The sequence below is a fragment of the Macaca mulatta genome, chromosome 17 (assembly GCF_049350105.2).
Source record: "Macaca mulatta isolate MMU2019108-1 chromosome 17, T2T-MMU8v2.0, whole genome shotgun sequence".
Taxonomy (NCBI): domain Eukaryota; kingdom Metazoa; phylum Chordata; class Mammalia; order Primates; family Cercopithecidae; genus Macaca; species Macaca mulatta.
Window position 1 is genome coordinate 101,319,474 of NC_133422.1, and position 72,089 is coordinate 101,391,562.

The 72,089-nt window shown below is 40.3% G+C and overlaps 1 long non-coding RNA gene across 1 annotated transcript; it reads left to right on the forward strand.

The window, feature by feature from the left end:
- The first annotated feature begins 42,056 nt into the window (after positions 1–42,056).
- Positions 42,057–58,174, forward strand: LOC106994373 (uncharacterized). Its single transcript, XR_013407978.1, has 2 exons — positions 42,057–42,229; positions 55,367–58,174. It is a non-coding gene; the product is annotated as an uncharacterized LOC106994373 (long non-coding RNA).
- The last annotated feature ends 13,915 nt before the right edge of the window (positions 58,175–72,089 follow it).

The window sequence follows — 72,089 nt, forward strand, 5'->3', positions numbered from 1 at the left end:
GGCTGCGTTGCTCAGCCTGAGCTGTGTGATATCGATGTTTTGGACCAACTGGGAAAGGTCCTATTTGGGAGGAAATTACACATCTGGAAAACTCAACTTGCTGCAAAAGCTATGGGCCTTTCCTAATCGAGCCCTGAGGAGCATGAACAATCACTGCCACCAATCAATTGCACTTCATCACAAAGGGAAATTATCATGCAACCGTGGAGCATTTTTGTCAAAACAATAGATAACAAGCTTTGAGAGCAAAGCACAGCGGGGAGAAGAGATGGGTGGCATGAGACCACCATTCAGACACGGGTGTGGGTTACAGTAGGAGAAACAGTCATGAGTTATAAATGACCCACAGGAAGAGTGGATTACAGCACAGGCAGATAACTGGGGACACCGCACATAAGATAAATTACAGTTAGTATTGTCCAAATTGACTTTGTCAACTTCATAGCCCCTCTTCCACTCCCATGATAAAACGAAGCCCCATAAAAAAGGCCTGGTTCTGGGGATCAGGGCCTTTGGGATTTTTGATATGCCTCTTGTTCACACCACACCCCAACATTGGCTGGTTTCTCTGGTCCCAGACCCCCTTCCTCAGCATCTGTGAGTGTCTCGCGTTTCTGCCCAGCCCACTGTGCACTGAGTCTTTGTCTGAACTGTTTTGGGTTTCCTAATTCTTTCCTCTGCCTGTGTTCTCCAGTTCTGCCTTTGTCCTAAGCCCCATCCCCACAGGACAGCCCTGAGGTAGCACCTCGGAGCTTCTGCTTGCCAGAAAGTTTTGCCTTTGTCAGAAGGACAAGCAGACTCTACAACAGGCGGTAAAATGTGGAAAGACTTATATTAATGGCACTGCTTTGCACAAATGTTGTGAACTCCAGGCTTCAAGGAATCATATGGAACCAAGGCCGACTTCATTCACCCTCCTCCCGCCACGATTGCATGTGGCCTCTGCTTGTTTATCAGAGGAAGTTTCACAGCAGGGAATAAATTCAGGGTCACATGGACCCAGGACTGAATCCTTACTAGCTGTCTCTTCTGGCAAATCCTTCACCATCCCTGCACCCAGCTTTCTTATGGGTTCGTGGTAAGGGAGGAGTGTAGGTGCTAATAGTCACACCACCTGGGGAGTATGTGATGATGAATGTTGTCAGCTCTCAAAAAAAAAAAAAGTCATTTTTTATTATTCAGCCAGAAAATATTCCAGTCACTGAGGATATAAGAAGGAGTGATATGATTCCTTTCCAGACAGCTTCCTGTTTTCTCAGGCACCTGCCCTTTGTACTTGGCTCACATGGAAGCAGTCATTGCCTATCTGTGAAAATCCCTGTTGCCCTTCAACTGTGACCGAACCTGTTGTAGTAAGCCTGTGCTGAAGGATGACCTCTTCGACACACTCCAACAGCTCCTACTCAAATATTGCAGAGCACCGTCAGAGAAGCTCTGTCTCTGTCTTTCTCTCTCTCTGTAACACACACACACGTGCTCACACCGCTTCCCCCAGTCTGCTCACAGCCTTCGTCGCCCCCAGTTAAATTCCTGTGTGCCTCCCCCACAGCTGTTACACATATTTTCCACAGCCAGTTCCTCAGCCTCACCCTGACTTTCTCCCACCAGCAGATGACCCTACTCTTCGGGTTTCTGATAAAATTTCTCACTAAATCCTCTAGGGTCTCAGTTTTCTCAGGACCATTTATAGACCCCATGTTTCTAACATCTGTGAATTAGACACATTCCATTTGTTGTAGCTTCAGAACCCCTTTCTGTTCTCCCCTGCACACCAGTGTTTCCTGGTGCCTCCATGCATTTCCTCCTCCCCGGCCCCTGGAGAGAAATAGGCTTCCTCTTTCCTATCGGGTGAATCTTCCTACCTGGAGCTCCGTGAGCCTTCCACTCCCACCCTCTGCATTCTCATTGAGATGGCATCTCACTCACGGCCTGCTTCCGTGCCTTGTTCCTTCAGCCCCTCTCCCTCCACACCTTGTCTACAGACATGCCCAAGCCTTGCCAGACAGAATTGAGCCACATCACACACACACACACACACACACACACACACACACACACACACACACACACACACACACAAAGCAATTGCATCTCTTTACTGGCCCAGAAACCAAAAGTGCACATATGTTAGACATAGTTTGTATTGATTATTCTGGAATGAGCTATGCATTCATAGAACATTGATTTTCTCAATAGAAATCATAAAGCACTAATAGTATTATTTTCCCTCACCTTTGGCTTTATTTTTACCCTGTGATGCTGTTATACTTCCATTCTAGCTTTTCCTTCAACTCCGTACACAAACTTATTGAAAAATATTTCCAAGCATATGCATTTTATCAACTCATATGTAGTTGGTAAATACATATTTGTGTATATATAAAAGGTATAATAAAACTAAAAATCTTAAGCAAATTGCAAAATATTTTGCTAATATCCATTTCCTTAGAATTTTCTTCTTAATATCTATTTTCTACTTTCACCATTTCAATAAAATATGTCTACCCAAAACTACCAAAGTCTAACTGTAAAACCTAATGGTATTTTGTGGGTTTCTCATTCACTGAAGTTCTCACCCTCACCTGTCTGCTGCTCAACTTTAAATTAAAACTTTATAATCTGTCTAGTACAATTTGCCACATTCTTGATCTAACCCAGGGATGGCCAAACTTTTTCTGCAAAGGGCCAGATAGTAAACATTTTCAGCTTTGAGGACCATATGGTTACTGTTACAACCACTCAACTCTTCCAGGTGGCAGGAAAGCAGCCATAAACAATATGCAAAAAAAAAAAAAAAAAAAAAAAAAAAAAAAGGCTTGCTCCAATACAACTTTATTTACAAAAACAGACAGTGACTTGCAGGCTACAGATTGCAGACCCCTGGTCTGATTGAATTTTAGCTCCTCTTCTTCCACATCTACCATTTCCAACGGGCTGAAAAAATGGTGCCCTAGAGATATCCATGTTCTCATCTCTGAAATGTGTACATGTTAACTCATATGATTAAAGAAAACAGAAGTTCTTTGCAGGTGTGATTATGTTAAGGGTCTTGAGATGGGGAGATTATTCTGAATTATCCAGGTAGGTCCTAAATGCAGTCACTTTCATATCCTTTTAAGACAGAGGGAAAGGGGGTTGGGCGCGGTGGCTCAAGCCTGTAATCCCAGCACTTTGGGAGGCTGAGGCAGGCGGATCACAAGGTCAGGAGATCGAGACCATCCTGGCTAACACGGTGAAACCCCGTCTCTACTAAAAATACAAAAAATTAGCCGGGCCTGGTGGCGGGCGCCTGTAGTTCCAGCTACTTGGGAGGCTGAGGCAGGAGAATGGCGTGAACCCGGGAGGCGGAGCTTGCAGTGAGCCGAGATCGCACCACTGCTCTCCAGCCTGGGTGGCAGAGCGGGATCTGTCTCAAAAAAAAAAAAAAAAAAAAAAAAAAGAGAGGGAAAGGGAGAGTTGTTGATGCCCACACAGGAGAGGAGAAGGCAATGGGGCCAAGGAGGAAGACGTTGGGATGACAAGTCTACAATGCAAGAAACGCCAGCATCACCAGGAATTGGAAGAGGTGAGCAAAGGAGTCTTTCGTAGGGCATCCAGATGAAGCCCAGCTCTGGTGTGGGCTTGATTTCAACTCCATAAGACTCATTTCAAATTTCTGGATTCCAGAACTGTAAGAGAGTAAATTGACATTGTTTTAAGTCATGAAATTTGTGGCTCTGGGAAACTTACCCCTTTGCTACTTATGACTATTGTCTCACTTTTTAAAAATTTTTTATAAAATTTATTTATTTCCTAGATGGACTTTATCTCTTATTGAAAAATGAACAAAATACATATAATCATGCATTTAAGACATGGAAAGACAAATCAACATCTTAAAGTATACCAAGACAAACTTCAGGAGACAAACATTAAATATATCCAAAAAGTAATCGGACCCGGACTTTGCTTACAAATTGTTTAAATGGCAATGGAATTCGTGTTTAAGAAATGTTTTCACTGATGGAAGAATAAATCTAACAAAACCATTATGTAAAAACATAGATTTACAAAGCCATTGTGTCTCTTAGTTTTAATTTTTATGTATATCCTACATGACGTTCATATTAAATGAAAATAAAGTTTTAAAAGTCTATCAGTGTATAAAAAAGAAATTCAGTTGCTCAAGTACTAGTTAGAACTTCATATTCATCTTTCTCCTTTGAGGTGCTGCTCGCAGGTTACACCCTTATGTACTTTTTCTTTGCATTGTCAACGACCAAACTCTTGGACATGCCCTCAAGTCACTGTGGACTTCAGCTTCTGAGTCATGTTTTTCCATCCTAAATCCAGTCATTGTCTTGTGATTTTAACACCAAAGAGGAAGTTCACCCAGTTAAGACCTTCTATCCAAGTTCCTTGATTAGAATCCAACAAACTTGGTCTTCGCTTGACTGTGTTTCAGAAATCCACTTCCGTGACTGCATTCTTGGCCTTGGTGCCACTCTTAAAATTATTACACATTTGGAATATTCAGCTGAAACACAAAAATCTCTGGTTTGCCCTGCCTGTTCTTCTACCTCCCACTGTCTTCCTCCCAGGACTCCAGAACTGTGGACTTCATTCATCAGTCCCTTGTCTCATTTCCTCCCTGTCCTCCCCTCCTGGCTTCAGTTCCTCCACAGATGAACCCCAGGGAGAAGCACTCCCACCTTTCTTCTGTGGGTCCTTCAATTCTCTTGCCCCCTTGTCCTTCCACAGCACTCGGGGTGAAAATTCCCAACCTTGGATCAGTTGTACCAGATTCTTCCTTCACAGAACCCAAAAGCCGTGGTCTCCAGCCTCAATCGGCTACTCAGCCACCCACCCATCGTTCGCTCTTAGGACTTTGTGTCCAGTCTTTTTGCCATCTTGGCTATTCTTCCCTGAATAGTAAGTTCTGTCTGAATTTTAACTCTTTCCTGGAGATCCTGCCACCACATCTACTGTTTGTGGTGAGCTGAAAAATAAGAGTTCCGTGCTTCCCCCACAGTGTCCTGCATCTAAATATTTTCTTCTTTAACGTAGGCATTGCGGGCTGTTGTTCCTGTTGGCTTGTTTGTTTTTTCCTAGCTACGACATACTGCAACCTTCATACATCCAGTTTACGGTCGCTAAACTTTTCTTCTTCTTTTGTGTGTGTTTCACTGTAAAGCCATATTTCTTTCATTTTCTTGTTTTAACTTTAATTTTGGATCCTAGCACAGGGCTTCACATTGAACCTTACTAACAGAGTAGATGGCGAAGCACAGACAGGCATCTATGGTTTTCAATCTGCCTTTTCACTTGCTCTCCTCCATGCACCTGTCAACCAAGTCCTCCTTTCTTGTGTGTAAACATGCCATGTGGTTTAGTTACGATCTGATTTCTTTCTTACTCTCTTCATTGTTCACTACAAAGATGTTCTCTAGCTCTCAGCCTGGCCAATTGAAATATCCAATGGCTCTGGCCTCCATGATTGTAGGACATGGCCCAAATCAGGTCAATCAACACCTTCCACAGGATTTTTGCTGGGACCATGAAGAGAAACACTCTTCCTTCTCTGGTACCATGGATGGTAAAGTAAATACAAGACTAAGATAGTCAGTGGCAGTCTGTCACTCTAAGCCTGTCAGAGAAAAAGCAAAGCTAAAAGATGGAGAGAAACGTAGAACCCCAATAATATAATTCAAACCCCATGAGCCAACCTTATGTATCTTCCAATTTACATAAGCCAATAAATTTCATTTCTTATTTAAGTTTTTGTATACTGAGTTTCTAAAATGTACAATTGAAAGAAATTTGACTAAACACCTTCTAAATTGCTTCTTTAAAATTCTATCATCCACCCAGTGTGGTGACTCTCGCCTGTAATCCTAGCACTTTGGGAGGCTGAGGAGGGAGAATCACTTGAGGTCAGGAGTTCAAGGCCAGCCTGGCCAACATGGTGAAACCCTGTCTCTGGTAAAGAACAAAAATTAGTTGGGCATGGTGGTATATGCCTGTAATTCCAGCTACTCAGGAGGCTGAGGCAGGAGAATCACTTGAACCTGGGAGGTGGAGGTTGCAGTGAGTGAAGGCTGAAACAAGAGAATCGCTTGAACCAGGGAGGTGGAGGTCGCAGTGAGTGGAGATTGCACCATTACACTCCAGCCTGAGAGACAGAGCGAGACTCTGTCTCAAAAAATAATAATAATACATATATATGTATATATATGAGTTAGAATAGTGTTTAGCACATGTATATACTTAGCACATATATATGTATATATATCTATGAGTTAGAATAGTGATCAGCACATAGTTACTGATCAATTAAAAACTAATTACAGATGTTCCCCGACTTAACAATGGTTTGACTTATGAGTGGGAAAGCAATACACATTCAGTAGAAACCGTGCTTTGAGCTCCCATATGACCATTTCATCTTTCACTTTCAGCACAGTATTTAATAAATTACATGAGATATTCAACACTATCATAACATAGGCTTTGTATTAGAGAACTTTGCTGAACTGTAGGCTAATGTAAGTATTCTGAACACGTGTAAGGTAGGCTAGGCGAAATTGTGATGTTTGGAGCAATACCCTGTCTCAAAAAAAAATTATTTCATCCAATATATTTGTCAAAAGATCTTAACTTCTTTTCATTCGAAAAATAAAAATCAGCAACACACGAATGTGCCCATCAGACAGCGACAAAAAATGGCTTCAGCTTTTCAGTGCAAATATCACTTTAGATTGAGAGCAGTCAATTATTCCACATAGTTTAAGAATCGTCGTTCCATTAGCTGAGAACTTACCCCTCTTCTTTGTTTATAATGATACCATAGTAGATCTTTACAGAATTTTTGCAACAAAGTATTTATGTCATGTTTATCACATTCTGTTGATGGACTTTCCTCTAAGGAACATAAAGAAAATTATCTAACAAATCAACATTTTTTTTCTAACTCCTTATTTACAATTATTTTAATAATCTATTTTGAGATTTGATATATAGCTTACCTGTTTATAGTTTATGGAGTTCACATTCTCCCTCTTCTTCCTCCAGTGGCCATAGTTTCTCAAAGATTACAAAAATAATTCAGAGATTTAATTTTTAACTAATTGATAAAAAATACATATATTCATTTGGAGTATCTGGATACTACATTACAATGCCTTCATCTACTTGAGGTTTCCTCTCACTAACATTTGTTCTACCTTTTACATTGTGAATCTAGTCTCACCCAGAGAGTCAAAACAGAATTTGAGACCCTCATCCTTCACAGTTCATACTACTGATATATACACCAAGTCTAAAATCTATGCATTTCTTATTTCTACTTTTTTCAAACATAATAAATAGAGTTTTAACATATACATAATCTCCAGTTGCCTTTCTAAAACTTTCCTTCATTTATTCGTGTTTCAGTTGGTTAATAATTTAATTTTGTATCTTAGTGTTTCCCAAAGTATGAGACTGTAATTCAGCAATTGACTACTAAAGTATCAGGGGATAAGATGTTTCCTGCATTAGATTTCTTTTTTTCATGCAACCATGTTATATTTTTGACTCAAGTTGAGTTAAAATGAAATGTTTTCAAAAACCTAGCACTGTGTGAATTTAATCTATGTTTCACTTATCACTTTACATTGTATTAGTTATCTCCACATTTTATAAACTATATGAAGTATAATATCTCTCACTATGACATTGAAAATCACCTTTTTATATGCTTAAAACACATGTATAACCCATTCATATTTGAAATATTTTTGTATTGTTATATGTATAATTTTCCAGCAAGTACAATAACTTGAAATAAAGCAGCAAACCGTAAGCACTAGTTACAGGATTAAAATAATGTAATCCTTATTGCAGTTGCACACTTTTAATATCATGTGTGAGCTCAAAGACATTTAGTGATAAATCCCAAATGAAATTGCTGGGCAACTCTGAAGGTTCTGGTGGAAAATGCATTTAGTAAATGTTAAAAGTTAGAAAACCATCAAGAATTGAAATTTACCTTTGGTGCTGCTCCGCAGGGTGCTGGCAGTCAGGTAAAAGGCAAAGCAGAGCATGTGGTCGTCACATTCAGAGGGGTGCGTATCACAGAGCCATTACTGGACACTGACTCTGGTTTTGTTTTGTTTTTTTTTTCTCAATTAGATTTGCTTCAATAGAACAACAAGAAATGTTTCTCAAATAAACTGAACGCTTTTATAAATTAAAACCTCATGTATAAGTAGTTCAAGAAGCTCAACTGTATTTCTTTTATTTTTTTGTATTTTTTTGTTTTTGAGACAGGGTCTTGCTCTGTTGCCCAGGCTGGAGTACAGTAGTGTGATCACAGTTCACTTCAGCCTTGACCTCTTGGACTCAGGTGATCCTCCCACCTCAGCCTCCTGAGTAGTTAGGACTACAGGTAGGTGCAGTACGCCTGGCTAATGTTTCGTATGTTTTGTAGAGATGGGGTTTCACCATGTTGCTCAGGCTGATCTTGAACTCCTGACTTCAAGTGATTCACCTGCCTCGGCCTTCCGAGGTGATTACAGACGTGAGTCTCTGCACTGGTCTCAACTTCCTTTATTTAATTGAATGTTTAGAGGGAGCAACTTAACTCCCAGCAAATTAAGATGTGCCAAATGCGTATGTACACACATACACACATCATTTCACATACAATAGTCTGTTATATATGTTTCTGGTCCAAACTTCTTTGTGGATCCCTTTTGGGTGGTCAAGAAGTATTTTAAACCCTCAATTAAATTAAACAGTGTCTTTGTTTTAAATTAGCTTCTTCTTGGTCAATTCAGTCTCTTTTGTCTGAATGCTCAGGTTTGTCTTTTTAATTGAAAAAAATTATTTTAGTGTATAAACACAATTATTCTTCTCAAGATAGCATTTCAGTACAAAGAAAAACTGTTTGTCCTGTGTTAATGACTGAGTCTCAAGTCTAGGCTTGATTTTGTGCTGTTTCCTGCACCCTTGAGTCATCCATGCCGTGCCGGGACTATCCCTTGCCATGCCTGGTCTCTCATAAGCTGGTATCAGCTGATGGAGTCACTTCTGGTAAACTTGTTTCTCTCAACATTGGCCATGAGCAATGTTTTCAATCTCCACAACCAACGAGTCTCACTTTGCTCTTGCTGGAGTATAACATCTACGGGGCCGGGCGCGGTGGCTCACACCTGTAATCCCAGCACTTTGGGAGGCTGAGGCGAGTGCATCACCTGAGGTCAGGAGTTTGAGACCAGCCTGATTGACACGGTGAAACCCTGTCTCCACTAAACGTACAAAATTAGCTGGGCGTGGTGGTGCATGCCTGTAATCCCAACTACTTGGGAGACTGAGGCAGGAGAATCATTGGAACCAGGGAGGCAGAGTTTGCAGCGAGCCAAGATCGTGCCATTGCACTTCAGCCTGGGCAACAAGAGCGAAACTATGTTTCAAAAACAACAAAACAAAACAACAACAACAACAGCTATGGGCCTCCGTGGAACTCCGTACCTGAACCCCGGCTTGGGTATTCTACCCTTTGGCTTCTAGGGGGCAATGTCACCCCTCATAAAGGAATCTTCTGGGTCACTTGTTACTTTTCACATCCCCCATTAAGAATGCTCAGTAACTTCTAGATGGCAGTAGGTTCCCTCCTCATGTCCCTTGTGCTGGTGCAGGGAAGGGACATTGTGCAAGACACTTCCTTTCAGAGACCAAAACAGGAAGCGGGACAGGAGACCTCTGTGTTCAGCATTAGTCTCAGCATAGCTGGGATGTCTCTATCTTACTCCTTCAAGTTTTAGCTTTGTTTCACGCCCCTACTATTAATCGCCTTGCTTTCTTCTTTGATTTCCCTCACTGTTGCCTAACATGCTCTTTCCCTTTCCTGTCTGGTAGCAACAATCCTACATCATGTCCTCCTTCTCCTTGCCCTATATACTTTCTGGGTTTTAGATAGTAGCTCCTTTTTTCTTTGCAGGAGCACTAAAATTCAAGCTTAGTTTTGTTGTTGTTGTTATTGTTGTTGTTTTTGTTTTTGTTTGGTTTGGTTTGAGATGGAGACTTGCTCTGTCGCCCAGGCTGGAGTGCAGTAGTGCGATCTTGGCTCACTGCAACCTCCATCTCCCCAATTCAAGCATGCTCCTGCCTCAGCCTCCCTAGTAGTTGGGATTACAGGTGCCTGCCGCCACACCCAGCTAATTTTTTGTATTTTTAGTAGAGACGGGATTTCACTATGTTGGCCAAGCTGGTCTCGAACTCCTGACCTCAGACAATCCACGAACCTCAGCCTCCCAAAATGCTGGGATTACAGGCATGAGCCACCATGCCCAGCTAATTTATAAGAATTACAATACGGCCAGGCACGGTGGCTCACACCTGTTAGTTATCCCAGCACTTTGGGAGGCTAAGGCGGGCGGATCACCTGAGGTCTGGAGTTTGAAATCAGCCTGACACTTTCCGAGGCAAGGCCTTTCTGTTTTGGACATACAGCTGCCGTATGAATATGAAAGGTGAAATCACAGGCTGGGCCCTGGAAAAAGATCTCCTGGTGTCAAATTAGGTAAGAATTAGGTGTCAAATTACGTAAACATTATGGGAACTAAGACAAATCATTTAATGTCTCCGTGCTTCAGTTTTCTTAATTTTAGTCACGGATGTAATAACAGTTGTTGTGACAATTAAATGAGATAATGCATGTACAATGCTTAGAACAGGACCTGGCATGGGATTTGTGCCTTGTGCATTTTAGCTGTTGTTATGATAGAATCAAAGCATCTCAGGTGTGGAAAGATGGTAGGTACAACCTTGCAGTGTTTGAAACTGCCTTTAACATTCCTGTTAAATATTTATAAAACTTCTCCTTGAATGCCTCAAGCAAAAGGAGACTCGATATCTTCTAAGGTAATTCGTTTTATCATTGGAGGGCTCTGGATATTGTAATGTTCTCCTTTACCTTAAGTAAATATCTGTCTCCCTGAAATATCCATTCATTATTCCTAGAAAGGTTTCTTGGGGCCATTTAAAATAAATCTAATTTTACTTTTATTTGAGAGTCCTTTTAATATTTGAGGATAGTCAGGTTGCCTGTTTCTTTTTCATATTGCATTTCCTCATGAGCTAAACAGTCAGGTGTCTCTAATTGGTCCTCTTACAATATGGTTTAAGTCCCTTGACCGTCTGGGCATGGGAGGTCACGTAAACTATCATGATTCCAGCAAGATCCTGTTATCCTGACAACAAATGGGTGAGGAACAACTACATTTCTTAAAATCAGACTAGAAACATCCTTTGGCTCTTTGGAAATTACAGTCCACAGGCGAGAATGGTAATTTTCTTTTTATCCAACGTTATGTAGAAATCTGCTGCTCTACAGCTGAGAGAGTTTTCCAAATATTAACCGTTTAAGCACCAAAGGCTTTTTGGGTAGCTTTTCATTCATTTCACAAGTGTGAAACTTCCCCACTTCTACAGTCTTACGGTAGATTCTGTCAGTGCATACAAACTTATAGAATATATAGTAATGCCAAACTTGACAGTTTAAAAATCTGAAATTCAGAGGTAACGCTTGCCTACAAATCACTGCAGAGCTTGACAGTAGTGATCCATGTCAATTAGAATAACTCTGAGAATACACCACAAGTTTAGAGGCGGGGGAAACCACCTCCATCAGGTGCAGTCAGGAGTGGGGATCAGGTGCAGTCAGGAGTGGGGATCAGGTGCGGTCAGGAGTGGGGATCAGGTGTGGTCAGGAGTGGGGGTTGGGTGTGGTCAGGAATGAGGATCAGGTGTGGTCAGGAGTGAGGATCAGGTGTGGTCAGGAGTGAGGATCAGGTGTGGCCAGGAGTGGGGGTTGGGTACGGTCAGCAGTGGGGATCAGGTGTGGTCAGGAGTGAGTGGGAGGGCTTCATGGTCAAGCGGGAAGACAGAATGACCCTTCAGAATGGCTAGAGTTTTAAGAGGTGGAACTGTCACGTACAACATTACAGGAGGAGTTGCACTGAAATGCTGAGGGAGGCATGTACAAGAAGTGAGGGAGCACAAAGTGAAATCAGGAAGCGGTGGAACAGCAGGCTTCCATTCAGCAATAAAAATTAAAGTGCACCTGTGCAGTCCAGGTCTTGCAGTGATGAACCTGGGCAACTCATTTCAGGCCTGGGGGTGTTTATAGACTGTTGGGACAGAGAAATAGAAAGCAAATAACACAAATAAACGAAACAATTATAATTCTGATATTTCAGTAAAGAAAAATGCAAAATGTGGCGAGAAGATATTACAATAAGTCCCTGTGAGTTCAGAGATGGCTTTCTGGGGTTGACATTTAAACTGAGAAGTAGTAGAAGTTCCCTGGGTGATATGGAAGCTGGAAATAAAACTTGACAAACACCAGGAATCGCATGGATAAAGCCCCTGAGGCAGGATGGGGTGTATATCATTGGAGGAACTTGGAGTGGTTAGAGTTCAGAGAGTGCGGAGGAGAAAAGCAAGAGACGTGGGAGGGAGGTCTGACGTTTCATGTTAATCCTGACAGCTATGGAATTGCCAGGCTTTGAGCACACGCTGACAGGGGCAGATTTGCATTTTTAAATGAAAGGCAGTGAATTGAAGGGACATGATGGATTTGCCATCCGCGTCGATGAGCTTGCCTAGAGAATGAGTGTGGCACCAAGGAAAGATCACCTAACACTGAACCATTAAAAATGCCAGCATTCGAACATCAGAGAGTAGGAGAGAAGCTAATTAAGAAGATTCTCAGAGACTGGGGATCGTAAGGACCACACACTTCAATCGACAAGTCAAGAAGTAATTTTGACCTCTTGGTCCAACTCAAAGACAACTTTCCTAACAAAAACTTTCCAAATTTGTGGAGCAAAGAGTCACTTCTTCATCCCCCAAAATGGCCATAATACTTATTTTTCTTTTCCTTCCGGAGGTCCTTGTCACTCTCTACCCTGAAACATAGTTATTTATTTACTTACTTACTTATCTATTTATTTTTGAGACAGAGCCTCACTCTGTTGCCGGGGCTGGAGTGCAGTGGCACAATCTCAGCTCATCGCAACCTCCACCTCCCAAGTTCAAGCAATTCTCCTGCCTCAACCTTCTGAGTAGCTTGGATTACAAGTGCGTACTACCACACCTGGCTAATTTTTGTATTTTTAGTAGAGACAGGGGTTTTGCCTTGTTGGCCAGGCTGGTCTCGAACTCCTGACCTCAGACGATCCACCTGCCTCGGCCTCCCAAAGTGCTGGGATTACAGGCATGAGCCACCGTGCCTGACCAGAAATATAGTTTTTTTTTTTTTACAAACACATCCTTTCTATAGACTAAAAGCTTTCAATGTCAGAATCTAATTTTTGTTCATCTTTGAATCACCCAAAGAACTGAACAGAGAGATTTGTACATGAGTACTCAGTTTTTTATTGAATATAAAAAAAATAGTCTAATTTGTGGAAGAGGAACATGAATGGTAGGTATGGTTATGTACAGGAGGGATTGCTGAGGAGAGATACCGCAGGCCTGGTATAAAAGTACTGCAGTAGATCCTTTAAGAAACAAAGATTAATGGCAGCAGGAATAAGAGGAATAAATAAATTTGAGGGAAAATGGAAGAGAAGTTGACAGAGTTCAGTGATCTCATCCTATTGTATGGTTTAAACACTTTTATACACTGATAACTCCCTTGTGTGTGTGTCTCATCCTTGCCTCTCCTTTGAGATCCAAACTCATATATTCCACTGTTGACTCATTATCTCATGATTCTCTCATCCTCAATTCCACTCTTTCCCTAGTCTTTCCCACGTTCTCCAATGGCATCACCAATCAGGAATTGCTCAGGAATCCTGTTAGATTCATAACTTTCTCTTATCTTCCCTCACCTGGCTTCACACTGAGCCCATAACCAAGCCCAACTCTACATTCCAACCATATTCTAAATGTGTCTCTTCTTCCACCCCAGCCATGCTAGCCTTATCATCTTTCCCCTGCAGTAATACAAACGCCTCCTGACTGACTGGCTGTCTTTCCTTTGTCTTTCTGCAGTCCGTTCTCCAAACGGCAGCCAGTGATCCTTCACAAACCTGTCAGAATGTGCCATTCCACAGTTTGAAACCTTCCGGTGCCTGCCACTGCACATAGAATCAAACCCCAAATCCTTATTGGCCCCTGCCTGCCTCTCTGACTTCATTGGAATCCCTTTCCAACCTGCCTCCCTGCAGTCAGCCCTTCTCAGCTGGGGTTCTTTTAGAGAATGAAACCAGAATGCCATAAAGCATGCGTTGCACATAGTGGCTTCTCTCTTGTTCCTCTAGAATCATAATTTCATTCAATCCCAGACTTGAGAGAATTTGGGAAATAGTCTTGCAGGTCCTTTCCTACAGAGTCTCGTTCTCTTGGGAACCCTGGTGGAGAGATACTGCTGTACACGTGGACACAGATATTCTTTCTTGTCACTTGAACATGAATCCCGGCCCCTAGACCTTTGCACTTGTGCTTTTCTTCATAAGGATTGCAATTTCCCCAGAACCTCACAGACCTGGCTCATTCCATCACTCAGGACTTAGCTCAAAAGTTTCATGAAAGTGTCTGTTCCCACAGAGGCTTTTCAAAACCCCCATTTCTAAGGTAGCTTCACCTCCCAAGCTGCCACTATCCCATAACCCTATTACTTTCTCCTTATCATCTCTTATAATCTATCTATCTATCTATCTATCTATCTATCTATCTATCTATCTATCTAGATCATAAGAGATGATAAGGATATATATATATGTGTGTGTGTGTGTGTGTGTGTATTTGATGCCCTTATCTAGATTTTTAAAATTATAGGCACAAATTGGATGTATACATAGGTAGCTTTCTACATTTATCACTAACATGCTCCTGAGCATTCATTTGGCTTCTGTAGTAGACAACAGCAACAAAAAGTCTGATTGGAGATAATATAGTCAATCATAATTTCATTCCATCCATTGTGTTTTTGAGATGAATGCTCAGTCTTTCCTGCCATCTTCATTCTCTGTCCTGAGATGGCAACCGGGGCTCACCCCTTCATGGCATCAATGGAAAGGCCTCTCATTGATCTTTTGCCAAGCGGTTCTGTGCTACTTGGTTATTGAGCTTCACATGTACAGATTGGCTGCAGTTATCTGTTGTGCCTGCTATAACCTATGGTCATGACACCCACATTTTAAAAATTCTTTGAAAATAGTTTGCCTCTCAGTTTACTTATCTTCCCTGTTCTGCTGCTGCCCCTCCTTTCTTGGGAAGCCCAGCGTCTTAGTTCATTTTGTGTTGCTATAACAGAATACCTGAGATTTGGTAATTTATAAAGAAACGAGGTTTAGTTGGCATGTAATTTTGGTGGCTGAAAAACCCACGGCTGGGTAGCTGCATGTAGTGAGGCCCTCAAGTTGCCTCAATTCACAGTGGAAAACGGAAGGAGAGTGGGTGTGTGCAAAGAGATTGCATGGAGAGAGAGGAAGCCAGAGAGAAATCAAGGAAACCAGGCTCTTTCTAACAAGCCACTCCTGAGGGAACTAATCCATCCAAGAGAGAAGGAACTTACCCTCAGGAAGGTATTAATCTATTCATGAGGGATCCATGCCCATTCCCCAAACATTTCTCACTAGGCCCCACCCCTCAACAACACCACATAGATGAACAAATTTTAATGTAAGTTCTGGTGGGGATAAACCATATCCAAACAATAGCACCCAGGAATGATCTAATGCTACACTGATGATGAAAATTGTGTCTAGGATGTATGTAGCATCATCAACTATATTGGTCGTTATGGTCTGGGGGGCAGTGCACACTCCTCCCTATTGTATTAGTCAGGATGGACTAGGTTACATTATGATAACAAGCAACTCCCAAAAATCAGTGGCTCAAAAAGCAATAGTTTATCTCATGCTTATGTTACGTCCTTCAACTTCATCTGGGGCTTTGCTCTACCTCACTCCAAGGTCCATCGGATGTGGCAGTTGTCATCTTGAACATGAAACATGCCATTTTCACTCACATTTTATTGGTCAAAGTAAATCACACAGCATGCCTAACTTTTAGATTAAGGCAATGTACTTCCACTGCAGGCCCAGCAACTATTTGGTAAAGAGTGCTAATTACTCATGATCCCTGCAGTCATCCTGCTTGACACCTTTTTTGGTCTTAAACTTGAGCGTGTGTGTGTGTATGTGTGTGTCAGAATCTCCAGGAGGGCTTTTCAAAACACAAATTGCTGAGCCTCACCCCGAATAGGTGTGAGGTGGGTCCAGGAATCTGCATCTCACAGGTGAAGGCAATGCTGTTGGTGGAGAGAGCTGCTACTCTACAGCTCAGAAGCTGTGGGTTTGTGAGGCTTCTCTAAGAAGCTTGCTGCCTCTGGAGACTCACTCTGGGAAATAAAGCATGCATCCCTGCACTCCCTTAAAGAAATCTGGCATTTCTCTTGGAGCTTATATTATTTCAGTGCTGTTCCACCACAAGCTCATGCTTGTGGGGAAAGTGCTGGTCACTTTTGAAGCTCAGGCAATAGATATTACCCATGTCCAGTCTTCTTTTTCAATAAGTGTTTATTTAATAAATCAATGTTGACAGTTTCTATCATGCAAAGTACACAAGCAGTGGCTCCAGCCTCTTTGCTGGGAATCGTTGAAGAGGTTTAACTAGCTAGCAACTAACATAACGTTCAAGGCTTTGTATGGTCATCCTATGGGTCTAATGTGAAGGTTCTATGTAAATGAATGACTATGCAAAAAACCACTATATTTGAAAGGAAAAACACAATTGATTACTGCTAAGAACATACAATTAAGTTTAGTCAATAAAGTATTCCATAAGGAACTTGCTTCAATAAATATAAAAATGATGCTGTTTGAAGAGATTTTCATGAATTTTAAACATTAGCCCTGGCATTCATTTGTAATGTAGGGAAAATTTTTGCTAAGGTCAAAATTTGGCTCATTCCTGGTTCAAACTTTAAGAAATCCCATATTATTGGAGTCACATTAGTAAAGTTCAGCTCTATTTACAAATCGCATTGGATACATTTGAGTTTGAATGTATATGGACAATTTTCCTGAAAGCAGAGCTATTTCGTCAGAGTAAGTTCCCACCCAGCTGATTCATCATATCCTGAAATGCCAGGCTATTTCTGAAACATTTGGTTAAGCCAGCTGATATTTTTAAGTAGATGCTATCACCTCTCCTCTAAGGCTAAACAAACATATCTGTCTCCACCTAGGCTAGAAGTTTAGGGGATGATATGTGTGCACATTAGACTCATAGATTTTACCAAATGAAATATTCTACTCTACGATAGCATTTCTTTTTCAAAATATTAATCTAGTCTTCACCATTAAGACACAATGTTCTTTACTTTCATAACAGGTTTTGTTTCTCACTATAAAAAAAAGTACGTATTCATCATAGTAAGTTTAAGTAAGTGAAAGAAAAGTCACCTCTGTTTCCATGGTTCAGAGATATTGCTAATGTATTCGTTTATATTCTTCTAGTCCTTTATTTTTCTTGTGCTTATAAAAACATCTTTTACGAACCATAATGCAGGGCCAGGTGCGGTGGCTCGCGCCTGTAACCCCAGCACTTTGGGAGGCCAAGGCAGGCGGATCACCTGAGGTCAGGAGTTCAAGACCAGCCTGGCCAGTGTGGTGAAACCCTGTCTCTACTAAAAATACAAAAATTAGCTGGTCATGGTGGTGGGCGCCTGTTCTCCCAGCTACTCAGGAGGCTGAGACAGGAGAATTGCTTGAACCTGGGAGGCAGAGGCTGCGGTGGGTCAAAATCGTGTCACTGCACTCCAGCCTGGGCGACAGGTTGAGATTCTGTCTCAAAAGAAAGAAAGAGAGAGAGAGAGAGAGAGAGAGGGAGGGAGGGAGGAAGGAAGGAAGGGAGGAAGGGAGGGAGGGAGGGAGGGAGGGAGGGAGGAAAATGTACTTGCTAGTGGGTAACCTGCTTTTTAAAAACCAATATATCATAAACTTTCCTCCAATCCATTAAATATTTTTCTACATAATATTAATGGCTGCATTAAATTATATTTTAATAAACATTTTACATTAACAAAGGAAAACAAAGTGCACTAGCACTTTCTTGTTTAAATCATTGATTGGGAAAGCACTTTCTAGGTAATTCATGATTTATAGCACAAGGCATGCAATAAATTTAGAGGTCATAATAATTCACCAAGTTATTTTATGATCGTGACTTCCTACAGAGAAAGGAGCTGTAATAATTGAACTTGAAATCAAGTTCCTAAGATTTGCAGAAGTTTAAAATAAGTCCATGTACCATATAACTTTCTTAATATTTGCATCTGTAGAATCAATGTAGTACCGAGAAATAAAAAGAGATCTCAACAGAGGACCTAGTTCACCCATTTCACCATAATCTTTTCACTTTAATTTGCATATCTTAATTTGAAACATCAGTATACAGAAATCTTCACAGATTTTTGTCTCTCATTTTTTTTAACATCTATGAATAAAATTCTATAATTGCCTTTACTAGCACCTGCCTGTGTTTAATAACTTCTACTGTCCATGTGTCAGAGGCGTTTGACCCAGAGCAACTCCATCTTGAGTTGCTGGGTAATAGGGGCTGGGTAAAAGGAGGCTGAGACCTACAGGATTGCATTCCGAGGAGGTCAGGCATTCTAAGTCATAGAATGAGATAGGAGGTTGCTACCAGGTACTGGTGGTAAAGACCTTGCTGTTAAGACAGGTTGCAGTAAAGAAGCCAGCCAAAACCCACCACAACCTAGATGGTGAAGCGAGTGACCTACAGTCGTCCTCACAGCTTATTATATGCTAGTTATAAAGCATTAGCATGCTGAAAGACACTCCCACCTGCACCATGACAGTTTACAAATGCCACACCAATGTCAGGAAGTTATCCTATGTGGTCTAAAAAGAAGAGGAACCCTCAGTTCCTAGAATCGTCCACCCGTTTCCCAGAAAACTCATGAATAATCCACCCCTTGTGTAGTAAATAATCAAGAAGTAACAATAAGTATCATTGGTTGCCTAGCTGAAGCTGCTGCTCTGCCAATAGAGTGGCTGTTCTTTATTCCTTTACTTACCTAATAAACTTGCTTTCACTTTATGGACTCACCCCAAAATCTTTCTTGCAAGAGATTCAAGAACCATCTCTTGGGGTCTGAATCAGGACCCCTTTCTGGTAACACATGAATTCATTGTATCTCCCGTATAACTTAAATCTCTCCCACAGCGTTTTGGCTACCTCCCTGCTGCCTCCTCCTCTGTTCATTTTTCTGTAGAGGAAGAACATCTGGTCGCTAATTCTTTCTTTCAAAGATGCTTTCCAATGTGTTTATGAGTAACTTGCAGAGTAGAATAGACCTGCAGATGGGCTGCCAGGCATTCCAGCTGAGATGACCGTCAACATGTCAGACACATGATACCTTACGGGGTGGTGTCATTTCCATGTAATATTTATTTTCACTCACGGGGTGTATGGCACTCTAAACAAAGTGTTTACCGTGAAAGCCGTCTTGAGGTTCAGTGAAACCAGTGTCACTGAACGTGCTACTTAAGTCTCCATTGTAGAATATTTGACACCATTGAAAGTGATAAAATGGAAAAACATTTAGAAGTAGCTACTTCCCCTCTGTGTTTACTCAGCCAGTGAGAGCTAATGGTTGTGTTGACAACCCAGGGCTTCTACGTGGCTAATTCTGTGATCTTTTGAAATGTTAATTACAGTTTCCGTGATATCATTGTTTCTCCTTCCACAGTTTTAGGTGAAATGGGTTACCTTAACTTTATCTTTTTTTAATGACCTAACCTGACTGAAATGAATTGGTTTTTTACCTCTTAGCGGGGAATCTTCTGTCTGAGACACATGTGTGGGTTTCTCCCAATCCCTCACAATACCATTAGCTACCTTAATGGAGCAGATGCCGCTGAATTAATGGTTCCACTCTCGACGTCTCCCTGCACTTCTTCATTTCTATCATTCTGTTTTTAGATTTACAGTTACTTTTGTAAGTTTCCAAAATAATGATTTGTTACCTTAACTTGAAAATGCAGTGATTTTTTCCCGTCCTGTTGTTTTTTTCTCTCCCTGTCCATTTAAGCTGTTAATAAATAAATTAATAATAACTGTCACTGTCCGGGCGTGATGGCTTACGCCTGTAACCCCAGCACTTTGAGAGGCCAAGGCAGGTGGGTCACCTGAGGTCAGGAGTTCGAGACCAGCCTGGCCAACATGGTGAAATCACATCTCTACTAAAAATACACACACACACACACACACACACACACACACACACAATAGCCAGGTGTGGTGGTGGGTGCCTATAATCCCAGCCACCCAGGAGGCTGAGGCAGGAGAATCTGTTTGAACACAGGAGGCGCAGGTTGCAGTGAGCCGAGCTAGCACCACTGCATTCCAGCCTGGGCAACAGAGCGAGACTCCATCTCAAAATAACAACAATAATAATAATTTCCACTATAGAGACTCTGTATGTGCCAGGCACAGTTCTATGTGTTGATACAGGTCAACTCAGTTAATTTATACCCCCTCTACAGAAAAAAAAAAAAAAAATCCTGTGAGGTGGATACTGTTTTTAATTCTTCCTTACCGAAGAGGATAGTCTTTAATTAGAATAATTAACTTGTCCGAAGTTACTCAACCAGGTGTGTTTATTAGCTTAAAATATGACCTTGTGTTAAAAAACATCTTCAAAGGAACTTAGAAGATCTGAGGCTTAGACAAAACGATTGGGAGAATGATTGAGATAGAGTAAGATAGAGCTGTCCTCCCTCTCTGCTAGAAAAAGATTTCCCTGGGCGGGGCGGACTGCCGGAGAGCAAAGGGCTGGAATAAGAGCAGACGTGTCAAAGAGGCTCAGGCAGGGGACTCCACAGGGTGCCGCCCAGCGAGTTCTGGGCAGGTGGCAAAGCCCAAGAAAGGCTCTTTTGGTGAAAACCCAAGGCAGAGTCAAAAAAGAAATGGCCTCAGTGATTCCAGGACTCTTAATGGCATAGAAGTCACAGGAGGATTCTCGGGGTCTTCAGAAGTAGAGCTACAAGACCTGAGAGGCCGACGGACAGAAACTAGCATCATTTCACGGCACACAGATCTATCGCCAGCCTAAAATCACAGAGGCCCGTAGACATCCCGGCAGACACCTGCAAAGCCAGGTGACCTGAGAGAGCCACAAACCCTCTCTGGGGTCCCCTTTCCACGCTAAGACACAATTCCCAAGAAAAGGTGAAAGAAACACAAAATTGACTGAGATTAAGGTTCTCCTGTCCTCATGGAGTAATGGCTTAAAATAAGAAAGTGGATGCATTGTTGAGAAATACAGACGGTTACATTTCTTGTCCACAGCCTGATGCTATGCATGTCAGGAGGTTGACATGAATGTATCTGATGCATTCATTTAAAGTTTTACCACTTCCATAGAATGATTGCTGTATTGCGGTAAGGAAACTTTGCTTTCTTCTCTTTTGAAATAAGGGATTTTATGATAGATTATCTGACTTTTAAAACTATCTGCTGTTTATGTAGTAGATTGCTATTCAGGAATGTCAATGGTGAGACCCATTCAGGGAACCTGAGTGACTCCTAAAGTTTGGAAAGCCATCCTTAAAGATCACATTACAGCACAAAGACTCAATATGCATGATTTAAATAAACTTAAAAGAAAAGAAATGTATGCTATCAGAAGTCAGAAGCGGCTGCCCTTAGGGGTGGGGGTGTTTACTGGAAGGGAGGATGGGGGAGTATCTGGAATAGTCATTATTATGAATTGAATTGTGTTCCACCTCCTTTCCCCTGCCAAAAATATGTTGAAGTCTGATCCCCAGTACCTGAAAATGTGATCTCATTTGGACATGGGATCTTGGCAGATATCATCAAGTTTAATTCGATATGATCAGTGGAGAGGATACCCAGAGACGCAGACACACAGAAAGAAGGCCAAGTGAAGCTGGAGGCCGAGATGCGGATATGCATCAATGAGACAAGGAGCAGCATGCACTGCCAGCCATCACCAGAGCTCGGAGAGAGGCACAGGACAGATTCTCCGCCATGTCCACCAGAAGGAACCAGTCCAGCCAACACCTTGACTTCAAACTTCTGGCCTCAGAACTGTGAGACAATAAATTCCTGTTTGTAGCCCCCCAGTTGGTGAGATTCTGTGTCAGCAGCCCTAGGAATCAAACGCACAAGTCTCCTGGGCTGAATGTTGGTTACACGAGAGCTTGTGAAAATTCAGTGAGCTGTGGACTTACCAACTGTGCGTGTTTCTCTTGTATACAACACTTGAACAAAGGGGTCAGAAAATATATATCACAAAGCAGATGCTTGGAGGAAGTGTTGGAAAAAGCTGTTTCTCGTGCTCAGCTGGCAGGATGAATTCCACTCTTCTGTGTCACTATCTTCCCGTGCTTTGGAAGGTACTTGGAGAGGAACCATGTGAAAAACGATGTTCAGAAACGGTCACAATAAAAGCCACACAGAGAAAGCGAGCGTAACTGAGAGGGCTCACGTCTCACGGAGAACGATGGCCCTCTCTTAGAGGACAAATAAAGGGAAACAATGGTTTGTAAATTTGAGGGAAACTTGATGTCTCTTTGCTTGTACTTATCTGTTCACCTGATCACCACTGCTGAATCGGCTGTAATTGGAGCTCGTTCTTTGCCAGGCCCTGCGGTTGGGGGGATTTGCTCACTTCTAGCAGCCCCCCGCTTTGTTTCCTAACAGATGCCCCCTGTTTGTCATGGACGCTTCCACAGATAAGAGAAAAGGAGAGTGGAAGGAAGCGCAAAGAAGTCTGAGCCGCAGGGAGTCTCTTCAGGCCCTGGAAACACTTGGTAACTTTTCTTACAACTGTCACTGGTGTTAACTTCTAACCCATTAAACTCGCTTACAGGATAGCTTTAGTCAATGAAGCAGGATATGGCCTTTTCTTGGCCTCTCCATTTCCAATTCCAGCAAAATGAATGAAACACAAAAAGTTCACAGGGGGATCGACTGGGGAGGCAGGGCTGGGAGTTGGTGTCGGAAGAGCTTTTAACTGGCCTGACCATTACTGTCCTTTCCCATTTCAACTTTTATCTGCCCATTAACTCCTTAAGTTTGCTCATCCATCCATCAAAAATAAAAGAAAAAAAAAATCCCAAATGATGTGTGAAAAGATCTTCAGGGTGTTGCTAGGTCTAGCGTGTCATCTCCTAAATTTGTCCAAACATGATTGGCTTCTCATCGGGACACAATGACTCTGTTTTATGAATGGTCATTTGTGATTTCTTAAAACTTTTCTCTTTAAGATGTCTTTGAAGTGTTTGAAATCATTTCTGTTTCTGACAAAATGAAGAGGTAACTTTCCCAAAATATTGCAGGGTCCATTTTTATAAATGAAGAGTGTTTATGATTAGTTTTCAGCGACTCTATAGTGATTACTTACACAATCTCACATGCTTTTCTTTGAAATATGTCAAGTTAATGATTCTGTTTATGGTGTAAGAACAAAATAATAAAATATTTAGTGCTTTGATTTATAAAATAAAAACAAGTTGTTTATAGGCATCCATATGTATTTGCTAAATTTACATGCGATAGGTCCTTGCTCAGATATTTGCTAACAAAATTCTGTTGAGGTCCAAAAAAAAAAAAAATTTTAATTCTTGACAGTAAAAGGGATCTAGCTGATAGGTTTTCTTAAATTTGGTGAATAGGATCAAAGTGAAGAAAATTGAGAATAGCTAAGAAATTCAAATAGAAGTAGCACTCAATCTGGATCAAAGGTATTCATTCACTGCATTAATTCATATAACATTCAATGAATTTACTAATATAAGAGATGTAAAAGTTTAAGTCCCTGCACCAAAATCTCTACAGTCTTGGAAGGGATATGAATGTGAGATTAAAGTAACCTAAATACACTTCAAGACAGAATATGAAAATCTTGTAATCTGTACATAGTAATTGCTGAGATGATGAAGGTATACATAAACTATCCAAGAACTTGAGACAGATGCATTTCCTTCATGATAGTTGCACAGAGGCGACAACATCGATGTTTTACATCATCGGCCCTTCTCATTTATCCAGGCTCCGTGTTCCCACCCACAAAATAAGATTTAACTTCTAGATAATCTCTTTACAGTCATTATCTCCTTTTACTACTATTATCTCATAATTATTGTTTGGAGCATGAGAGCAATTTCTCATATAGAAAATAAAGAAAGAGGCCAGGCATGGTGGCTCAAGCCTGGAATCCCAACACTTTGGGAGGCTGAGGCAAGCAGATCACTTGAGGTCAGGAGTTCAAGACTAGCCTGGACAACATGATGAAACCCTATCTCTACTAAAAATACAAAAATTATCTGGGCATCATGGCAGCCGCCTGTAATCCCAACTACTCAGGAGGCTGAGGCAGGAGAATGGCACTCCAGCCTAGGTGACATAGTGAAAGAAAGAGAGAGAGAGAGAGAGAGAGAGAGAGAGAGAGGAAGGGAGGGAGGGAGGGAGGAAGGGAGGCAGGGAGGGAGGGAGGGAGGAGAAAGGAAAGGGAAAAGAAAAGAAAAGCTTGGTCACATGCCTTTAGTACAGTATCACTTTTTAGGATAAAGTTCATTTTTTACACTAAATCATCTGTTTACAATGTTAATAAACTGACATATTAGGGCAAGGGCTGCCTAGTGTATGACGAGCAGGATGTGGATAAGAATCAGAATTCAAATTCAATTTTAGACACAACCACTATTTAACTTAGCTCAGCAAACAGAATTCAGTATGTGCCAAGCACTGTGCTATGTTTTGGGATTTGAGGATCAGTATCCTCTGCATGTATTTATGTGCCTGCTATGGCCTATATTTGCTGCCTGTGTCTAGTTCACTTTCTTACCTACGCTCTCCCTTACAGCAGGAAAAATGACATCATTTGAATGAAAGAGTGAATATTAGAGGAAGGCATGGCTTTGGAAGAGTCCAGTCTGATAAAGAAGATGAGTGTGGACACAACTATGACAGAACCAAACTGAGCACACTCATAGACACAGAAACACGTGCACACACAGTCTAGAGATGGTGAGATAATTCTGGCTCCAAAAGAGGGCTGGATGTGGGAGGGGAAGGGGATTCAGTTTAAGTGTGAGGTGGGGGGAGGGTAGAACCCTTTTATGTAGAAAAGTATGCTTTCCCAGTGAACTAATTACTCCAGAAACCCTCAAAACTGTATTTCCCACCCTCAGCACAGCTCTGCAAGTGTTAATTGCCACCTTTCAAGTAAAGAAAGTAACGTCACACTCATGATGGAACAATGTCTGTCCAGGATACTCTTCCGGAGCTAACAGAGGGCACAAATACGAGCAGCTTGCATAGCTAAGGCCAGGAGGTAGGTCAGGTGCGTGGTGACACTCTAGAAAGGTGAGAGCACAGCAGACCTCCTTGCCTTAAAACTGTGTCTGCAGCAAAGCCTGAGCACAACCATAATGGAATGTGAAGATCCTGACATAAAACTTTGTGAACTCAATTGACTCCAAGTCCAGCATGCTGTCTACACAGCTTCCTTGTATTTAAATTGTTCTAAGACTTCTTTTCCCCCTAATCTGCTAATTCCTCAATTAGGAGAGCTGATAACATTGTCTACACTAAGGACAAGCAAGCACTTCCGTGTATGGGGAGTGGAGGCGGGGTAGGGAGGCAGGCTTGAACTCTATTTTGTGTCTTCTTTTTCATGTATGGTTTTCCCTACTCAGGATTCCAGCAGGCAGCCATTGCTTTAGGAGCTTTTGCCTGAGGAAGTTGTTCAGAGCTAGAAAACAGAAGCTGCTTCGCCTCCAAGCTCTGGTTTTCATTTGCAGAAGTGTACGTATTTGCAGAATGAGACTGCCCTGATCACACCTGGTGGGCTTTGGAGAGCAGGCCTAGAGCCCAGCTGAAGGAAAGAGCTGTTCCCAGAGTTAGGAGTAGGAGGTCTTTGGTCCTTGACCTGCAGGAACCTGCGCCCTGGCTATGCGGAGGCGGCTGAGCCTCTAGACCTGCAAGGACCACATGGGGCCTGGAAAGATCTCCACAAGCCCTGGGGACAGAGGATAACACAGTAATATCTAACATTGCATTCCCCAAAATGCTGGTGCCCTGGGGTGGGGGTCAAAGCCAGGGAAGCCAGTTTACAGAGAATGAAGTAACATTTCTTCCCCACTTCCTTCTGTTGGCTGAAAGTAATTCCTTCTACAATAATTATGTTATATTTACTGTTTTACATAAAACACAATGAGTTCAATTGATCAATTTTCAATTTACCAATTTATCAAAATAAACATGCTTATAAATGGATTTTAATTAAAGCCCAGTTATTGGGGGAAGTGGAAAAAAATACGTATAGCTTTCATCAAATGTCTGTTCCTTCATTATTTAATATATTTCATATTTAATAATGTTAATTTACATTTCATAACAGAGCAACAAGGGAAAGAAACCAATTTTTTTAGTGCAAAATGCTGTAATTTTAAGATTGTAGGAGTTCCTTTTGAAAGTTATTTTGTAGTCTATTTTATATTTTGAGTTTTTTATGACAAGAACATGATACACAGAAAGGTCTCTTTAAGTATTTTTGTTGTATGGCTGATTTGATTAATGAAGGGAACTTGCAGTTTATTGGAGTATACTTTGGGAAGGTGATTTGCAACATTAACAAGCAGCTTAAAATTATTCATGCTTTTGATCAGCTTTTGATCCTGAAGTCCCATTTCTAGGTATTTATGCTAAGGAAATAATTACAGATATATGCAACAATGAACAGAATGCTCAGCTGAGTGGGGTTTAGAAAAAAATTTAAAAATTATAAAGAACTCTAATATCTCGAAATGAGACCCTGGCCAAATAAGAATGGCCCATTATATAATGAAGTGCATGCAGCCATTATAAATTACGTTTGTATAAACTATGTGTTTGTTGTATATTCTTAAGATAAACTCAGGTATTCAAACAGATGAGATACCCTTTCTCTACTCAATCTATCTGACTTGTGTGTGTTTACGGGATTTTAATTTTCTCCTTTTTTACCTGTATATTCTTAATTTTCCTCAATGGTAAATCATTACTCTTAAAATAAGAAAAAAATTATGAATAAAATACGTAAGACTGTAAATATAAAAAAGAAAAATGTGAATATAAGTTGTCACATTTCTTTTTGCTCAACAAAAAGAAAAAATATATTGAAAAGGATAGTGATTATCACGTATCAGTCGAAGTTATCTTCATCTTGCTTAAGATTTAGTAACAGACTTTAATCTCAATAATACTTTTTTAAATTTGTAAAGAGTATTTTTCAGAGCACCTGTAGATATACCAAAAAATTGAGAAGATAGTATAGAGAGTTCCCATTCAGCCTCTCACATTTTTCCCTATTACTAACACTTTACATTAACATGGTACATTTGTTACAATTAATGAACCAATATTGATATATTGTTTTAATCAAAACTCCATAGTCTCTTTAGATTTCCTTAGCTGTCACCTAATGTCCTTTCTCTGTTTTGGAATCTCATCCAGGATCCTACATTACATTTGGCCATCACGTCTCCCTGGACTCTTCTTGGCTGTGACAGTTTCTCAGACTTTCCTTGTTTCGATCCCCTTGACAGCTTGAGGAGGACTGGCTAAGTATTTTTTAGGATGTCTCTGTATTAACAATTGTCTAATGTTTTTCTCGCGATTGAACTGGAGTTTCAATAATATATTCAAAACAATCCTTCTCACATCCTGCCCTTCAAAAAAAAAAAAAAAAATTCATACCCTCAAACGTAACAAAATCCCCCAGCCTCAACTCAGGATGATGTTATGTATCTTGTAATTCATTGACAAATTTGCAAAATGACACTGAATACTGCAGGCTGCAGGCCTTTCCATTAGTAACCTCACCCTAGGTACAAATAAACATCATTTAATGGAAGTTCCATCAATGGAGGAGGCTAATCTTTGGCCTCCTGGGTTACAGGACGCTCTTGTTAGTTCCCTCCAGCACCTCCTCCACATGTTGAATTTTAATGGGGCTGGGAAACCTGTGGGTTAGAAGTGTATTGGTGTTATTTCCTGTTTCCACTTCAGTTAGCCTCCCAACTTTCTGATTTGACATGAATTTCGGGAGGGAATGCAATGTACACAACGGGAAACAAACACCTAATTTTTTTCTTCTTTAATATGGCAACTTTTAAAAGACAGTGCAACTTTAAAAATAGCAAATATTATCACATTGTGAGGAAGGAAAGTTTTTATAATGTACTAAGAGGTCCAAGTCACATGATGCTCACTGCCTAGTTTTTGTAAGCACTTTATAAATGCTGAGTGTAGGTGTTCTCATGCCTAATGCCTACCCTTTACCAGGCGATATCAAACTCCTGTTTCTACTCCACGTGTTTCTCATGTCCTTTGAATACTCCACATTTTATAATTGAAATCTAGGACAACCCTGTGAGTTGAGAAAGAAAAAATTAATTTTTTTTTTTTGTTTAACATAAAATAAACATAGGTGATTTCTTTCTTTTGTCATTTCCCAGATAGGCTAGGTTCTGAGACCTCGTTGCATCTTAGCAGGAGGCCGGTGGGGAAGAATCTGGGGATGGATAGAAAACTGGCAGAGCTCATTCCCAAAGGAGAGTGTCAATCACATAACTTCTGCTGTCACCAAGAAAGTGGGACCAAGTCAGCCCTAATTCAGAGATGGTTCTAGGTGACCCACCAAATGTTTGTGTTGGACTGACCAGTTTATGCTGTTCTCTGCAGGTATGTGATAGGGTCCAGGCTGGGGAAGGAGCATTGTAAGAATTCCACTGGGTATAAAAACCAATACCAAGCAGTAGGGATTTGGGGGAAAAGTCTAAAACCAGTATTAGAACTTAAGCACACATCAGAACACTTCAGCATTAATCCAGACCCTGGAGTAAAGCAGTCAGTGGCGGGATTGGTTATAAACTGACCACACGCTGGGCTTCCCAGACGCCTCTGTGCGGTGTAGAGCAGCAAGACAGATTCCAGATTGCTGACTTTTTCATATTTATTGTAAATATTTTCCTGGTTTGTTATTATCTTGATATTTTGATTCACACACATATCAATTTTGAGTTAATCTCATTGTATGATGTTCAATTTTTTTTTCTGAGCTTATTGGTTTGGAAAGATCTACTCCACCAATAAGTCAAATCATTCATTTATAGTTTACATTAGTTTTTTTCTACACTTAATTATTTTAGTCATCTGAAATGTAATTTTAATGTATGGCACAAGGTGAGAATCTAGATATATTCTCTATCCTTAAGTAATTAATCACTCCCCTGCACCAACCATTAAAGAAAGATTTTAGTTAAAAAGTAACTTGTCTTGCCTACCTTTGCATCATAAATGCCTACACCTAATATTGTGTCTGATCTATAGCAGTTGCTCAATTAAACATTTGTTGAGTAAATGTATGTTTATTGAACCTGTTGCCTGCCCCTGGCATCTAACATGGTGGAAAATTCATCTGAAATGACAGAAAGCCTTGGGTAATGACAAATCCCCGAGGATTCCTGTGTCACAGCTAACTAACTGATACGTATGTGCAATTGTTTCTTTTGGAGACGGAGCTTTAAATCAAAAGAGCGTAATGATTATGCTTAGGAAAGAAAAAACTAACATTCGAAACAGTAGTCAGATGCTAGGAATTAATGCCTACCATCAAAGTCTCACAGGCTGCTTCCAAGTGAGACAAGCTTCTCAAAGTCATGACACCTGGGGTCTGTGGATCCCTGCCCTGCCACATTGCCGTCCTCCAGCATTGCTTCCACCTGTCCCTCCCTGGCCAGCTTGCCTTGGCGGTTGTACTGAGGGAGAAGTGTTTCTACCATTCCTTGCCTCTAATAACACTTACTGATTACCTATGGTTGTTCTCTGTTTCTGGAATAAAGAACATTTTTATACTTTATGTTTAAGGCAGTGTTGTAGATATAGCCTGTAAGAGTAAGATAAATTCTCCAGGCTGGGCGCGGTGGCTCACGCCTGTAATCCCAGCACTTTGGGAGGCCGAGGCGGGCGGATCACAAGGTCAGGAGATCGAGACCACGGTGAAACCCCGTCTCTACTAAAAATACAAAAAATTAGCCGGGCGCGGTTGTGGGCGCCTGTAGTCCCAGCTACTCGGGAGGCTGAGGCAGGAGAATGGCGTGAACCCGGGAGGTGGAGCTTGCAGTGAGCCGAGATCGCGCCACTGCACTCCAGCCTGGGCGACAGAGCGAGACTCCGTCTCAAAAAAAAAAAAAAAAAAAAAAAAAAAAAAAATTTCTCCATTCACCACCTGTGACTTGGTTTCCCTAAGCCACAGTTTACTTATCAGCAAAATGGAAGGTAATACCAGCTAACATTTCTGTACCATCTATTCTGTGCCTGGCACTGCTCAAAGTGCCACATACCTATTAAATTATTTAGTACGCATTAACTCTTTGAAGTAAGCACCATTTTTAGACCCATTTACAGACAGCAAAATGGAGGCATGATGAAGTAATTGCCTAAGGGTTAGAATCCAGGCCCTCTGGCTCTGAAGTCCCTGCTCCTAACCACGGTATTAAGGTGTCTCCGAGGCATCATAACTAGCAGCTGCCTCAGAGAGTTGATGTGACATTGAGACACCATATGCAGGATACCCGGTGAGCATTTGATGCGTGTTTGCTCTGTAACAGGAAACAGCCCCCGGCTCACTGATCTTACCTTCCATAGGGAGTACACATGCTCAGACAGTCACTTTCAGCAAAGAGACAAAGGTGATAGGAGAAGAGACAAAGGTGATAGGAGAAGAGACAAAGGTGATAGGAGAGGAAGAAGTCCAGGAGGCTGGAGACCACGTGACAGGGTCCCCAATCAGAACTGGGGGAAAGGAAAGGCTTCTCAGAGGGAATATTAGTTGTATGAAAGCCAAATTAAAGCATGTTCCTTTTCCTGTGAAAATCTCAGGGGTTTATTTCCCTCCACAGGACCTGTTTGTTTTGCTTCCCCTTCCCCCATTCCCTTCACCTACTCTCTGCCCTTCACCTTTTCCAGAAATCTTGGGGAAACAGGATGTGCCCAAGCAATCCACTCATGTATATGCATTCCACAAACACTGGTGGGTGGAGAAGGCATTCCACAAACACTGGTGGGTGGGGAAGCACCACAAGAGATATTAATTGAGTTACACCCACGTGCTGTAAGCTGAGGAAGAGATGATTGAAGGGAAAAAGGATTAAACGTTTTCAGGGACATTCAGAATGTCACATTTTACAAGATGATGTTTACTTAGTTACCTCTAGTATTAGCCTGGATGGGTCTCACGATTTTTTTTCCAAAAGCAGCTGAATCTGAGCATGGTTCCTCAAGTTACATGAATTCTGAGTAAATGTGTGTATACACATCTGAAATGATACCCCTTTGGCTTACTCATAATGTTTGTTGAATGTAATATACTGAGAGACCTTTGGGGTCATTTAGTTCAACTTCCAACTCATAAAGACTTTCCTTTTAGCAGAAAGACAATTTATCTAGTTTATCCATTTTCTCTTAAATAATTGCAGTGATGTGAAGCTCACCATGCCTCAACACAGCCATTTTGATGGTTGTATAGCTATAATTCTGAAAGTCTTGACTTACATTGACCTAAGTCTGTTGACCTTTGTTCTGTCCTCTGCAGGGAGACAGACACAAAAACAAGCAAACATGTTTTTCTTGTAAATTCAGACAACTTCCTGGTTTCTCTTTGTTCTTTGGATGAAATAATGTCAGTTGTTGAGGGTCTTATTCATATTCCAGTGGGCAAGCTCTTCTAAGTACGTTATCTAAACATTTATTTTTACATATTAATCCATTTGTTTATTTTAAGAATGTTGTTGCCAAGAAACTTTTGAATAATCTGAGAAAATTGAGCATATGATACTACAAATTACTTTTAAAAACAGAACCACCCAATAACAGCTAAGCATAAAACAAAACATATCTATGAGAAATGTATTTTTAACTATTGCTTTATAAATTGTGTTTATTTCAACTTACTTGGTATAAAGATGACACCCTAGAACATGACAATAATTTAAATAATAAGATCAAATATGACTTCACTAATAGGATTCAAGAGGAATCTCTTATAAACATATTTCCTTTCCAAATGCACCTGTTTGCTTTCAAACTCGTTTTTTAAACAATAGGAATAACAATGATAGATACAAAATAACACTTAAGGTTTATTATAATTTTTATGTTACCTTTTTAGATTAAGATACGCTTTTTTAACTGGCAGATACATTTAATAATCTTTTGTAAGAAGGTTGTTTTCATATTCCATATAATACATTTTCATATTAACATTTCAAATTAGAAAAGGAAAATTAAAAAGTTGCCATTAGAAATAAAATCTGTCTTTTAGAAATATGAAAAATCACATAAAAACACTTTGCTGTGTTTAAGACAATTCTGGTTTAACATTTTGGCAGTAACATTCTCTCCCCTTTCATACCTACCTATTCACCAAAAGGCTGTGATATTACTTTTATTTGGTCTTAGTTATTTTGTTTTGGGATTTTTCCATTCATTCAGATGTAATGCATGGCATAATTTATGATTTATGTGATAGAGGCTCAGATTTAATCCATGAGGATTTTCATATAAGGGTGTGCTCAGTGATATGTTTGAAGTTATGCTATTGAATTCAAATAACATGGTTAGTTCTCAGAAATATTAATTTGATTTTAATATCCTGCCTCCCCGCCCCAGGTTATGTTTGGTTTCTTACCTTAGGAAAATCCTAAGTGAATTTAATTAACTCATATTTTGAAAGTTTGTACATTTAGCTTTGCAAGGCAGAGATTTTGCAAATATGCGAAGCAAAGCCGTACACTTACATTTAATCATTTTCCTATAACCTCATTGATCTGACTTTATATTTCAGTTATAATAATGCAGAATATACAATTTTAAAACAAATTAATATTTCCAAGCACTATATTTACCTGTGATGATGAATCCACTGTGTTGTTTTCATCTTTTAACTTTTGGGATATTAAAATAAAATAGCATTTCTTCTCTGCTTCATAAGGTAATTATTGTAGCATCTGTTGAAAATACATTTTGGCTCTCAGGGACTTTTCAGTCTTAGGACAAATTCTGTGCTTTCTTAAGTATCTGTATTGTTATGCTCCTTTTGTTTTGTTGTTTGAGAGGAAAATGAAGATCTGTGACATCATTTATTCTGGAAACAAGCACAAGTGTGTTTAACAAGAAAAATCAAGGATGTAACTTTTGTCCCACTGGTTTGAAAATCCAAAATCTTCTTTGCAAATAGAGCCATTCATTGGGTACAACTGGATCAAAAGTAACAAGTTTTTGTCTGAGTCTTTAGCCTAAAACCTCCCCTACCCTCTTCCAGATTAACTCTGTTGTGCCTGGATTAACCTCTAAGAATCCTGGTATTGTTTCTCTTCATTACACTTATCCCCATGTCTCCTATTGTCTTTGCTTTTCATTAGGGGGAATAAACAGTAGACGGTTTAAGCCATGATAAGCTTCTCCAGCTTGGAGTATTTATTTGAGCTTCATATTTGACACTTGTTTCCCCTTTCAATGTAAACATTCATTTTGAATCCAATAACCTTGTCAATGGAAATTGTGAATGCTAAGGGCTGGGCAGGCCGTGTGAGCAAATACCAGTGAAGTCTCATTAGTTGTACGGAACCTAGGACCAGATATGACAGTTCTGGACCTGAATTAATGGTCCTTTGACCCATTTTGCTGTAAACATATAAGAAAGAGTCTAGCATTTGGGACCCATATCCATTTTAATAGAATTAAAACAAGAACAGTACGTCCCTAGAGCTTGTCAACAACAGAGTTATTCATAATACACTATTCTTTCACTTTATATCAAATCTTTTTAACAGATTGGAATATTACATGCATTTAACATAAATTTGTTGGCAGGGAAATGGACTAAAAGAGGCAAACAGAACTGAATGCTGACTGTGGATAGAAAAACATTTTATTCTGATCTCCAGTTATTGTTTCAATTAAGACAGCTTTTTTAACCTTGTCCCAGTGGAAATTTGACATTGATTAGAAAGGCCATGACCATAAACCTCTGAACTAAATTCTGGGGAAGGATGAGTGATATTATTTTTCTCTGAAATGGCATGAAAAAAATCGATGGTGGTAGCATTCGACGGTGTCACAATTTGATTTACTAGCTGACCTCTTGGCCAATCAATGACTGTTTAAAATCCAAGAACACTTCATTGGCTTCATCAGACAAGCTTTGCTCTCCTATTTACAATGTGAATTTAATCCTGGCATGAGTTTAGAACCCCCAAACACTCGTCACTCTGTCTAAGTAAAAATATTTACAAAACTGGAATCTTGAGATCATGGATTATCAACAATTTTTCATTTTTTAGGAACTTCTATTCCATTCTTTCGATAACAGTGCAGACCAGTTAGAGCTTTTACTTCACCTCTCTGAAAATGATTCTCAAATGCAAATCTATAGTCAGGTTCAAAAGGTAAGGACTCAGGTGGTTTTCTAGGAAGGAAAGAGAGTTGTTCTTCTCACTATTATTTGTACTACTTGGTAATCCAAAAAGAAAGGAATGTTCCTATGTTCTTTTCCCCGATATGTAAATTTTGACTTTGTCACTTTTATTTTAAAGAAATTCAGTGTTTGGGGCGAGGGTTAGAACCAGCTACATAATTTGTGGGGCCCAGTGCCATTTGCTCAAAAAATTTTAAGGATTTCAAGATAGCAACAGCAGAACCAAGCCCAGAGCCCTTCTAAAGGTGGAAACTCTTTGTGACAACCCAGATCAAGGGCTCATGAAGCCAGCCCTGGCAGGGGCAAAATCCTAGTGTTATTCAGTGGTATTTGCTTAGGGGGTTGATGAATGCCTGGTCCTACCTCAAATCCTCATGACTTCTCCTTAGGGGACTCCTGAGGGAGTTACAGACATAAGGAGACAATGGGAGAGAAATAAATTGGGTATACCATTCGATTATTAGCTGTACTTGTACGCAAAATCTGCAGAGCACTTTAGCAAGCATGGCTGGAGAATGGTGCCTGACCTAAAGCCACAAATATCCTCTTCACTACACTGAGCCCAAACTCAGTTTTGGGGCCTCCTGGCTCTGTTTCAGGCTGACCTACCATGAGGGTGGAGAGGATGAAAGGGTCCAGGCAGCAGAAACAGCATAGGGAGCGCGCAGGGAGACCTGAGGCTTGGGAAGCATCCCTGGTCGAACAGAAGCAAGAAGAAGGAAAAAGGACACGTATTTATAAGCGTGATGTCTGCACACACAGCAGCCTCACCCGTGACGTGACGGGTCACGAAATGTGAGTGACCATGTGAACTCGCTAATCCTTCTGCACAGGGTGGGGCTGGGGGAGATAATGGGGCAGAAAATCAATAATTTCTGTGAAACATTTTTCCAATTAAAGGATATCTTGACTCTATAAAAATAACTTGTGTTCTCTGAAGAAACTATTTTAGAATTTTTTAAACAGAAAAGTTATATCTCCTGTTGCCTCACGAGTCAGATATAAGTGATGTTGACATTTTGGGGTGTTTCTTTTCTGACCCTTTTCCCATGCATTTACAATCCTATATTTAAGTTAATAAAAGTTGAGATTATGTTATGTTTAGCCTGTTCCTTTGGCTGAACAACATAGTATAGATGTCTTTCCACGCCAGCTAATATTTATCTGTCTTTATTTTACATTAACTTTTATTTATGTATTTATTTATTTATTTTTGAGATGGAGTTTGGCTCCATCGCCCTGGTGGGAGTGCAGTGGCATGATATTGGCTGCCTGCAACCTCTGCCTTCTGGGTTCAAGCAATTCACCAGTCTCAGCCTCAGCCTCCTGAGTAGCTGGAACACAGGCATGCACAACCATGCCTGGCTAATTTTTTTTTTTTTCATATTTTCAGTAGAAATGGGCTTTCACCATGTTGGCTAGTCTGGTCTTGAACTGCTGACCTGAAGTGATTCACCTGCCTTGGCCTCCCAAAGTGCTGGGTTTACAGGGGGGTGAGCCACACTGCACCAGGTCTACATCTTTATTTTAAATGGCTACCTAGTATTTCTTCATAGACATTTCTTTAAATCTTTATTTCTGGCAGGGAAATATCACACACTGGGGCCTGCCGGGGCGGGGAGTGAGGGGAGGGAGAGCATCAGGACAGATAGCTAATGCATGCAGGACTTAATACCTAGGAAATGGGTTAATAAGCATGGCAAAGTCCCATGCTACTTGGGAGGCTGAGATGAGAGACTCGCTTGAGCGTGGGAAGTTGAGGTTACAGTAAGCTATGATCGTGCCACTGCACTCCAGCCTGGGCAACAGAGCAAGACCCTGTCTCAAAAGAAAAAAGGAAGCAAGCCATGTGGACTAACACGCATTTAATGTAAGGGTCTACCTCTAAAACAATGGTCAATGACCATCATTATTTAAACTCATTATAGAACATGAGTACTATTCAACAAATACTACTTTCAACAGCACAGTTCTATGAAGGGAATTGGCTACCTAGGATCAAAGGAGAAGAAAACATATTTTTGGCATTAAAATAGGAGAAAAAAATATTTTAAATAATATGCCTTGGAAAGATACGTTGTAATGGGCGTGTGTGTGTGTGTGTGTGTGTGTGTCCATAAGTGTATTTCGTGTATTATGTTGAATTGGCAGAAATAGATTATATTGGGCCAAGCGTGGTGGCTCATGCCTGTAAGCCCAGCACTTTGGGAAGCCAAGGCAGGCAAATCACTTGAGACCAGGAGTTTGAGACCAGTCTGGCCAACATGGTAAACTCTGTCTCTACTAAAAATACAAAAATTAGCCGGGCATGGTAGTGGGTGTCTGTAATTCCAGCTACTTGGGAGGCTGAGGCATGAGGATTGCCTGAGCCCAGAAGGTGGAAGTTGCAGTGAGCTGAGATCATGCCACTGCACTCCAGCCTGGGTGATAAAACAAGACTCCGTCAGAAAGAAAGAAAAGAAAAAAGAAAAGAAAAGAAAAGAAAAGAAAGAAAGGAAGGAAGGAAGGAAGGAAGGAAGGAAGGAAGGAAGGAAGGAAGGAAGGAAGGAAGGGGAAGAGAGAGAGAGAGGGAGGGAGGGAGGAAGGAAGGAAGGGGAAGAAAGAAAGAAAGAGAGGGAGGGAGGGAGGGAAAGAGAGAGGAAGGAAGGGAAAGAGAGAGGAAGGAAGGATGGAAAGAAAAAGAGAAAGGAAGGAAGGAAAGAGGAAGGAAGGAAGGAAGGAAAGAAGAAAAAGAGAGAAAGCAAACAAGCAAGCAGAAGAAAGGAAGGAAGAAAGGAGCAGAATATGTTGAAGGACTGAAATTAGAAAGACACTTGGAAGGGCCAGGAGGATTCAGGCACGAAAGGAAGAGTCTACCCAGTTCTGACTCCTCTGTGACCACAGAAGGATCTAGGATGAAATAGGGCAGGTTTATGCTTAGTACAGAGGCTGAAGTCGTGTTGCAGAGGAGAGGAGAGGAAACACATGGAGGCCCCATTCCTGAGAGCATGTTGGTTTTGTGCTAGCCTGCCATTTCTTTCTTTGGTGGGATGATTAGACTGAATTTAAAGAAAATATTTGTGAATACATATTGCTGTCCTTTCTTTCAACTCACCATTGCTTTATAGGAGAAAATTTCATAGGAATCGGGGAAGGATAAACAATATAATCAAGGAAGGGGAAAGAATATAATCAACATCTACTTTTAGGTTAATTATCCCAAATTCTTCTTCAAACTCTGGTATATTTTCCACTTCTCTTTGGAAATGTTAATATCTCTGACTAGCATGTCAAAAAGTGGTAAAAAGAACAGTTTGACCTAATCGGTCTCATTTTGCACAGTAAAGAAATCTCAAAGGAGAATGTTTAATTTATTACCTTTGTGAAAAACAAAGCTCTGAATTATAGATTATAATTATTTTTATGTGATTCTTTTCCAAAGGTTTTAAAGATGTATTTGCTTTGTGTCTCTATTCAGAAAATTTTTGAAGATAAAATTGAGCTATTTTTGTTAAATTATTGAATATAGAACTTTATGGCTTAGATGGTTACACGATGCTATAGCACAGATTGTTTTGAAATCTGTTTATTTATTTAGTACATAGAAATGTGTCATAGACAGCATATGAAGCTTTTAAGTTGGAATCAAGAGGAATTCTAGCCCAGTTTTCATAATGCAAGGGTGGTAGTCAGAAGGATCCTTGGTGGTGGATATAAAGATCATAGAGGTTGAAATATGAGTCATGGCTCTCACTTGGGAAATGATCAGAACAAGGTGGCTGAGCAGAGGTCACACAGCTTGTGACCATCAAAGATGGTCTTTTAAGTTTAAATTTATGGGGAGGGGACATCATACCAGCAGCAGCCATCCACCAGCCACTGGCATCTACTCAGTGGTGAACAACTGGCCGCCTACATGGTGAGAGTCACTGGCCTGACCACACCACAGTATGGTGACTTGGGTTCCTGCAGAGACATCCTCCATTCCCAGCTTTCCCCCAAACGTTTGCAACTTGCTTAGTGGAGAGGGGGTCTCTAGCCTCCTGCTTGGAGGTCATTGAGCTCTTACCCCACCTGGCAGTGTAGATGGACCAGGTGGAGGTACTGAAGTGAGGGTGGGGACTAAGGAGCTATTACTGCTATGTGGAAATACTTGCCTCTCCCAGATCCAGCTTTAACAATTTTCTCCTGGTGATGTTAATAGCAGCTCCTACACAAAGAAGATGTCAGAGTTTATCTTTTGAGGAGACAAAATAATAAGAATAGTTTTACCAAAGAATGAAATATCACATAATGTCTGCATTTTACCATTAATTTGAGTGCATTTTTGGAAAACTGGATGTAACAAAAACTGAGGACATTTTTGGAAATTGTATGTTTTCTAGTCACTTTGTGTGAATTTTTATATAAGCATTGTTTTATGAGTTATATAAAATGTTATAAAATAAAATAATGGGTCAATAAATGTTAGCCATTACTGAGTATAGGATTTAAAAATATATTTTTTCTTTTTTCCTCTAAATTCAATATTAAACTATTACTATGAAATTATAGACCTATGAAGTATTTATTAACAACCTGAAGTTATATTGGTAAGTTATAATTGGCATCCTGGGTACTTTGGAGTACTGTATCTTTATTTGTGTTACATTTTCTTATGACAATATTTTGTTATTTTTTTCATGGTATCTTTGTGTTATGGCTGGGCAGAAAGTTCTGTTAGAGCAGAGCCTTTCTCTTCGTTTTCACACTCCACCTTGAAATGTCTCTGATGAAAGACGCTTCAAGGTTAAGGCTGTATCTGTGCCTCCTGCAACTTCCCAGAGAGTTTAGCTGGCGCCCTGCAGCCTGCAAAATAAAAATGAAAATAAAAATAAAGCTTTATTTTATTTACTGACTGAATTAGATAATTAGGTTGTATATTTGAATGGGCCACACAAAATGGTTTACTATCCCAGCAGTGCAGAGGTAATGTTAAATTCCAGAGAAACATATATTTTAAGTGTTTAGTTAACTGGAGTCACTACAATGTATTATGACCCACACCAGGAAATCTTTGATTACTTAGACAACTCTTAGGAGATATATAACACTTTATAGATTGATTATTCCTACCTTCTATATTTCTGTTGCTTTTACATACAGATCATTAGGCAGAAATAGCTCTTGCTTCAGACCTACGTAAATCTTTCAATGGCACACTGAGGCAGTCTGGTTTAAAATGTTACACCACAATATTAAATGGAATTACCTTCTAGGGTATGAAGTGAGAAATAAATTATTTGGGGAAATCTAATCAATGATGCTATAAAAATTAATTGCAAAACACTGGGCTCATTTAACTTTTGTTCTATAAAAATAGTCAATGAAGAAAGATATGGTTAATGCTAGTGTAGGATAAATACGTCAATAATTGTCAGGCAATATGTAATACTGAGTCTCAAAGATCTAAAAGAAAGAGGCTCGGGTTTACTTTTATGGACAATTGTAATTGTGGAATCATTTTACATGATGATAACCTAAATTAATATTTTTGCTACACTCCTTTTGTATTTTTCCCAATTTTTATTATGAAAATTTTCAGATACAGCAAAGTTAAAGGAATTTTTAGGTGAGAATCCATATACTCACCACTTCCATGCTACCATTAACATTTAACTAAACTTTTTCATGTCTATCCATTCTTCCAACCTTCTATCCAGCAATTAATTATCATTTGTTTTCAGTGCATTTGAAAGTAAATTGCAGACATCATTAAAATTCCTACTAAATATTGAAGTATGCCTATCACAAATTAAAATTTTGCATTTACTTGTATTCTTTTCCTGTAAAACTTACGTGAAATGAATTGCACAAATTGAAAGTGTACACTCTCTAAATTTCAGCACAATCTCACTTTTCTAACCCAATGTTCTACCAGGATACAGAAACTTAACACCACCCTAGAAAGTTCCTCAAGCCTTTCCCAGTGAGTCTTCAATCCACTTTCTAAGGGGCAAGCACTCCTCTGATTTTCTTCCCCTCCCATGATTATTTTTTTCTCCTCCAGAATCTTCTATCAATACACTGTTTGCTTTTGTGCAGTGCTTCTTTCACTGGGCATGAGGTCTTTGAGATTCATCCTTGTCGTTGCCTGTATCAATAGTTCATTCCTTTTTATTGCTCAGTAGTATTCCATTGTATGACTATACTACAGATTTTTATTTTTATTATTATTTTAAAAATTTAATTTAATTTAATTTTAAGTTCCAGGATACATGTGCAGAACGTGCAGGTTTGTTACATAGGTAAACATGTGCCATGGTGGTTTGCTGCACGTATCAACCCATCACCTAGGTATTAAGCCCAGCATGCATTAGCTATTTATCGTGATGCTCTCCCTCCCTCCAACCCTGAACAGACCCCAGTGTGTGTTGTTCCCCTCCCTGTGTCCACGTGTTCTCATTGTTCAGCTCCTACTTATAAGTGAGAACATGTGTTGTTTGGTTTTCTGTTCTTGTGTTAGTTTGCTGAGGACAATGGCTTCCAGCTTCATCCATGTCCCTGCAAGAAACATGATCTCATTGCTTTCTATGGGTGCACAGTATTCCATGGTGTATATGTACTACATTTTAGTACATTATTTATTTAGTACTTTATCTATTCTATCATTGATGGGCATTTGGGCTGATTCAATGTCTCGGCTATTGTGAACAGTGCCACAATGAAAATACGCATGCATGTATCTCTATGATAGGAAGATTTATATCCCTTTGGATATATACCCAGTAATGGGATTGCTGGGTTAAATGGTATTCTGCCTCTAGGTCTTTGAGGAATCGCCACACTGTCTTGCACAATAGTTGAACTAATTTACATTCCTAGCAACAGTGTAGAAGCGTTCCTGTTTCTCCACAGCCTTGCCAGCATCACTACAGATTTTTAAATCTGTTCTCCCATTCATGGACATGTGGGCTCTTTCCAATTTGGGGGCTATCATGGATAAAGCTGCTATGAAAATGTGTCCAAGTCTCTTCGTAAACTGATATTTTCATTTCTCTTTGGTAAATCCCTAGGAATTGACCTGCTAGATCACTGTCTAGGTATGTATTTAGTAGGTTTTTTTTTTCCTTAAGTACTTTACATATTTTAACTTGTTTCTCAAAACACAAATTGCAAGATGGATACTATTATCATCCTCATTTTACCGCTGAGAAAACAAAACTGCAGAAATTTTATAAACACACAGGTAATAAGTGATGAGGACAATGCTTGAACCTAATAAATTAAGTTCCAAAATCCATGCTTTTAACACGTGATAATTAAATAGTGGGAAATCAATCTGGAGATACACCCAAAAGGCAGATCATTAAAAATTCATTAAAAGTCTTGCAAATTAGGTTAAGGAATTTAGACTCTGTCTTCCTAGGGGAGCCTCCTAAGTTACTCATGTCCCTGTTTGCTTTTGACATTACCAGTGCAGGGGATTGAGAAACCTGATCTTAACTGTGCTTTAGAAAGATGACCACATTCCTAGTTTGTGGAGGAGGATAGAAAACATGAAGTTTAGTGGAGTTTTAATTACATTAGAATTAAATACTTTATTCAATTATTCAGCACAGAATTACTGAGAATCTGCCAGGTGGAAGAAAGTGCCCAGGAACTGGAAATCCAGCACTGAACGGAAGGACATCCCTCATGGAGCTTGCATTTTAGGAGGTAAGAACAATAGCAAACAAGCAAACAAAAATATATATAGCCTGTCAAGTGGTAACACATATTTGGAGAATAGTAAAATAAGTAAAGAGAAAGAGGAAGTGTCGCAAGGGGCAGGAGCGGGTATGATTTTACTGAGTGACTGGGGAAAGCCTCTAGTAGGAGAGATTTGTACAGCACCTGAGGAACTGAAGGAGGGAGTTTCGCAGATGCCTGGAGAGTGCTCGTGTGCAAGAGGAAACAGCATGTGCACTGGTCCTGGGGGTGATGGGCTTGGCATTCAAGGATCAGAGTGAGGAAGGGAGGGGAGGAGATGAAGTCACTCTCAATGTGACCATTAAAACAAAAACATGTTCCATTGTAGAATAGTTGTTGTTAACAACCATGGATGGTTTTAACAGTTTTATCTATCGTGGGGCTACTGTGTGGGGAGAGTAAGAAAAGATGCCTGGATATTTATGTTGGTGTGAATTTGGCTTCCGCCTCTCCCTCTGGTGTTGTTAAGATGAAATGACGAGTGGTGAAAGTAACAGAGAGTGTATGACTTGCAAAATACAGTCATGCATCACTTAATGACAGGGACCCATTCTGAGAAATGCATCATTAGGTGATTTAGTAATTTTGTGAACATGACAGAGGACTTAACGCAAACCTGGTGATATAGCCTACTGCACACATTGGCTGTACCGTACGGCCTATGGCTCCTAGGTTACAAACCTGGACGGCATGTTACCGTAAGAAATGCTGTAGGCAACTGTAACACAATGGTAAGTATTTGTATATCTAAACACAGAAAAGATACGTTTTTGTAATCTGGTTGAAACATTGCTGTCTTATGCACGGTTCAGCATTGACTGAAGCATCCTTACACAGTACATGACCGTATCTATGTATTTATGAATTTCCTATCATTTACTAGCAATCTATCATAGTCCAGGTATAGCCTCAGTTCTTTGCTCTTTTTGAGGGCAGTCTGTGCTTGCAGGACTAATCTACTGAAATCAAGCCCCTCATGCTGCCCATCTTGGCATATTTTTCCAGTGCGGTACTTACAGTTGCAGACACACATTTGTGGGCTCACAGGTTGCTTGGGTGCTTCACCGTCTTCATTTCTGGCTACAAACATAACTACACGTGCTTCTTGAATAAATGGAGAAAAAGTCCTCAGCAGGAACTGGTCTTTTCAGGTCCTCTGCCATCGTCTTATCAAATCTCTCTTCGGTATTTGCATCGACTTTGTCTTGTGCCTCTGTATCCTGGAAAGAACTTTCTGGGAGCAATCATCTGGTTGATATTTACAAGGGTTTTTATTTTGGAGATTACGCTCTTCACTTTGATATACGGCCACTCGTCCTGTGATCTAACTTCAGGAGCACATTTCAGGGGAAGATAGCACACTGAGAAGGGTGGTCCTTTCACAGGAAACATACCCTAGCACCAGAATAGCACTAACCATGCCCTTATCCATTTCAAAGCCTCAGACTAAGTCACAGCAAATATTTGGTTATGTCATAAGATACTGCAATTTTTACAGGAAATATATTTAAGTCATTTCATTTCCCCCTTTTTTCTTCACATTCTGCCTTTTTTCTTTTTTCTCTGATTTTATGGAGGTATAATTGCTATTAAAAACTGCACATGATGTATACAATTTGGTGAGTTTGGACATATGTGTACACTGGTGCTAACATATAATCCAGCAATTCCATGTTCTGCTTTTTCTATTGAAGTAAACTTTAAGCATGATTTCTATTCTGTAAGTTATTAGATTTTTACAATCTAATAAATTAAAAAATACTCTCATCTCCATAGCTAAGGTATAGGGGATGCCTCCTGAAGGTCGGTTTATCAATGTAATTGTAGGTTTAATGTTTTCATGTGCTCTGTACTGTGCAGCTAGATGGTGAAAAGAATTTTGGGGGAAAACTCGAGTCCAGATTAAATAGTTGAATCCTGAGAGTCTATGTTTGAGTGAGGTGATCCTGATATGTAGTAGCTTTCAGTGTGACACGTTTCAGAAAGGAAACAGTATTGTTGTTCTCTTTTTTTTTTTTTGCACTGAAAATATTTGCAATACATCTTCTATAATTATTGCTTCTTCATACTAACTGATCTGCAGAACATTTCCAGTGTGAACCTGTTTTCACTCATATTTCACTTTGAGCGCAAATGGCTCCTCTCACTCCTGCAGTTTTCTCCAGGCTCTTTTTCTCATCTGCGTTCACATCTACCTTTCCGCTGGAGGTGATGGCTTGAAACACCGCCATCTGTTTTTGTCAGTGGAAGAACGCACATCGCAGGTGTATGAGGCAAGGATGCTGAGGCTCAGAGGCTCTTGCAGCCTAGACGCCCGGATCCATTCCCAGATGCAGGACCGTGGAGTGTGGCCGACTGTTGTCCTCAAAAAATGTCACTCTAGCAGCAGGTTGGGGTGGAGCACAGGTGGCTCAGTGGCTGTTAGATGTTTTCTCTTCCATTCTCTTCTGGAAAGTGGTGATTACCCCCAAAGAAGTTAGCTAACTGCTGCACTGGCTCCCAGGGTGCCTCTTGCCTTCACACAGAATATCCAGGGTGTGAGCGTCATGATTTAGTGAGCACAATAACTCAGCATCTTTCTGTGCTGCCCGAGGAAACTACTGAGATGGAGCACAAAATGTTGACGTAATCCACAGAGAAACAGCTCTATCAAAGAGAAGTAAACAGTCCCCCAGGATGGAGAAGGGGAAGCCGTCGGCAGCTTCCAAGGCAAGTGTGCCCTTTGTCTCCTTTTCCCCTCGCTGGGAAGTCCTGTAAGGGAAGAAAAAGGGATCCTATATTTTTATCTTGTTTTGTTTGTTGGTTTGTTTTTGAGATGGAGTCTCGCTCTGTTGCCCAGGCTGGAGTGCAGTGGTGCGATCTCGGCTCACTGCAACCTCTGCCCCCCGGGTTCAAGTGATTCTCCTGCCTCAGCCTCCCGAGTAGCTGGGATTACAAACACCTGCCACCGCGCCAGGCTAATTTTTATATTTTTAGTAGCGACGGGGTTTCACCATGTTGGCCAGGCTGATCTCGAACTCCTGACCCCAGGTAATCCATCCGCCTCAGCCTCTCAAAGTGCTGGATTACAGGCATGAGCCACCGCGCCGGGCCGTATCTTATGTTCTTAAAGTCCCCTCTCTTTCAGTAATCAACACAGAGCAGAGGTCAGGAAATAAGATATGTTTAAGTTTCTTGCTAATTTTCTTGCTGTTTTCAGGGAGAAATATGTGTTTGTGCAGACGTAGCTCACCCAGATTACCGCAGGGCACTAGTTACATGAGAAGCAAGGCGAACACCATCTAGTTTCTTGTTCACTATTTTTCTTTCCATAGAAGTCTTACATTTATGTGAAAAAACACAAAAAAATCCATCTTATGAAATGAAAGAAATTAACTTCAAAATCTGAATTTTAATTTTTCTAGAGATTTAAAAGTTTGAATTTCACCCATTGCAAAGTCTTATTTCTCTGATGTCAACACAGTGGACTTGAACGTGATGTAGCAGATGCAGAGAAGATATTTTTTTCCTGACATTGTAAACACCACATGAATGATTTGTATATAATTTCAATTTAAAAACTAATGACAATGTTTAGAAATAAGAATAATTTATGTCCCTTCCTTTTTTATTCCTAGATTTTGTGTTTTATTTATCACTACATTTTGACCAGAGTGCATTAAAACAGTCATTGAAAAAATAAATGGGCAATTCTCCCATTTATCATCTCATTTGTAATCACTGTACAGTAGGCTGTATCATATCCTGTGTTTAGTTACATTCTTTAAACTCATCTTTTTTTTTTTCCCCCTCATGTTTTAGATTTTTTTTGCCCGTGAAACTGTAGCCTGCTTTGCAGGCTGGTCTGATTCTTACCTTTTCATTCATCTGCTTATTTTAGCTGCATTGCTCTTTTCCTCAGCATGCATGGGGTATAACGTCCCACTCCTCCGCCATTAATCATTAAACAAATACCTTGGGGAAAACCTAGAAAAAATGGTGGGAAAATGAGTTTAATTCTGGAGTTTTCTCCTTCATGTTTTAAGTGAACTTCAGTAAAACTTCAGTTAGTTTCTCTGTTGTGTATATGAAGATATTTTGCTTTGCATTATAGAGAGCTGTATATACTGCCGCCTTCTCCGTGAGAGGTCAGAGCTTTGAAAACAACACTGAATGACTGAATCTAATACCAACGTATTGAATTGAAATAGGTATCATTTATTAAATGTATATGCGTATTGCTCAATTTTTCTGTTTTCCAATGTTCACGTTTATTGAGAATATTTCATAGAATGTTAATCAGCTCTAACTTTGCTTCTGACTCATGCAAACAAGTACCTACCAAAATATCCAATTATTCAGTAATCCACAATGACTGTCTCAAAAGAAATACTGCACAGTCACATAGAAATGCATGTGAAAGTGCTTTGGAAATTGTAAAGCACAATGTTTAAACTAGTTGGTATTACAGAGAATTTTAAGTATTGACCTCAGAAACCATACCCACCTCACCCACTTCTCCAGCCATGGAAATCACTTTATTTCATGCATTTTTACTGGCCATTTCCCTTCTTTGATGGATAAGCATACTTTCTTAGTGCTTGTGAGACCAGGACACTGGCCAGGTAAACAAGCACTCAACTTTTCCTGGATACCTGCCCCAGTTGGTCAACTGGTGAAAGTGTTGTTGAAGTACAAAGTGTACCCAAGGAACTGTCAGATCTAGCTAATAACATTTCCAGACAGACTGCTGAAGGCATCACATAGCTTTTACTTGTTGTTTATAGTAAGATGGAAAAGAAGAGATACAAACTAAAAGGTCTATGAAGCATAAGAGAGATGAAAATTGCTACTTTTAAAAATACTAAACTTCCTAGATAGTAAAATGATGCTAAAGTTAAAAATGGCTCCAGGACAAATATCAAATCTAGACTGCTGTCAACAAAACATGGTAAGAAGAAGCAGTTGAGGGTGTAGCTGTAAACCTTTTGTTAAGAGCTTGGAAATATCTAATGTGTACCTCAGACAATCATTCAAACAGTGACACCTCTGAGAAGCTTAAAAAGTATTGTTCCTCACCACATGCAGTAGAAGCCCAAGACAGAGAAGGGCTAATTCCACATTTGTGTGTGTGGCTTTTTCTAACAGAGTGAATACCAACAGGAATCACAGGAGACTCACAAAGTTTTTAAGATAATTTTATTAACAAAAACATTGTTTGCTTGAACTGCAAGGTGCAGGAACTGTACAATTTAAAAAGAAGACTTTGAAATTCAAAGTTTCTACAGGTAAGGAGCAGGCTAAGAATACCATTCTGCTAAAAACACAAGCTATATTCCATGGAAAAGAAGAAATGACTCAGGTGAAGAACTTAGAGGACAGAGCGAAGAGTTACGAAGAGTTATTGTCAGGCCTTGACTCCTGATCAAAGAAATGCTAATATGTGTCCTGCTAGATTTCACAATTGCTATGGACCAGTGATTCCTGTGTGTCTCCTTGCTCTACCCATTTTTGAAAGTATTTACACAGGTTATCTCAGGCTTGTCTCACCATTATATATAGGTGTATGATAAGACAATTTCTCTCTAGCTGACAAGTCTTCAGTTAGGAAGGAGCTGTACTCAAGAAACCACATTGAAGGACTTTCACTTAAAGCAGGATTTGATTTAGATACCCAAATCCTTGAACTTGAGTCTGAGCTGTAATAAGTAAGATTTGGGGGGAATTTTGAAGGGAATATATATATTTGGCATGCAAGAGGAAGGTTAATAATTTGTAGCCAGACGGTGAACTCTGGTGGTCTTATAGTATGTACAAAAATTCTTTGATATTCTTCTTTTCAAAAGGTAGAATCTAAATCCCCTCACCTAAAATATGTCTCAGAAACTTACTTTTAATGAATAGAATGTCATAGAAATAACAATGTGCATCCTTTGACCCTAGGTTATTGTATTAGGCTTCTCCAGAAAAACAGGATCAATAGGAGATATATATGTGCATGTGTTTATATAGGTGCCTATACATAGAATTATATCACATATATAATTATATTATATATATATACATATACATACATATACGTGTGTGTGTGTGTGTGTGTATGTGTGTGTGTGTATAATCTCTTCTGGAAACACTCTCACAGATAGACCCAAAAATAATATTTTGCCAGCTACCTGAGCATCCCTTAACCCAGTCAAGTTGACACATAAAATTAACCATCACATATCCACCCCTTGCCAACTTTGCACTCAAACACATCTCCTTAGTTTATCATATAATAAAACCGCATTTAATCTCCAAATAAAGACAATAACATCATAATTCTAGCTAACATGATGCAATTATCCTGTGTATGATTGAAAATAAACAATTATCCCTCCCTCAAAAGAGAAAGTAAAGTCCTTGAGAGATGTGTACTCTTCTCTTGATATTCTGTAACTTAAATACTATGATGTAGAACTAACAATGCTTGAATATTGTTGTAAAATCAATACATCTAACATTATATAAGGGCATAAGAGATTTAAAAAAACAGATATTTGCTTAATATATGCATATATACACACAGGCATATTTATAACAATAAAGGAAGAAATTCTCATGAAAATTACAGTTCTTAATTCTGTAACTGGTCATGTGATTATAGTTCATGTTGATAACTACCTTCTTCTATTTAATACTACCCATTCTATATTCTCTTTGCTTTCAGCAAGCACCTCAGTTGGTTTTTACCTGATGGGGTGACTCCAGTTGTTATTCCTAGGGCGTCTGGTCTATTAGTTGGTATGCCTGATTGGGTTGTTATAATTTTCCATCGACCTTAATCAGGACATGGCAGTACTAAGAGATTTCCTAAGGAATCTCCTGTATCCCAGACACACTCTTCCTTACCTCCGTTGTGGAACAGCAGTCACCTTTCCCTTTGGCAGTCTGGATCAATCACCCCAACCAGCATTGTAACTTCCTCCTTGGCCTGTTGACTCAGAAGCATAAGGAGCCCAGAGTGGCCTGGTGTCCATCTTCACTTTTAATCCAATAGCATCATTGTTTGTCTCCTGGTGGAAACATTTCTCCCCCTGGAATTTAGATGTCTGGCCAGGTGCCAGTGGCTCATGCCTATAATCCCAGCACTTTGGGAGGCTGAGGCGGGTGGATCACCTGAGGTCAGGAGTTTGAGACCATTCTGGCTAACATAGTAAAACCCCATCTCTACTAAAGATACAAAAATTAGCCAGACATGGTGATATGTGCCTGTAATCCCAGCTACTTGGGAGGCTGAGGCATGAGAATCGCTTGAGCCTGAGAGGCAAAGGTTGCAATGAGCAGAGATTGCACCACTACACCCCAGCCTGGGTGACAGAGCGAGACTCCATCTCAGGAAAAAAAAAAAAAAAAAAAAAAAAAAAAAAAAAAAAAGATGTCTAGGCCAACAAGGCATAAATTCACAGGAAATGGGGCAAAAATTTGCTAGTGGGTCTCTAGTGGGGAATAGTGAGTGGAGTCACACCCATTTCCATCCCTTGATTCCTGGACCCATGAATCCTAGCTATCAGAGAAATGGCACCACATATTAAACACTGACTCAGAGTATATATAGCCTCTGGAGAACATTGTCCCAGCCCTGAAAGATATTGCCACCTGGCTGGCACTGTAACTGATTCCTCAGAAGGCCATTCTGCTATTCTACCATGCCAGCAGCTTCATGATAGTGAGGAGCGTACTATAACCAGTGAATAATTCCATGAGCATGGGGCCATTGCTGCACTTCTCTGCAAGTGAGTTCCTTGATCAGAAGCCACATTGTGTGTAATACCATAATGCTGAATAATAAGCCTTTCTGTAAATTCATGGATGGTAGTTTTAGCAGAAGCATTGCATACAGTACAGGCAAATTTATATCTAGAGTGAGCATCTTTTCTAGTAAGGACAAAGTACTGCTTTTTCCATGATGGAAGTGGTCCAATGTAATCAGCCTGCCACCAGGTAGTTGGCTGATTACCCTGAGGAAAGGTGCTGTTTGGGGCCTCAGTGTTGGTCTCTTCTGCTAGCAAAGACCACCCAGCAGTGGCCATAGTTGGGTCAGCCTTGGAGAGTGGAAGTACGTAGTGCTGAGCCCTGGCATAGCTCATCTCCGCTGCCATGGCCATTTTCCTCATGAACCTATCAGGCAATAACAGAGGTGGGAAAGGGGCTGACTGACATACACAGAAAGGTCATCCTATCCACTTTATTAAAATTCTTCTCTCGTGAGGTTACCGTTTGATGAGCATTCACATGGGACACAAATAGCTTCACATTTTTTGCCTTTTAAGAGAAATCTCTCCATACACTTCTTCCCCATATTTACTTGACATCAGTTTTCCAATCATCTTTCTTTCAAGTTTCTGACCATTCTGTCAAACACCAGCCACAGCCCATTAATACCCAATTCAGAGGCTGTAGCCATTGCATCTAGGATCCACTGGTCATTTTTCACATTTTGCCATTTCTCCTTCCAAGCAAAGTTCACAACCAAGCACACTTGCCAAAGTTGTGCCTGCTGGGAAGATTTTCCTCACTGCTGTTTTTGAGGGATGTCCTGGAGAGTAGCTGAGTGCTACAGTTACCCACTTCTGGGTGGTGCCTGCATGTTGACCGTCTCTCAATCAGATCTGAATTTGTCTTCCTCTTTCAACTAATTGTAGGGAACTCCCTATGAGGCCATATATGCAGACTGGGAGAGAAAGGGCAGTGTAGCAAGAGTGGGACCATGGGCATTCCAACTACTTATTCACGTAAATTGCTTGTGCCTTCAAGGTATGCTTGGCTCGTGATCATGTGTATACCACTTCCATCTGAAGATATAGTGTTGCTATGCATGTCCAACTTTATGGTTTGATGGGTCAGATAACATTCAGTTCATGGAAAGCAGCTCATGTTACAGGTTAACTTGATGGACTGTGGTCAAGTGTTCCAATTCTACTATGGTCAAGTAGCAGGCCAAAAGCTCTCTCTGGAAAAGAAAGTAGTTATCTGCTGATGATGGCAAGGCCTTCCTCCAAAATGCTAAAGGCCTGCACTGCTCCAAAGAGCATCCCTTTCTGCCACTGACATTTCAAGCACCATTGGATCTGCTGGATAATAGGATTCAAATGGCAGAGCAGCTTGCACAGCAGCCTGGGCCCGTCACAGAGCCTTCTTTTGTTCTGGGCTCCGCTCAAAACTAGCAGCTTTTTGGGTCACTTGGTAAACAGATGAGAGAGACACCCAAATGAGTAATGCGTCACCTCCAAGATCCAAATAAGCCGACTAGACATTGTGCTTCTTTCTGAGTTATAGGAGGGGCCAGATTCAACAACTTTTCCTTCACTTTAGAAGGGATATTTTGACATGCTGTACATCACAAGACCCCTAAAAATTTTACTGAGCTGGAACACTCCTGAATTATCACTGGATTTTTCCCCACTTTCTGATGCTCAAATGTCTTACCTATAAGTCTAAAGTAGTTACTACTTCTCACGCACAAGGTGCAATAGGCATAATATTATCAATGTAATAGACCAGCGTGGTAACTTGCAGAAGGGATAGGCAGTCAAGATCTCTGTGGATTCAATTATGACCTAGGGTTGGAAAGGTGATGCATTCCTGAGGCAGGATGGTGAAGGAGTATTGCTACCCTTGCCAGCTGAAAGCAAACTGTTCTGGTGGACCTCATGGACAAAGATGGGAAAAGAGGGCATTTTCCAAATCAATAGCTACATACGAGGTACCAGAGGATATGTTAATTTGCTCGTGCAATACAATCACGTCTGATACAACAACTCCTATAGGAGTCACCACTTGGGTGAGCACGTAGAAATTCACTGTCTTCTGCATAGGACAAACAGGACAGCTAGATGGAGACGTGATGGGAATCACCACACTTGCATTTTTCAAGTCCTTGATGGTGGCACTAATCTCTGCAATCCCTCCAGGGTACTGTTTTTTATTTACTCTTTTTGCAGGTGGAGGCAGTCATAATGACTTTCACTTGGCCATTCCCACCATAATACCCCTAAGTCAACAGGTCAGAGGACCAGTGTGGGGATTCTGCCAGCTTCGGAGTGTGTCTATTCCAATGATCAATTCTGGAACTGGGGAAATAATGACTGGATGGGCTCAGGGATCCACTGGACCCACCGTGAAATGAACCTGAGCTAAAAGTAACTGATCACCACTAACCCCTACTGTGACTGGAGGGCCACAGCGATGTTTTGGGCTCTTCTGAAATCAGTTAACAGTTCAGAGCCAGTGTCCGGAAGTCCCCCAAAGTTCTGACATTTTCCTTTTTCCCACACACAGTTACCTTTTTAAAAGGCTGGAGGTTTCTGTGGGGAAGGCTGGGAGGAAGATGTACAGTCCCAGGGCTCTTCCTCAAGGGACCTAGCCTTTGCTTTATTAAAGAGGTTCTGGGTCTGCAAACTGGCTTGATTCTGAGACTTGATGCAGGGGCTGTGATTCTCTGTTTTTATGATTTGAGTTAGGCTTTTGTTCAGTTCATCTAGAATTTTTCTCCTTATACAGATCAAATAAAATTTGGGTATGATTTCCATCTATTTCATCTCTAGCATCACCATGATGAACTAGCCAACACCACATATCTGCACAGATCTGACTGCTCTGTTTGCTGCTTTAACTTTGCTGTCCATTATGGTAGCCACTGCCCACCTTGGCACTGGCAACTGAGTCTTCCCCTTAGCCTCTGCCCTCCTAGGTTCCAATTACTCCCATTGCATTTACATTTTCTAATCAAGGTCTGTAGTTCCCACTGTCAGGTCTCGCCTATAGAGAACTTACTGGGGCTCCCCTCACAAATTTATTTCTCAAAGAATTGGTGAAAGTAGTGTCCTCTGGACCCTCCCTGGGGGTCTAAGTCTCAAATGACAAATCCGCTCTACATTCCAATATCCCTAAATCTTTGAATCCCTTTCCTATATTAAACCAAGAGAGGTTGCATGTTTGCAATGTGTTCACTGTGGGTTGTCTTTTGTTCCATGTTCCAACCAACCAACCAGCCAAACTCTAAGAGCTGTTTCTAACTCCTTGAGTTGCAACATTTAATGTAAAATGTCTTCTTATTGAGTACATATTAATAAGTTTGACCTGATCCAAATGTATGTTCCTCCCAATATTATTCTACTGTATTAATATCCATTTTCACACGCGTCCCATAAATTTCTACATATAAAAATTAGAAAATTCAAGTAAGTTCTTTTGGAGTGTAGTACACCTCCCCATGAATTACACTTTTCGCCTCACCTTTAGGGATCTTCTGGGACTTGAGCCTGGTTATGTGTCTAGAAGCAATGAGGGGTGATGAGCGTAGGTCATGAAGAGTATCAGTACTGTCTTGCAGGGCAACTGCCTCAGGGGAGGACATTACCGTTTCCTCAGGCAATACAAAATTACTATCCTCAAAGGGAAGTAGAAAGGCCAAGCCCTTGTGAATGGAGAAGCCTCTGCCACTGTGAGTAGGGAGACTTCGTCCACTGGCAAAGAAGACTTATCAGAATTTAGGGGCTCAGGCAGGGCACCATAGCTCATGCCTGTAATTCCAGCACTTTGGGAGACCAAGGCAGGCAGATTACTTGAGGTCAGGAGTTCAAGACCAGCCTGGCCAACATGGCAAAATCCCATCTCTACTGAAAATACAGAAATTAGCCTGGTGTGGTGGTGTGCACCTGTAGTTCCAGCTACTTGGGAGGCTGAGGTGGGATAATCGCTTGAACCCAAGAGGCAGAGGCTGCAGTGAGCTGAGACTGTGCCACTTCACTCCAGCCTGGGTGACAGAGAGAGACGCTACCAAAAAAAAAAAAGAATTTAGGGGCTCAATGTTCCCAGTTTCATTATGTTCTCCTTATACATCTTCATCTCAACTTACGGGATCTCATTCTTTCATTCTTTCCCAGTCAATGTTCTCACTTTAACAGTAGACACCCTACTTTAAGGCTAGGAGTTCAACTTGTGTTGTAATCCAGCCAATCACAGGATAAGATTCTGAGTTTGATTTTCAGTAATTTCAACCCTGTAGTAACAGAAGATAAGGATCTCCTTCAAGAAACATCTGGAAGTTCTTAGGTCATTTATGTGGTGCTTGAGGTGGAAATTAGAATTCCTGAGCTCATACTTTTTTTTTTCCCCCATTTGCTCAGTGATGTTAGGAATAAGCAAACAATGCCATTGAATTGTGTCGTTTTCAAAAAATGTGCAAAATTGTTATATTAAGTCACTTCACTCTGCTTTTTCTAAGTGGTTGATTAGTGATATCCACTGCAGATATTTTGGATATCTTTATAAAGTTTACACCATGAACTATCATGCTCTCTTTACTACTTTAAAGAGTCCTTAGCAACTTGAAATCAGGTCAGATTACAAGAGCCAATTAGACACCACAAAACCAATTCATAAAACTCATCCTTAAAACTGTTTCCCTAGAACTACCTTCAGTAACAAAATCTGTAAAAGTCAAGGATCTCTAGAGAAACAGAACAAATAATGTGTTACATATATTATATATATGTATATATATATTTTATGTATATGTGTCTATATAACATACATGTATATACAAACACTCAGATACATATATTTGGAGAGACAGATCTATACATATATCTATCTGTATCTTTCTATCTATCTCTTTCTATCTATCTGGAGAGAGAGGGAAAATCATTATGAAAACCAGCTCATGTGATTATGGAAGCAAAGGAGTTCCACGACTTGCAGTATTCTGGCTGAAGAATCAGGAAATCCAATGGTAATTGAGGCCAGGTCCAAAGGTCTGAGGACCAGGATTGCTGATGTTTGAAGGCAGAACATGCATGTCCCAGTTCAAATAGAACAAATTCACCCTTTCTGCTGTTGTTTTTCCTATTTGGGCCACAAATGGATTAGTTGATGCCTGGCCACCACGTTGGTGAGGATGGGTCTTTCTTATTTAGTCTACTAATTTAAATGCTAATCTTTTCTGCAAGCACCCTCACACACCCATCCAGAAATCATGTCTTTCCAGTTATCTAGGCATTCTTTAGCCCAGTCAAGTTGCCACAAAATTAACCTCCACAGTCCTAAAAGGCTGTACTAATTCCTCCTTGATCTCTTTCTCAGCTCAGTTACCCTGGGAGAAGCCAGCCTGCACATTGTGAAGGCACCAAAGCTGACTGCACAGAGATGACAGGAAGAGAAACTGAGGCTTCCCATCAACAGCCAACACCAACTTGCCAGCCATATAAGTGAGACATAGTAAAAACAGATCCATCAGATGGTTAGGTCTTCAAAAAACTGCAGCTTTGCCAACCTTGCAAAAAACCCTGGATCAGAACCATTCAGATAAGCCACTCCCAAATATGCAGGCTACTGTAGTAGTTACTCATTGATGCATACCCAATTATTCCAAAATGTAGTGGCTTAAAGAAATAAACACTTTCCCCCCAGTGTCTGTGAAACAGGAATTTATGAGGGGGTTAACTGGGTGTTACTGGCTAAGGTGTCTGATATCGCAGTTAAGATATTGGTTGGGGCTGTGGTCACCTGAAGGCTTGACTGGAACTGGGTGATCTGCTTCCAAGATGGCTCCCTCATGTGGATGTTAAGGAGACCTCAGTTCCTCACTGACTATTGGCAGGAAAACTTGATTTCTCCCTATGGATCCCTCTTCAGGCTGCTGGAGTGTCTCACAATATGGTAGCCAGCTTCTCCCAGGAGAAGGAATCCAAGAGAGGGGAAAATATGGAAACAATGACGTCTTTTATGACCTAACATTGGGAGTCACGTGTTGTCTTTTCCATATGATCTAACTGGCTGCACATGTCAGTCATAGTCAACGTAAGTGTGGACTGCAGAAGGGTGTGAAAACTAGGAAGTGGGAATCTCTGTAAGCCATCCTGGAAGCTGGATATCACAGTAGGGTAATGAATGGTTGTTACTGATTTATGCCACTAAGTTTTGTGGTAATTTATTATGCAATGACAGATAGCTAATATACAAACAGACCAATATGGAATATTTGGTTATTCTTAATGATTCGAAGTGAAGAATGTTAGTGCTGCCGCCTCCTCTATCCATGAAGCCTCAGGAGATGTTGTGGACCAGAAGGGTGCACACTCGATCCTGTTTCCATACAGCTCTCTAATTGAAGTAGTGTCCTGAGAACCCCAGCATCTCTGGAACTGGTTTGGAATCCCAGCAGCTGGTACTGGGACATAAATCTTGGCAATTTATTAGCTATTTTTATTCACTATTTTCTAATTTTTTATAATTCAGGTTTTACGGTTTTGCCTACGTTCCAATCTTGAGACATAAACTTTTGTGTTCCTTCTGGTAAACAAATACCTTGTGTCCTTAGAAAAAGCTTTTTACACCCTGCCTTTTCATATATAAAAAATACTGGGTTTGTTTCCTACTCAGACTTTATTTGGAACACTATAATTTAAATCAGTCTCCCCAGATAGAAGCATAGAAAAAGAAGATTGGGGAAGTACAGCGTGTTGTTTCCAACAAGGTGGAAAATTCATCTGAAATGACAGAAATCCTGGGTAATGACGAATCTCTGAGGATTCCTGTGTCACAGCAAACTAGCTGATTGGTCTGTGCAATTGAGCTATAGCATAATATCAATACTTACACTCCCTTTTGAATTGAAAATGAGGCAATTAAAAGTTACTAAATCCCTTGTTTTGAATTGCTTCTGGTCCCTTTGGGTTTACCATAGCCCAGTTTTGTGCCTTTCATTTTGAGAAGTCCTGTCTTGCAAATTTGAAAGTCTGTAGACTCTATTTTGAAATGGGCTTTATTCCAAAAATAGGTTTTACTTTATTATTTTCCACTGCCTCTGGGGATATTTTGACAAAAATGGCAAAACCCAAAGACTTCCTGAAGGCTAATCTTTTTTCTGGGTCATATGATTCTTTTCAGTTTTCATCTGGAGAGGGTTTTATGATAACAATAGGTTTGACTGTTGGTGAACTGGAGAAAATCCTGTTGCTTTAGAGTTAACAATGAGTGGAATTTCAGTGCAGTATGGTTATTTGCTTAATACAATAGAAGTTGGTGCAGACTGGACTTGCAAATGTCAAACAGACTGTGTGGGAAAATCTATATCACTGCAACTGAGTCAACAAACAGTTCTGAATACAGAAATGCTGACAAGACTGTAGCAAGCAATTTGGTCAACTTCAATTCATGTCCAAAGTTAAGCTGGATTAAAAAGATGCCTGTGAAGAAATGGTTAAATATTAAAAACAGCAGGGATCTTAAAACCAAGAGGGGAAGAGAAACAGGAATCAGTGAAATGAAACATTAGAAACACAAAACAATATGCAATTAATAATACCTGTCTCAGAGGCAGGCTTATTATAAGGTGGAAGCCACAAAAGAACAAATGATCAAAGCAGCAGCTGAAGTCCTCCAGCTCATTACTCACATGCATCATGAAGTGTAAAACAGTGATTAGATGACAGAAGGATACTCTATCTTCCAATATTTTTAAACTTCTAGCTCTGTTGGGTAAACAGTTTCCAAATGGACATGAATTCACTTGAGCCTGATGCATCTTAGTTTATTGGCCAGACATAGGATTTCAGATAGGAATTGAATAAATCACTGCCTTACATCACGTAGTTTTCCAGCCCAGCAATACTCAAGAGCATCTGGGTCAAGGGCAAGTTCTGGAGTAGGAGTTGGAAAGCAGAGGTTCTGGGTTGCCTGAGCAATCTGGGACAGGTCAATTTAATTCCATGAGCCCCAGTTTCCTTATTGACACAATACAAGTATCAGTTCTTTACCTACCTGATTCACAAGGTTGTTGGGAAGGTGTCAAATGTAATTACACACACACACACACACACACACGAAAGCATGTTAGCATCCTTAAAGAGCAGGATTCAGCATATTGTCTATGAGCAAAATGAAAATAAATATAACAAATTCTAATGTTTACAGTAAATAGTATTGCTGTCCTTATGAGTCAAATGATGTCATTATGTCAAATGATGTCATTTGTCAAAGGACAAGCAGGTAGAAAGGAGTGGATCCGAGTCGAATTAGATTTTGGGACTCCAAAGTGCAAGCTGTTAATCACCATTCTAAAACATGGGATGGAGGAAGGGAGTGAGGGTAGACGTATGAGGCATAAGGATCTGTTTAATACCTGAGCATGCATATAATATGATTTTCCTTAGAATTCCTAGGAGACACTTGGGAGAGAAGGAAAATCTTGCCTACTCTACATACCAGGTGTTCTGGTCATTTAAAAATAATGATTAGTGTATGTCCTGTGCATTTGCATTTTGATTTTGGATAAAAACCAGCTAAACTCATGGTGGAAATAAAGCTTAAGTGTTAGGTGCAGTCATTCGGAGCAGTTTGTACTTTGATTCAAGCTAGTGATTCAACAGTGGATATCACTGGTCATAAGAGGAATGAGAGGAAGGCTGGAGGAGTGAAAATGCTTCAGTACAGATCTAAGATAGGATTTCTCACCCTCAGAGCTCTTGACATTCCGGGTCATGCAGCTCTTCGTGGTGGGGTTGTCTTGCACAGTGTAAAATGTTGAACAGCATCCCTGGCCTCTACACACTACGTGGCCCTAGCACACACCTTTCCCCCACAGGTTGTGAAACCAAAAAATGTGTTTAGACATTGCTGAATGTCTCCTGGGGTATGAAATTGCTCCCATTTGAGAACCATCGTTCTAAAAACATCTCACAAAAGCATGGGTTGTTAGTAACTTCCAGTGTACATGTATAGCAATTGGCACAGCCCATATTTCATACGCAAATTCTATATTAGTAAATGATCGGTAGCACATTGAACTTTTGTTGTTGTTGTTTTGAGGAGGAGTCTCGCTCTGTCGACCAGGCTAGAGTGCAGTGGTGCAATCTCGGCTCACTGTCAGCTCCGCCTCCCGAGCTCACTCCATTCTCCTGTCTCAGCCTCCTGAGTAGCTGGAACTACAGGCGCCCAACACCACGCCCGGCTAATTTTTTGTATTTTTAGTAGAGACGGGGTTTCACCGGGTGAGCCAGGATGGTCTCGATCTCCAGACCTTGTGATCTGCCCGCCTCGGTCTCCCAAAGTGCTGGGATTACAGGCGTGAGCCACCGCGCCCAGCACATTGAACTATTTTTAAAGCAATTTTCAAATTTGTGTATGCTTCAAGTAGTAAAAAGTGTTATTCAAATTGATGAGTGTTATCTTATTAAGACTATTTTAGAATTTAGTCAATGAGCAGAGCCATCCATTTATTCTTTACCCTTTTTTAGTTTAATTTGTTTTATTCCAAATAAGATTCTGAAAATAGTGTAGCAAGAAATAAAGTAACACTACATAAAATCAAATACATTAAAATGTAATCGCTAAAATTTTTTCTTGAATTTTATGTATGTGAGAAGTTTTCTTTTGCCATGCTAGCAGGGTCCCTTAAAAAAGCAACAAAGGACAAAAATAGGATTTTTATTCTTTACATGTCTATGATCACAGGAATATATAATGTATATGTATGCACTTATGCCGTTGGTTCAATAGTGTCCCCCAAAATTTATGTCCACTTGGAACCCTAGAATGTGACCTGTATGAAAATAAGGACATTTCAGATGTAATTAAATTATAGATCTAGAGATGAGATCATCCTGGATTTAGGCTGTGTCCTAAATCCAATTACTGGTGTCCTTTTAAAAAGAAGAGAGGGGCCTGCCATAGTGGCTCATGACTGTAATCCCAGCACTTTGGGAGTCTGAAGTGGGTGGATTACCTGAGGTCAGGAGTTTGAAACCAGCCTGACCAAAATGGCGAAATCCTGTCTCTACTAAAAATATAAAAATTAGCTCAGCATGCTGGCACGCGCCTGTAATCCCAGCTACTCGGTAGGCTGAGGCAGCAGAATCACTTGAACCTGGGAGGCAGAGGTTGCAGTGAGATAACGCCACTGCACTCCAGCCTCGGAGACAGAGCAAAATTCCGTCTCAAAAACAAAAACAAAAACAAAAACAAAAACGACAAGAGGTTACAGAGAAGCATATGAAGAAGGCCACTGCAGATGGAGGCGGAGATTGAAGTGATGCATCTATAAGCCAAGAAATGCCACTTGTTGCCTGCAACCACCAGAAGCTCATGGCGCAAATTCTCTCCTCTAGCCTCCAGGAGAAACCAGCCCTGCCTTATTCCAGACTTCTGGCCCCTTCACTGTGAAGGAATAAGTTTCTATTATTTTAAACCACTCAGTTTGTGGCCATTTGTTACAGCAGCCCTAGGAATCTAATATAGTAGCTATGTATCTATTAGTAGAAATCATATTCCCAAGATGTTGATTTCTTACGTTCTTGATCAGGCTAGTGTAAGAGTATTTTGGCAAATCCATCTGCAGGACCAGCGTACAGTGCAGTCTCCTGCAGAAGGGAGGGACGGACTTCTTTGTTCAAGCATGAAGAAATATGGAAACATCTTCTAAACATGTAGGATGTCCTGGTTATTTTTGGAGACCGTGCTAACATCTGCCAACTGTCATTGTAGGGCAAATATGTGTGCATTGTAGGTATGATCGGGAACATGACGTTGGGAAGTCATCATCTCTGACCTCTCTAGTTCAGTGGATTCCACTAACACAGGTGAGGAGCAGATAATCACCAAGCCCTGTGAGATATGCGCTGGTCCAGCAAAGCATAAGAACTGGAAATCTAATTCACTGAGTTCTAACACCTTGGGACATTTTGTCTCGAAAGCAAAAAGATGATCATTTGAAGTCATGAGATTGTGGAATAGACAGAAGGCTGACCAAACAAAGTTAGCCAGCGTACAATGGAGAAGACCCAAAAATAAAGAATGAAGGATTGTAGAAGAACACAGCAATGTCAGACTCAGCATTGAGGAAGAGGCAGCAGCCGGCTGCCCATGGGCTTTGGAGCACAGAACTCATGGGATTTGGAGGCAGACAGAGCTGGATTCAAATCTTCTTTCTACATCTTCTTCACTTTTGGCAGATGACGTGAAATCGTTACGCTTTGGTTTCACATCAACGGAAAAGCGTGCTTTATTGGCTTCCTGTTTGACCTGGCACGTGATGGGCACTCACAGGGGAAGTGGCAAGGATGTCAGAGCTACCGCCCCCTGTGCAAGCCCCCATTTTGTGAGTAAGGAAAATAAATCAGGAAAAACAATTGTTATAAAATCGGGTGGCAGTCTGTTCAAAAACTGGTTTTAAGTTGATTGCTTGAAAGGCACAAGTGTGTGATGTGTGATAAGCCTTCCTCTAGCAATGCCACACTGACTTTGCATCAGAAACAACATTTATGAAAATCCCAGCTAGATGTTTGTCTTTGAGGGACTCAATTTTGGTTAAGAGATTTGGAGGAAAATAACACAAATTTTCTATTTATAAAGTAACACTCTCTCTTTTAAAGCGTTTGTGATCTTTATAAAATGGAATTTGATGTTTATGTGTTTATCCTTTCAACAGCCAGCAGTAAAGACTAGTTAAAATAATGAAATTTGCAGTTATGGTTTATTGCCATATTCTAACATCCAGAAATTGAAAGAAAATTTTAGAAGGATAAATTAAGGTCTTTTATTGCCCTGTTCCCTGTTGATATTGAGGAGATCTCAGCTATAAAGCAGAATCAACTTAGATATTTTTGGGGCATATATGTATTTATCTTTAAAACGCAGACTTATTTAAAAAGCAAATTGGCCAGGTGCGGTGGCTCACGCCTGTAATCCCAGCAGGTTGGGAGGCCAAGGTGGGTGGATCACGAGGTCAGGAGATTGAGACCATCCTTGCTAACACAGTGAAACCCTGTCTTTACTTTAAAAAAAAAATTAGCCGGGCGTGGTGGCGGGCGCCTGTAGTCCCAGCTACTCAGGAGGTTGAGGCAGGAAAATGGTGTGAACCCGGGAGGCAGAGCTTGCAGCGAGCCAAGATCTCACCACTGCACTCCAGCCTGGGAGACAGAGCGAGACTCCATCTCAAAAAAATAAAAATAAATAAATAAATAAAAACCTTAGACTTAAATGGATCTACAGAAAACCTCGCTAACATTTTAAAACATGACAGCTGTAGTGAAAACATCAGAATACATTGGGTCAAATTAGATTAAGTTGCATTACGTGACTCTTGTCAATAAAATGCATTCCAAAATCTATGCTATCTAGTAAAAATAAGATCAAGGAATTCCAATGTTGTAATGACAACAAAGTTTTCAAATAAAAGCCTTCATGTATCTTTGAAAAGAGATTTTAAAAAGCAAATTGCCCATTTTTAGTGGGGAGTTGATTTTTGATGAGGAAACGTCTCCCAAATACTAAAGGAAGGCCAACAAGGAAGCAGAAATGCTGTTCAACTTTACAAGGGGAAAAATGTAAGCCATTTCTTTGCTCTCTCCTGATATATATATATGTATTTTTAAATAACATTTTCTCAACTAGCTTATTTTTTTGGCACACAAAGAAGACTCTCAGTTTCTTTTCATTCTGTTCGTTAGTTGACAGGACCTCCAGGTAAAAGAAATGTTTTTAATAAAATATATTCCCTCACAGTGTGGAGGAGAAGGTAGCTAAGCAAGAATAAAGGTGTTATCACTGGCTCCTCTGGGACATATATGATGTTCACTTTAATCTATTTGATCGTCCCTGAATTGCTGATTGCTGCTCTTTTCTCTCCAAGGCACAAAAGGGAAGCTGAATATATTTATATATGTACATATGCAGGATATACAGGCTGCAGTAGGCATGCTCATTGGCTTTCTTTTTTACCTCTCTCTGTTTCTGCCTTTCTTCTCACTGTGAGCTGAAAAATGGAAGCAATTTGCTGGAGCCATTCCTAAAGCTCTCCCACCCGGCACCTTGACTTTTATAATTGCTGTGATATTTCACCCGAGGCAGCCGAAATGAGCGGAAACGGTGAGTGGGCTAGAGTGAGGGTGCTCATATGCTGATGTGTCATGGCAGCATCCCATAAATATTTGTGTCCCATTTCTCCTCGGACATGGAGGAACCGCTCCAGCCGCCAGGCAGGGATGTGTAGGAGAGGTCACGTGGTCCCCCATTTCCTCTGAGACCTGAGACTTTAATGGGCATTGTTTAAATTACCCTTGAGACAAAGCTAGCATCTTCAGCAACAACCCTTCATCCCATCTCCTACTCTGCAGAAATTCACGCTCTATGTAACCATATCTTGGCCCTCGTTTTAAAAATTAAGCATCCAAATGAACAATGAACCATCGATTTTAGGATAACAAGTTCTATCCCTATTTGTTTTTTGTTTTTGTTTTTAGAGGGAGTCTCGCTGCGATGCCCAGGATGAAATGCAATGATGGGTTCTCGGCTCACTGTGATGTCTGCCTCCTGGGTTCAAGGGATTCTCCTTCCCCAGCCTCCCAACTAGCCGGGGCTATAGGTGCCTGCCACCACGCCCGGCTAATTTTTGTATTTTTATTAGAGACGAGATTTAACCATATTGGCCAGGCTGGTCTCGAAACCCTGACCTCAGGTGATCCACCTGCCTCAGCCTCCCAAAGTGCTGGGATTTTTTAATGTTCTCGTTAAAGCCCCATCTTTCTTTGCGCATTATCTGAATTGGTGGTTAGATCCAAATTTCACAGTGCTTCTCACTCGCGTCCAGGCTTGTGGCCACTCAACAGCCCTCCCTGACATGCCTTCCCCCAAGACAGATTTATTTACTTCTAACTTCCAGAAGGATGGTTCCCTTCACTGTTTAATTAATACATTGACAACTTCCTCCAATTGCATTTTACCTCATAGATCAATCACTGCCCCATTGTCACTCTGTTATATGTAAATATATTTAATCAAAAAGATTGAATTACCTCTCCATCATTTATAGTGTTGTTCACACGAAAGCTGGAATCAAAGGCATCAGAGCGATGAAAAGTGCTTTTATCAGCCTCCAACCTAAGTCATTCCCCAAATCACCCTTCTAGCTCCTGGCATCTTGCTGTATTTCCTATCTCTAGGACTCAGGAAAGTTCTGGATGCATTTGTCCACTATTTTCATGTCTCATGTGCTTTGGTTGGATAATGATGAACCGACAATAATTATAACAACTTTGAGGTCCTATCTTCACCTCACTTCCAAGTCATTTGCCCTAATTTGATGTCTGTCCCATTCATTCATTCCATTATTGACAGGCACTTCGCTGGGCACAGAGGATAAAGCAGAAATGAGAAAGAGGAGCCTCTTGCTTTCAGGGAGCTCAGAGTCAGAAAGAGGAAACAGCCACATAAACAAGTAAATACAACCCCTGCCTTGCTGGCTTGTTAGCTAACAAGCTGCTCAGTTACCGCTAGGTTAGGTACAAGAGCACAGTCAAGTCTTCCCAGCATTTGCATTTTCTCGAGTTCCTTTCAGGCTCTCTGATCTGCAGACTGGATGTTCAGGGTGCACGTGTTAGTGGAAGCCCTGACTAAACTGACCTTCACAAAATGAGGACATTTACTTCTGCCTCCAAATGTGTGGGGGTCTCCACCTGAGGGTATGGTCATCATTGCAACAAACATAAAAGCAAAAGGCACAGCTGACACCGGCAAGTGCCCTGTAGGAGAACCTATGCATTACTCCAAACTCTGCTCAGGTGTGTAACAAACTTACACTATTAACAAACTCTGCTCCAAACCCCACTCAGATATGTAACAAACTTACATTTTAACAAGAAATTTAAGAGAAGTTATATTTGATCTTTACAACATTGAAATGTCAGTTCTTTGACATTTTATATTCTGATTGGAACAGAAAGGATATCATTTTAAAATATTGTTTCTTCTACAATTTATTATTATAGACAGGACAAGCTTCATATACTTAAAGATATTTATAATGCATAGCGTGTAGTATTTCATGTACTAAGGTTCACTCTTTACAATGTCTTATGCTATGTTTTATTCACGTCAGGTGTTTACAATCATATTTTCTATTTGTTTTTAATTTTTGTTCTACAGATGATGTTTTGCTTTAGCATGAACTTCTAAGACCTGCCCTCACGTTCCTCCATTTCCAGTTAATAAAGCGGTGAGCATTTCCAAAACAAAGCAAAGAGACCACGTGACTTATGTAATGTAGTGGGACACATTTATTATGTAGATTATATTGAGGGATTTCAGTATGTAATAGAAAGTGCATAGACTTGGAAATAAAAAAAAAATTTGATTTCAGGCTTGTCTTGTTCATTTCCTGGCTGTGTGGTCTGAGGTGTTTACTAACCCCTCTGATTTTCAGTTTCTTCATTTCTAAGGAAGAATGGCAATGGCTACTTTTTAGATTTATTATGAGGATTAAATGACATATTATATATAAAATGCATGGAGTGCAGTAGAAACATAGTGAATGGCACATATCTCTTGAAGAGAGGAAACTCAGACAGCATATTAAATCCAGTATAGAGACATGACAAATACCATTTTCAAAGCTTTTGTGAGGAATAGCTTAAAAAGTTAGATCTTTCTAGGACTATATCCTAAAAGGGTACTGAAAACACATTGGTTGATTTGCAGGCACTGCTTCTAATCTAGCAAATTCGCAACCTGATTATTTTTCACTGGAGGCATTAAAAGCAATTTATTTTCCAGCAAAAGGTCTATTTACCAAAAGAGGAGAAGAATAAAAAGGAGGAAAATGAAAGAATAATAACAATGATACTCTCAATGAGATAAATCACATAAAAATATGAAGGTATCTATATCGGCTGATGCATTGAGAGAGACAGAAATGGCAAGTGAAAATCTTTTAATGAGGAGGCTCTTTAGCAAATGTATTTTTATAGCTTTTATTTTTATCTCAAGATTTTCCTTCCAGCAACATCTATATGAAAAGAGAATTGCCACCAATTTCTTTAATTTGATTCAATTTTAGGATAAAAAAATCTACAAATAAAATATCATTCTGAGAGTGAGAGGTGACTCATTCAGAGAAGAAATATTAATGACATTATTTTGATACTGACCAGTGTTTCTCAGGATAGTGCTTTATTACTATTTTTAAGGTATTTGTTCTACCAAAATGGAAATATCTTAAAGAATTTTGTTGATTTTGTAAGTAATATATTCTCATTTTAAAAACTATCAACAAGAGCTGAGGCCAAGTATAATGGCTCACGCCTGTAATTCCAGCACTTTGGGAGGCTGAAGTGTGTGGATCCCATGAGCTCAGGAGTTTGAGACCAGCCTGGGCAACATGGTGAAACCCCATCTCTGAAAAAAAAAAAAAAATTAGCCTGGTGTGTTACATGCCTGTAGTTTCAGCTACCTGGGAGGCTGAAGTGGGATGATTATTCGAGCCCAGGAGGTCTGAGACTGCAGTGAGCCAAGATCGTCCCACTGTGTTCCAGTCTGGATGACAGAGCAAGACCCTATCTCAAAAAAAAAAAAAAAAAAAAAAAAGAAAAAGAAAAGAAAAGAAAAATAAATAAGAGCTGAGTGTGGTGGCATGCATCTCTAGTCTCAGCTACTGAGGAGGCAAAGGTGGGAGGCTCACCATGAGACCAGTAGTTCAAGTTCAGCCTGGGCAAGATAGTCAGACTCTGCCTCTAAAAAAAAAAAAAAAAAAAAAACTATATAAACAATACAGAAGCCTATCAAATAGAAAATATAAGGCATGGCTAACAACTCGAGTTATATCTTTTTCTTCTTTTTTCACATGCAACTTTATTGTTGTAATAAAATCACATATATGTTGCTATAGAACCAGGCATTTTCCCCTGACACATTGCAGCGGCTTTCTATATCCATCCACACAGATATATCTCATTGTTTCTACTGGGTTCATAGGGTCCCGCTATGCAGAGTTTTTATCATTATTTAATCAATTCGCATCGGTGGTCATTTGGGTAATTTCTTGATGTTAGTCTTGCACCAGTTGCCTAGAGCTGTGATAACAAAGTATCAAAACTGGGAAGTTAAAACAGAAATTTATTCTATCTGGAGGCCAGAAGACCAAAATCAAGGTGTTGGCAGGATCACGCTCCCTCTAAAAGTGCTAAGGGGGGACCCTTCTTTGCTTATTCCTTCCTAGAAGTTGCCAGCAGTTCTTGGCATTCCTTTTAGATGCATCACTCCAATCTGTGTCTTTCCATGACCTTTGCCCATATGTCTGTGTCTTTGTGTCTCTTCTCTTCTTGTAGGAACACCCATAATGTTGGATTAAGGTCCCACACTGCTCCAATAAAACTCATTTTAACTAAATGACCCTATTTCCAGATAAATTCACCTTCTGAGATTCTGGGAAGGACATGAATGGGGTCAGGAAGTTGAGGGGAGGGTATCCAACTGACTGAAATTACCAAAAATAAAGCTCCAAAGAACAGATAATCTGCACATTTGGTTGATTGTTACCTAAAAAGGAAAATATTTTTTTCTTTTTCTTTTGAGACAGTCTCCCTCTGTGGCCCGGGCTGGAGTGCAGTGGTGCAATCTCAGCTCACTGCAACCTCCTGAGTAGCTGGGATTACAGGCGCCCATCACCACACCTGGCTAATTTTTGTATTTTTAGTAAGGACGGGGTTTCACCATGTTGGCCAGGCTGGTCTTGCACTCCTGACCTCAAGTGATCCACCCGCCTCGGCCTTCCAAAGTGCTGGGATTACAGGCATGAGCCACTGCGCCTGGCCCTAAAAAAGAAATTGATAGATTAAAATTTGTCACATTTCCAAGCCTTGTAATACGGATTTCCAGGTTTTCCTCCTAAAAGCTGGCGCTCCCGCAGGAGTAGCATTCCACATTCGTCAGCACTGGGTAGCGCCAGTTTGTTAAACTGCTCGGTTTAAAAACAGAGTTTATTGTTTTCCTTTCTTTCGATTGTTTATAAGTTGAGCATTAAAATAAAACAAAACACATTTATGCTCACTTGTATTCTTTTACAACTTACCATTTTGGTTATTGGCCATTATTCTATTGTGGTATTTGTATTTTTCTTAATGTTTCTTAAAACACTTTTTATATAATAAAAGTATTAAGCCTTTGTCTCTGTGTTGCAGAAATATTTTCCATTTGCTGTTCTTGTTTGTATTTGTAGTTGTCAATGACTTCATTTTTGCCTCACAAAAGTTTTTACTTTTTATAAAGTCCATGTTGATCCTTTCCCTAAGATTGTAAGACCTCTCTCACTACCGATTTTTGGGACATTTTGGGGGGTTTTGTTGGCAAAGACATCCAGTGTCCCTTCAGGCCCAGCTTGCCCTGGCTTGTCTTGACTCCTGGAATTTTTTTCACTCATTAGTCCTCCTTTTTAATCCCAGGTGCCTCGCATCTCTTAGAAACTCCCCAAAGTTCCTTGTCCATTGATGGGCCTAACCTGTGATTTCCAGGGGGTCATAGACTTTTCCCCCTTATTTTTATATGTCTTCTGTCATTGCCATGGAATTTGGGGTGAGGTTTGGGGCTTACCATGGGCTCAGTTTGCCATCTGGCAAACAGAAGCCAGTGCTCATTAAATAATAGATACTAGAAAATCCGTTGATGAGGAAAATCAACCCATATGGGAGTGGTAGACTTTATATGTTCCAAAGGAATTAAATACATTCATCTCCTTCTATTTGTAGTTTTGGAATGCTTAGTGAGGCCTTATAAATCTAGACTCTTCTTTAAAAACAAAACATAAACTTAAAAAGCAAACACTTAAGAATTCTGATTACAACAATAATACAGGTTTTCAGTTGGGAAATATGAGCTCCCAGTTAGAACTTAAAATAATAGTTGGTTTTGCACAAAGTATGCTAGCTCCCTGTCCACCCCCTCACTTCTACTAAAAGTAGTTAACTGCTTAGCAGAATGCTGGTGTCACCTGCTTTCAATATGAACTAACTGAACCACTCTGGAGTTCATAGTTGAAGGGTTTATAGCCTAACCTAAGCAAGTTCTGCTTTTACTTTAATTGCAGCTTTGATTACGTCATACTCTGCTTCACTCTTTAATGGTCTCCTCTGCTCTTAGGGCAAAGTACAAATACCAGAACATGACCTGCAAGAGCCTTTATGAGGGGGTCCTGCTTGTGCTTTTGGCTTTCAAAGCTCCCAACCCAATGACCTTTCAGTTCTTGACTCCTTCTGCCTCAAAACCTTTGAGCATGGGGTTCCCTATACCTGGTGTACCTTTCTGCCCAGTGTTGGGCTTCATGTAGATAAATCCTAAGCATACTTTGCTTCTTAGGGATCTTTCTCTGGAAACTCCTTCAGGGAAACCTTGCCAGATGCCTCCAGGCTAGGTTAGATTGCTCATTACTCAAAGTCACTGATGTGGTTTGGCTGTGTTTCCCACCCCCACCCAAAATCTCATTTTAAATTGTAATCCTTATAATCCCCACCTGTCAAGGGAGCGAGCAGGTGGAGGTATTTGAATCAGGGAGCGAGCAGGTGGAGGTATTTGAATCAGGGAGCGAGCAGGTAGAGGTATTTGAATCATGGGGGCAGTTTCCCCCATACTGTTCTCAGGATAGTGAGTGAGTTCTCACGAGATCTGATGGTTTTATAAGTGTTTGGTAGTTCCACCTGCATTCGTTCTCCTTCCTGCTGCCTTGAGAAGAAGGTGTCTTGCCTCTCCTGCACCATCCGCCATAACTGTAAGTTTCCTGAGGTCTCCCCAGCCAGGCTGAACTGTGAGTCAATTATACCTCTTTCCTTTGTAAATTACCCAGTCTTGGGCAGTTCTTTACAGCAGCATGAAAATGGAATACAGTCATGTATCTTCCTTTAATTCCATAACATTTATCAAAAATGTAAAAAAAAAAAATTACTTTTTGAATACCAGCTCTGTGAGAGCAGAAAACATTCAATATTCTGTCTTCGGTCTAGAAAAAATGCCTAGCAGGTAGTAGAAAATCGTTAAATTTGTGGTTTTTAATGAATGAGAGTAATCTAGGTCATCAAAGTGGTTGTGTGTATGTTGCGAAGGAGAGTGAAGGAGTTGAGTGTGGGATAATTCAGTGTGCCACCAGGCATTCTATCTGGTTCAGAAGTCACCAAGAAATCCTTTTTTCTCCATGGCCAATCACTCACTTTCCTGTCCAAAAAGATTTGCATTGGAATACACAAACACACAAAAATAAAAATAAACAATGTGAGGTTGTTATTTCTCCCACCAACAGCTTTGCTTCTGTGTTTTCCATGGATATATTTTTCAGTATGAGTTACATATTTATACACTTTATTTTTAAATTTGTGACTTCTTTAAAAAACCTTAAAATCCTAGTCACTGTGTCTGGGAGGTGCTTCTGATTGGGATCCTCCTGTCTGTGCCCTGAGACACTGTAGCATGAGCAGACAGCTTGCTGTGTAAATGTGAACAGGTCACAAGGTAAGCAAGAAAAAAATCAAATTTCAAAACTATTGTAAATGACTTAGTCTTACAGAAACAATTGACTCATAACACGGATCAGCCCCACAGAAACAGAGCTGCTTTTATGTTCTTGATGTTTGCACAAGAATGAGATGTATTAATGGAAGGCATATTTAGCATTTTTCCACCTACTTTTCATTCTCTCTGTATTTTTTTTAAATAAACAAGATGCCATGGCCTTTGTAATGTTAAGTAATATGCTAGAGCCTGCTCAAAAGCTAACTAAAGTTTTTTATGAATTTTGAGGCCGATGTCAATCAATCATATTGGTTGCTTGAAATTGGCCAAGGTGGGAACATTTCACCAAGAGAACAGGCAAATGCTGCAGGACCCTACCCACCTTCTGCAGAGAGCCAGTGGTCAAGTTTTCACCAGCACCATTGACTGGTATAGGAAAAACTTCCCCTCTTCAGCAATGCACAGGTTATTCTGTACCAGAGGCTGAAGAAGCCACATCAGTACATGCAGAGTTTCTTTGCCCACATTTATGCTATTCTAGGTAAGCTTTCATTTCAACCGTATCTTTCCATTTCTGGCTATGTGGGAACCTAAATTATTTCTTGAACATGCACCTGAAGGGATTACAATTAACTTGATTCTTATTAAGTCAGAAAAGAAACCTGGAGGAAGTCAGATGACCTTCAGATCTAGATGGCTTGGGTCCCAATCCTGGCTCTGGCCGTTCCTAATCTCTTCACTGGAGCAAGCTACCTAATCTCTTCGTGCCACAGTTTCTGCATTTCTGAAATGCGGGTAATACTGTTCCCTATCTTTTCAGACTTTCCGAAGAGTAACTGAAAGCATATATATGAGATTACATATATATGAGTTAGAATAGTGTTTGGCACATGGTCATCAATAAAAATTAATTATGAATGGTCTCCAACTTAATAGATTGACTTATGATGGTGGGAAAGCAATATACATCCAGTGGAAACCATACTTTGAATTACCACATGACCATTTCATCTTTCACTTTAAGCATAGTATTTAATATATTACGTAAGATATTCAACACTCTAACAGGCTTTGTGTTAGATAATTTTGCTGAACTGTAGGTTAAGGCAAGTGTTCTGAGCACATTTAAGGTAGATTAGGCTAAACTGTGACGTTTGGTCAGTGAGGTGTATTAAATGCATCTTGGATTGGTCATATTTTCAACTTAGGATGGGTTTATTGGGATATAACACTATTGTAAGTCAAGGAGCATTTATATTCTAATTTTTTCTTTTGAAATAATTCTAGACCTACAGAAAAGTTGTAAAAATAGTACAGAGTCCCTGCGTATCTCACTCAGTTTCTTCTAGTGCTAACAACACTGCTCCGTTGTTATTAAGTAACCAACAGGCTTTACTCAGACTTTGGCAGCTTCCTCTGAACGGGTCTCTTTGCACTCTACAATCCCTCTTTGCACTTAGTTGTAACACATTGTGCGCCTCTGGTCAAGTAGGGTTCCTTAGTCTGCCTTTCTTTTATGACCTGGACACTTTAAAGTCAGTTA